We start from the raw sequence: 72,089 nt of genomic DNA, 5'->3' as shown, positions 1-72,089 counted from the left end.
CGGAGAAAGACAACTATCATATGATCTCCCTGATATGAGGAAGTGGAGATGCAACAGGGGGGGCAAAGGGGGTAGGAGAAGAATCAATGAAACAAGATGGAATTGGGAGGGAGACAAACCATAAGTGACTCTTAATCTCACAAAACAAACTGAGGGTTGCTGGGGAGAGGGGGGCTGGGAGAAAGGGAGGTGTTATGGACATTGGGGAGGGTATGTGCTATGGTGAGTGCTGTGAAGTGTGTAAACCTGGAGATTCACAGACCTGTACCCCTGGGGATAAAAATATATTATGTGTTTATAAAAAATTAAAAAATTAAATCATTTTAAAAAATAAATAAATAATACTGATATATGTAAAACTGTATGCAAAAAATGTTTCAGTGAGACCCAAAATGTTAAAAGGAACAGAAATTATTCTGTTTACTGATGATATTTATGTAAAATTTAGGTGTTACATTGAAAAGTATCAAAAAAGACATATATGTAATTAACTAGAGTTTAACATTAAATAATTCTTTATCCTTTTTTCTGTAGCATATTGAGGTGTGCAATAAAAAATAACAGATTAACTGGTCAGATAAAGAGAAAAAATACTTCAACTAGCTCCCAATCACCTTGAATCCTGGAGCCACAATTATTCTAAGTACCATTCTCCCTCTAGCACATGCCAGGAATTCTGCCGGCCTCCTTAAACAGAGCATCTTGGTTAGGCATCCCAGCAACCCTGCAAGCTGGAAGTTGTCTTCCCCATTTTTCTGATAATAAATTGAGGCTTAGAGACCGTGAATAACTTACCAAACATCATACTAAATTAACATACCAACATGACATTGTGGAGCCTAAATTAGAATTTAGTTCCTCCTCCAGAATTTTTATGAAGACCTTTTTTATTAGGATCAAAATAGCTTGTACTTGTGGGGGAAGATATGGAAAAGTAGGGGGAAAACATTATTTAGAGGGAAAAAAAAATCTGTAATTCTACCGTCCAGAGGCAATCACTTAATATTTTCACCAATTTTTTCCAGTGGTTTTCCAGCATACTTTCTTTCTCATGGTTGAATTCATAGTCCATATATAATTTCATATCCTGGGGTTTTTTTTATTTCACATTACCTCATGCTCATGAGTTTTAATGGTAGCATAATGTACTCTTATACACATTTCCATATGTGTAGGTAACCATTCTAATATACACTTAAATGTTACCCGTTTTTCACTGTTACAGAAAGCACCATTATAAACCTCTTTATACACAAATAATCCTCAGCAAGAAAATCAATTAAAAGATAAGTAATTTTATGGGGCGCCTGGACGGCTCAGTGGGTTAAGCCTCTGCCTTTGCCTCAGGTCATGATCTCAGGATCCTGGGATGGAGGCCCGCATCGTGCTCTCTGCTCAGCGGGGGGCCTGCTTCCTCCTCTTTCTGCCTGCCTCTCTGCATACTTGTGATCTGTCTCCCACTCTCTCTGTGTCAAATAAATAATAAATAAAATCTTTTTTTTTAAAAGATTAGTAATTTTAATAAAAGGTATGAGAAATTTTAAGACTCTTATCACATTTTACCAATTCTCTTTCAGGGAACGTTGTATGGGTTTCATGCCAGCAGTGACTGAGAAGGTTTATCTCACAACACCCTTACTGTGACAATCGTACTTTCTATCTTTGCTAGTAGATAGGTGAAAAATTAGACATACCATTCTTATTTGAACCTACAGATGAAAGTTGATTTTTCACATGTTTTTTTAAAAACGCAGTGGTCTTCTTCAGAGGTTATGCTAATTCCCGTGAATTCTTCCAGTATTGGGCATATCATGAAGCAGTCATAAGCCCTAGAGTTTCCTATTACAATAGGCTGCCTCCCAAATAAAGCATATCTGCCATCTTTTTTTTTTCTTAAAGATTTTATTTATTTATTTGACAGAGATCACAAGTAGGCAGAGAGAGAGAGAGAGAGGAGGAGGAGGCAGGCTCCCTGCTGAGCAGAGAGCCCGATGCGGGGCTCAATCCAAGGACCCTGAGATTATGACCTGAGCTGAAGCCAGAAGCTTCAACTGACTGAGCCACCCAGGCGCCCCCATATCTGCCATCTTTATTTCATTTATTCACCCACCCATCCATGCAATCCTTAACCAACATTTATGGAAAGTCTTTAAAGTACTCACATCCTCTAACTCCACAGACTCTCTGCTAGTAGAACGCCTTCTGTGGACCAGTCACATTCAATTTGTTTTCTAAAGAAACCTTAAGAAAGGAAATGCAAGGAGAGCGCTTCCTCCCCCCATCTTTTACTTTTCTTTGTTTCTTTCACCTCATTTCCAAAGAGCAAAGCATATTACTGAGAACAGCCGTGTTGAAAACAGTGGAAACTGAGCAGATGGTAGCACCTGTGGCTTCATAACTATAGGTTCTTTAATGAGGCCACGTACCTGGTTGTGCTGATGTCCATTTATTCTCAGTTTTGTTGGGAACAACTCCAAGCATTGACAAGATTCTAGTTCAGAGTCTTTTCTATAGATAGATAGATGGATGGATGGATGGATGGATGATGGGTTGATAGTCTCTGAAATAACAATGAATGATTGTTTCACTCTCTAATTTAATCTACTATGGAGCAAGCATTCTATGAAACAGCGATTGTATCAGTCACTCACAGTAAGTATGTCCTGAGGTTGGTCTATCTGTAAACCCATTACCCACCTCAGGTCTGACTAATGGTGTGTCCCTCGGTAGGAGAGAGCAGATGGGTACAGACTGATTCTGTATGCATGCAGGACCTGCATGCAGGACCGTGTGTTCTTTATATCTTGTGTGTGCACATGTGTGATGGTGGTACACTTCCCATGTGTACGGTCCTTGCACGGCTCTTACACTTCAAAGGAGAAAGACAGTTAACATAAGGAAACAATATAAAAACAAGATGTCAGATTATGATCAGATCAATAGGGTGATATGGTAGCATCACTGGGGGCTGGCCACTTTAGACTTCCTGAGAACAGAAAGGCCTCTCGGAGAAGACAACATTTCAGCTGAGACCTGTAGGGTGAGAGAACACCAAGAAGTCAGCCACGATGAACCTCCGGGGAGGGAGGGCTTTGGCGGCAGAGAGTGGGTTCCCGAAGGCACAGACGGTCAGCCAGTGTGGCTGGAGTAATGTAAGGGCTGGGGAAAGAGAAAACGAGGTAAGTTTTGAGAGAAGAAGACATTATCTTCCTTGTGAAAGGGTTTAGACCTTCCTGCAGGAGCTGAGGGAAAACTTTGAAAGGCTTTAAGTGTAAGGGGAATGTCAGGGAGAGATGCAGTTGGATTTTGATTTTTCTTGTCCGCATGGCTAGCTCCCTTCCCTCGGACTGCTTGCTTAAATATTGCCTATCCGTGACGTCTCCTCTGTCCACTTTCTTTGAAATTGTGAACACTACTCGTCCTCTCCAACTGCTCTTCTCACACTTCTGATCCCCTTGAACCTGCCTGACCTTTTCTTTTCCCAGGACATTTCTCACCTTCTCGAATAAAATGCAGTTCATGGTTTGCTACAGTTACCATTCGTCAGTCTCCCCTGGGAATCTAAGTTCCTCCACGGAAGGAGTATTTGTTTGGCTTACCGACCTACCGTCCCGAGAGCCTGGAAGGGTAGCCAGCACATAGTAGGAACTCAGTAAACACTTACTGTTTGAATGAATGCGTTGACATAAAGACAGTAATTTGGTGTAATAAAGACATAGCATGTTCATTTTTTAAAACCAGTTTTTCCCAGAGAATGATCTCTAGGAAACCACTCTCTCATCCACAGCAAGGGAAGAACTGGGGATGGGAGGCTTCAAAGACATTGTCACTACTCCATTCTCACTGTCTCAGTGGCAATTTTTTTATAGCATTAACAGCCGGGGTCCTCAAGGGGTGAAGAGCTGCTCTGTGTTATTCTTGGGCATTTACCCGAGCTGGCGTGTCATTTCACTTGGACTGTCACAGGGGCATGAAGCAATGTGCTTTTTATTGCTTGGGATTTCTTGTGCTCTACCTTATAGTCCCGCGGCCAGCAACAATAACAGCGTGTTAAAGCCCGTTCATTCCTGTACTGGAAGGCGCTAGTCCATATTGTTCATCTGTGACCATCAGTGCTGTCACATCAGCTCACGGAGAGGCACAGGTGATTAGCTACTGCGGTTACTGACGTTTTAAGCATGGCTCAAACACAAACCTTGCACAATCATTACAAAATACCAAAATGTGCTGACAAGCTCTGTTTTCGCACCTCAGAATTGTACGTACCTTCCCATTTGAGGCAGGATCATAAGGCAGGACTAGGACAGCTAAAGCAGCCACAAAATGAACACCTCAACCTGGAAGTCCCCTGCACGTGTGGAGTGCACCCTCATGACGGGGAGGCGCCAATCCTGAAGGTAGCTCAGAGTGTGGAGGAGAAGGCAAAGAAGAACCAGCCCCCACTTTCAAAGTTTACAATTAAGTCAGGAAGACAAATGTCACAGAAATTAAGGGCCTAATGAACTGATTTATAGAAGTAGCTGTTTCTTGGCAGTCCTGAGGATGTTCCTTTGCCAAATCATTTGATTTCCCAAAAGACAAGGAAAAGGGAAAACTGGTATTTTTACTCCTTGGTCGAAGCATCCTTATCCCTAAACACTAGGAAGGGTTCTTTCTGAAAAGTGAGCTAGAAGAAATAGAAAGGAAAGGCTCATCTTGGAAAGCTCAATTAGAAAGGATTTGGCGGGCGCCTGGGTGGCTCAGTGGGTTAAGCCGCTGCCTTCGGCTCAGGTCATGATCGAGTCCCGTATCGGGTTCTCTGCTCCGCGGGGAGCCTGCTTCCTCCTCTCTCTCTCTCTCTGCCTGCCTCTCTGCCTACTTGTGATCTCTCTGTGTCAAATAAATAAATAAATAAAATCTTTAAAAAAAAAAAAAAGGGATTTGGCATTTTAGGGCACCTGGGTGGCTCAGTCGATTAAGCGACTGCCTTCAGCTCAGGTCATGATCTCGGAATCCCGGGATTGAGTCCCGCATCAGGCTCCCAGCACCATGGGAAGTCTGCTTCTCCCTTTGGCCTTCTCTTCACTCATGCTCTCTCTCTCACTGTCTCTCTCTCAAATAAATAAATAAAATCTTTAAAAAAAAAAAAAAGAAAGAAAGGATTTGGCATTTTAAAGAATGACAGCCAACTGCTGAATACAGAAGAAAATATATACTCATAAGAACTTCCCCTAAAGAAACCTTAGGTTAATGCAACTCTATCTTAATGAAAGAAAATAAGGATCCGCACTGGAATGAGCTTAGGAAATTTGCCTTGGGTATTGAACTGGAGAACGGCAGCAGAATTAAGAGGCAAAGGCTAAATGCGTATGAACCCTGAAGGAATTAACTCAGATTATCTATCTATAAAGTAATGCAAAAGGAAAGAGGTAAATTCGGGGGCTCCAGCTTGGGAAAGGAATTCCATTTCCTGGGATCACTGGAGCAGTGCAGAGCCCTGCACACAGACCCATCAGCTTGGAGAAGGATCAGAGGACTCTGGGGCTGAGGCCACGCTGGGCATTCGTGGGGGAGGGGCTCTACTTACCAGAACAATTTCCTGCTTTGGGAGGAACGAAGAAAGATGAGGGGAGAGTCTTTGATTTAGGATGTGTACATGAAGAGATTCAACCTCTATAAAGTCACAGAATCTGTTGGAAAACCACGAGATGGCTTTTTCAAATTTTAATTGACTTGTTCGGGTGTATTAGAAAATGTCTGAAGAAAAGCAAAATGCCCTTTGAAGGGAGAAGGCAAGTCGGCCAAAGATGGTATGTAAGTAGGTGAGGGCAGTAACTGCTGGGACCGGGAAGCAGGGAGAAACTACTTAGGGAGTCCACACCAAGGAACTCTCACACCAAAGCAAATTCATCTATGGGGGAACACGGCCCCTGGAATCCAGCTCCTGATGTGTCTTTGTTCTGTGAGAGGGGATGCTGGGGAGCATTAAGGATGTGAGTATTGACTGGCAGGGAAGCAGGAGACCAGGAATATCCAGGCCATCCAACTGAGTCAAAAAGACCCATCCTCTCCAGCTGGACTCCCACCAGTGCCACCGCAAAAAGAAACCACAATTCCCACGTAGTTAATGTCTTCTTCACTTTTGTGAAGAAAAATAGCTCTCCTCCATTCAATCCTCTTGAACTCTCCATAGCTTCCGGCTGCTGATCAATACCTATTATCTTGCCCCTGCTTCTGAAGCAGGTCGGTGAGGCTTCCTTCCTTCCGTCCTTTGCTTCTTCCTCCTGCCTTCACTTACTCATTCAATAAATATGTATCAATCCTCCCAGAGTTCTAGACCCTAAAGGAAGATGAATAAGACCGAGTCTGAATCACATCCCAGTATAACACACTGTCCTTGAGCAACGGAGCCAGGAAAGTCATCTCCCTTTCTTTGGATTCACCTTCTCCGTATTTCACAGCTTATGACAGGGCTCCTTTCCCGCCCGGCTCTTCATATAGGTACAGGGTAAATCAGTGTAAATCCAAACCCACTTTCCATTGCCCCTGCTTCAGGAACACAGCCATGGCTTTCTCTGGCTCAGCAGGAAAAGTGACGCTTCCATTCGACCACCATATTGCTATCACCAATATATATCTGCCCCCACATCCTACTTATCAGGTTAATTCTTAGAAACTTAACTCAAAACTTAAGAGATCCAAAAAGCTGGGGCAGCTAGGTGGCTCAGTCGGTTGGGTGAACAACTCTTGGTTTTGGCTGGGGTGGTGATCGCAGAGGGGTGATCTCAGGGTCGTGGGACTGAACCCCCAGGTCGGGCTCTGCACTTAGTGTGGAGTCTACTTGGGATTCTCTCTCTTCCTCTCTCTCTCTTCATCTTTCTCCCTGTCAAGTGACTGGATGAATCTTAAAAAAAAAAAGAAAAAAAAAAAGAGAGAGAGCGAGCGAGAGAGTGAGAGAGAAAGAGAGAGATCTAAAAAGTTGCTTTTGGCCAGCCCCACTGAACGCATGGTAACGCTTTTCATCCATGACATACTGTGAACATATGCGTACATGCATTTCTATATTCTCTTGTTCATGTGCTGCTATTTAATTGCTCCCTGATTTTGTGTATCTTGGCTTCCTCAATAACTTTCCCTTTTGTTTGATACTTTTAAAAGCACTTAGTATATAACTGTACTCACGGTACATTTAAAATGTTGTTCAACAAGTATTTGCCTCACTATCATCTTTCTCTTCCTTCCTCAATTTACCAGAGTGCTCTACGTACTCGTTACCATGGTAACAGTGGCCTGTCAGACTCATCCCAGGCCAAAACACAAATAAACAAGCCATGTTGAGCCCACAGTGTCTCTTCCTCACTGGCCATAGAAAGTGAATGTTTTGAATACATCACATTTTCATGCCCATCATTCCTCATTCTGCACAGCCAAAGCATTTGCCCAGCTCCTATCCACCCTGATGACAGCAGCCCACCTCTAAGATCTAGAGATAACATCTACCACCTTAGTCACTGGACTCAGCAAATGACAGTCTGTTGAGTGCTTTGAAGATGTCCAGGGCATACCAACGAGGGACACCTTGGACAATCTCGAGTCCTGTGCCCTCATTGCACACAGAACTTTGTAGTATAATCCGGAGTGACAGGAGGTCAGCTGTGCCCTTCAGAGCCATAGGGGCCTGTTTTGAAGGCCAGATCAGCCACTTGCAAACAGTGTAAAATGGGTGATGTTAACTACGCACAGGGGTGCCTCGGTCCCCTCATCTGGGAACTGAAGATAATGCTACCTTCTTTGAAAGATTACCAGGGGGACTAAATGAGAAAATAAATGCCAGTGTTGTAGCTTTTCCACATTAATTCCCTGGTTTCTCAGCCAGTTCTGCCAAACCCCCCACCTCACCCTCTGCTTCTCTGAAGGGTCACAGTGGCTTCTCGCCGCCACTGGATAATGTTTTATTCTCATCCGATGAAAATGAAATGATTTTACTTTCTAACTAGAATTCAAAAATTGTCCAGAGGCAAAAAGAGGCAAGTGTCAGAAAACGCAATGCAAATTACTTTAGCAGAAAGGGAATTAAATGGATCCCAGCCAAGAAATCTGGGGTATAATGTGTTAGACCCAGCTGGGGTGAAGCTTGAAGACGCCCCCAGGACCCTGCCTGCTCTGGCTCGTGGGCTGGCTCTGCTCTCCTTCCATTGTTGAGTCCCTTCTCGGGCTCCGTGAGATCCATCATTGTCCAGTCACGCCTGCCCCCACAAGGTTCAAGTCCATCATGAAAAATCAGCCTCCTTTCCCTAGGCCTCAAAAAAACCCACAAAAAACAAAAAACAAAAACTCGGACTTTTTTGGGGAGGGGGACCATTTTGGGTTGTGGTCCCATTCCTGAGCTAATTACGGGAGCCAGGAGACAGGAGCTGGACTGGCCGCCTGACAAGCGAACACCTGTGAGAGGGACCCTATAGGTGCAAATCGTGAGTTTAGGAGATGGTCCTGAGTTTAAGCTGGCGGATCTCTGCTCTGAGTGGGAGTGGTGGCTAGAGTCTAGCATGTTAACGTTGGAGGGCCAGGAGAAGGGGCTTCTGGCAAAGAGGCAGAAAGAGGATTTTGGAGCTCCCAGAATGCCTTTTCAGGACTTCACCATTTGACTCTGACCCAATTTTGTGCATCTGGAATGTGGCTACTTGCACAGATTCTAGGCTGCCTGGGTCCAGATTCCGGCTCCACCGCTCCCTAGCTTAGACAAGCCCCTTCTCAGCACCTCTGTTTCCTCATGTATGAAAAAGAGTAACTGCCGGTCTGTACCAGACTTTGCCAGACCTTAAGACAGGGCTTGGCTCTCGTGAGCTCTCAGTCAGGCTTCCTCCGTTACTGGAGACCTCAGGGAAATCATGCTCACAACATGGCCAAGGGCATTCACGGTGAACTACAAGTGCATGATTAAAGCTGGGTGTGTGGAAACCTCCTCAGAGAAGCAATGACCCAAAATCGCACTCTGGGTCTCCTAACTCCCCGCAGCATGGGCACAAAAATTTTGTATTATACACACACATATATACAAAGTGTCATTAAATGTAATTAAAATTTAAATTTAAAACGGGAAGGATGGCGATTGAACGTCCCAGCTCCCGGAAGCCTTCGCTTACTGAGGTCTTACACAGATGAGCATCTAACACGCATTTCATTAAACCAGGAAAGCTAGAGCCTGGCTAATTGCATACCTGGTAGCAGGATTCATTACAGAGGCCCCTTAATCAGATGGTTAGCGTGAGTGATTCCCCTTGGAAGGTGACCTGACTAGTATCTAAAAACACTCAGATGTCCCGGCTGGGTTGATGGAGGGCAGGAAGCGTAACCTTTGACCCGGCAAGTGGTAACAACGTTGGCCTTTCTGCAACCAAGAACCAAAGGAATTAAAATTGAGTCAGTCACCAAGTAGATTGCATTTAGAGTCACCTATAAATCTCTCTGAAGCATTTACCAAAATGTTTGCTTTTCTTAGTAATTTAAAACGAATGGGAAAAGGCTTTCTACCAAACACTGAAAACAAGGAACTTCATTCCCTCCTGATTCCATTGCAGCCATCGGCTGTTCCTTTACTGAGCATCTCCTCCAACATGATAAGGATCCTGCAAATTACAGTTAATTGTTCCACAGACTCAATAGATTTCTGCCCCGTCAGCTGAATAAGCTGAAATTATTCTCCAATGATGTACATATGTGGCTGACACTGAATTTCTCACAAAGTGAAGCAGAGATGATGAAAATTTGTTTCATGTAATTTACTTGCAATCTTCCTTTGTTTTCCACTTCCCCTTTAATAGCATTCAGATTGTGTTTTGCAATGCCACCAACAATCTGAGTGGGACGCAGGGGACCCAATGCTGTGGTGGTTCCTGTTTGTAGTTACGCTGTTTATTCTGGGGCTGGGGGTGGGGTCTGGATGGAGATTTTTTTTTTTTTTAAGATTTTATTTATTTATTTGGCAGAGAGAGCCAGAGCGAGAGAGGGAACACAAGCAGGGGGGGTGAGAGAGGGAGAAGCAGGTTTCCCATTGAGCAGGGAGCCCCACGCAGGCTCCATCCTAGGACCCTGGGATTATGACCTGAGCCCAAGGTAGATGCTTAACGACTGAAACACCCAGGCACCCCTGGATGGAGATATTCTTTTACAGTGAGGTTGAACCAAGCAAACATAAGTATAAGCACAGTTCAAACCTGATTTTTGGCTCTGTGTGGTATTGTAGGGTTTGGTTAGTCAATGTGAAGATCTAGGTCGGGTTGTAACTCTGCTTTCCCACTCCCCTTTTCGTCAATGTTTCAGCTTTGACCACGGCTACTTAAGGACCGATGCAAAGTAAATGTAGCTTTGATAATGCTTCCTAATTTGACACTACATCATGTTATCCTTCTCAAGCAATGTATTGATTTTAAAATTGGCTTCCTGACTTCTAAAGTAATTGTCAATTCTTTTTCTAATGGAGTTCCTGCCTATTGAATATACATACCTTTTTTGCTTTTCTTCTATAGGTGAGGTGCACTAATTTCTCAGAATCATTCTTGTGTTCTTAAGATAAAAGAATCGAGGGAAACCAGCGGAGCTGTGGTCCATCTCACGCCTTCCCTCTACTGCTTCGTGAAGATTCTCTCCGCACTCCCCGTCTTCACACGGTCCCGGAATGTTACCATCGAAACTGCAGTTGGCATTGGTCTAGTTGTAAGAGAGATAATCTTGTTTTGTTTTCATTTGGCAAAATTTGGTTTGGGTTTATATTCGTTTAATTGGCCTCTATCCCATAGAACACGGTGGGTAAACATGACCCCGGCAGGAATTTATCCTGCTTGTAATTTCATTTGTAATCGGTACTTTATGTATGCTGTTGGGAATGAGTTAGAAGTGCCAGGCGGATCTAGAAACAACTAGTGACAAAGAAGGAGAGAACCTGAAGGTCCGGGTCATTTCTCAGGGTGTCCAACTTCCATTGGTTCGAGTCATTTCTGAGAAGGCCTGTGATTATCTCTTTATTTCCAGGTAGATGGAAATTTCTTGGCAATGAATGCCCTTAAAGGTTGTAGGAAAGCAATGAAAATAATAGCAGGAGTTCCACAAGCCACAGTGACTGTTTCTTCCAGGGTCTACCATAGCCCCCCCTCAGACTACCTTCCCCTCCTGGGAAGCCTCTTGGTGTTCAAGACCCCCAAGAGGTCAGCTTGGTGCTATCTCTCTGTGGCTTTGTTTCAGCATATTCATCATTAATCATTCATTCAACAGAGTTTCTTAAGTGTTAGCAATGTCCCCCTTATGCCCTGGCAACCGCTACCCCACCCTGGGCCTCATGACCTACAGAGCTCGTTCTGGACATGCCACCTTCTCTAAGCCATGCTCCAGCTCCCCAAGACCCCAGAATTGCCTGTAAATGGCCCCGGGGAGGAGCAAAGGACTAGATATGGTGGGGTAAAGTAGGATGGCCGTGAGCGTAAGGCTGGTGGTGGTCAGGGTTGGAAGAGAAGTGGGGGCAGTTAACCAAGGCCATGGCCTCTGGCTGCAGTCTCAGGTCCTGCGGGCAGGGTGTTGAATGGTGAAGGAGAGACATTGTCCCGGCACTCCTGGAGCCTCCGACCCAGCTGGGACAGCTGTGGAAGAAGTGACTAGAAGGGGGCTGGGCTGTGCAAATGAAAAGCACAGGGCGCTTTGGGTTTCCCACTAGCCTGGGAGCTTGAGTAGGGGAGAATAGAGGGCAGGAGGGACTCCTTCTCCGAAGAAGTCCTGCCCACAGTGTATACCCAGGATCACCCAGGTACCCAAGTCAGCAGTCGCACATGAGGACTGAAATGCGCGGGAACTATGATGTTCTTTGTTATGTGTAATTCTCCTATGCTGAGGTGGCTTTGTTTCTTCTCATTTCAAGCATTCTATTCCGGTCTAACTCATTCTCTTTCTAGTACCCCTTAATTGACAAAAAGATTTTTTTTCCCCCCCAGTAGCAGCTGAGTAGTGTCTCAAGAGCAATACAAGATCCATTTTTCTTAAATAAAGAAGCTACTTTTCCTTTAAACGGTGGAGTATAAATTCCTCACCTTGCTACCCATTTCAGGTGTCACTTGACCCCCAGCTCTATGACCTTGCGCAAGTCACCTCATCTGTGCTCTGGGGAGAACAGTACTGACCTCAGAGCCTGGGTGATGGGTAATGAAATGAAGCATTAACAGCATATAGCACAGTGCCTAGAGTAGGACAGGCTTCATGGTAGGACAGGACATGGCAGACATACTTCTCTGTCTCTCACCAACCTTAGGAACCCAGACTGCTTTTTGAAAGCTTTTGAGTTAAAACGAGAAAAGGAAGGAAAGAAAGAAGGAAGGGAGGGCTGGAGGAAGGCAGGTGGGCTATATTCTTCATATTCAATAAAGCTTTGCTTCACTTTAATGTTAGGAAGCCATGATTACGTTTTCTACAAAGATAGATACCTAATAGTAAATACACGCACACACGCGTTAAAAAAAAACCAGAAACGGGGAGTGAGAGGAATACTCCTTTAAGGTGAAAGACATACAATTAATGCAAATATCGTCATTCAGACTTCGCTTTTATTTGCAATAAATTCGTAGTTTAAAATCAGACGAAGGAATTCCTGAGCAGAACGGCATTCTTGGAAAGATACTAGACAGAAATCTGGTGGTGTCGCCGGACTAAGGGCTGCAGACAAGTCCGTGGCTGTGGAGATGATAAGTATCTTGACACTTGGGATTCCCTTTGAGTCTAAACCTTTCCCCGCCTTCTGCTGCTATTTGGCGTGGAGATACTTCAGTGGTGCTCCCATTTATCTTTCTTCCCCATCATGCTCCCACCGTCCCGAGTCTATTTCTCAGTTTTACTAAAATGCTTTCCGAAAATGAAGTTCTAAGATAAAGAATCAAATTCTGGAATTATCTGAGCTCCAGTAATGCCAAAGACATGAAAATCATAGAATCCTAGCTCTCGGTGGGTTGATAAATAGCACTTTTATCCTCACCTTGGGTTTCTGGTGTGTTATGGTAATGTAACATGCTCCCTTTCTATATTTACTGTCTCTGCCTCCTTTATTTATAGGGACTGACAAAACCAGACATCTATATTTTGTGTTCTGTGTGGCTTTGGGGGAAGGTGGATCTATAGGCATATAAATGGATTATTTTCTAGATAATGTAGTAAGTGCAGCCTAATAAAGTTTTTCTAAAGGCAGCGTGACGACCTCCATAAAGTAAATTTAAAGATAAAAGCTGTTTGGAAAGCTGTTTTTAGACGTTGAAAAAAATAATGGATGCAGTAAATAAAATGTTAGGAAAAAATTTATATAGAAAGCCACACCCGTGTTTCTCCTCCTCACGCAGCCCCTCTATTTTCAGGGTGGGCTTTGTTGAAGGCACACATTTAACAAAACAATCCTAAATGCCATTGCAGTTTTTGCTTTCTCAACTTATAAACATGTCCCCAGTTTTCTCCAGAATGAATAGATTGTATTCATTCACTGTGAGCCCACATGCTCTAATGACTCTCAGTGGCCTCAGTCACTGTGATTTATATTTTGATAATCACTGCCTTCCGAGGAATTCAAACTATTTCAAGATGGTACCTTGGAGACCACATCACACTTCAGAAGCCCTCCTAGTGCAATGTTTCATGTTTATCGATGGGGAAACTGAGGTTCTGAAGAGATTATGGGATTAGCCAGGATGATTCTTGGGCAGATCCAGGACTGCAACCCAGGATTGCAGAACACCAGAGCCGACCACAGCTGCCTCCTGTCAGCCCCTAGCATCTCTGCCAGGTCCTAGATGGTAAGTGGAGGGCAGGGAGGTCACAGAAAGGTAACATCTGACTTGTCAGTTTTTCCAGCTCAGGCAGACCAGGCGGCCTCGACCTGCCTCTACACAGGGCTTGTTGAAATAGCAGAATCCTAACCTGACCCAGGATGTGATGACTTTTCTGTTCTTTATTTTATGGGAAGCTGAGTCCTGGGTACTGGGTCCCAACACAGTGGCACTGTGTCATAGAACTGGACTTCTCTGAGCCTGGTACGTACCTTTCCGCAAATTTTATTGCCACCGAGCCAAATCAAAGGACTGTGTCATGATTCTCCTAGAGGTAACTCCCCGGGGTCCATCCCGGCCCTTGGAGGTTGGACAGGGCCCTAGAGAGAAGTCAGAGCTACGTGACTTTTTCAGACACGGAGTCAAACCCGGAACCTGAGTCCCCTGAACACCAGCACGACTCCCGGCAGCTGCATTCAGGCATGAAAGGTTTTCCCTGGGCTCACAGAACTGATGCAGTTCACACAGTCTCAGGACATGCCTTCCCCCAGCACACGTCACGGGCCCGCAGAACCCTGGGGAGGTGTTAAGAAAGCAGATGGCTGGCAGCAGGGCTCAGCAGACCAGGGGAGTTCTGGAGAGTTCGAATTTCCCCAGTGCCTGCTGATATGGTGGTCCTCCCTGCTGCCCAGCTGTCTACCAGGCAACCAAGAGCACCTGCCTGACTCCCCAGCTGGCCTAGGAAGCCCTCGTGGGCAATCATTTTAGTAATGGCTGAGCACAGCTGCGTTTGAACCGATGACCTGGTAATCTGCCCTAGAAAAGTCCGTATCCCTTTACAAATCCCCCAAGCCTTGCCATCTATTTGACTTGTTGCTCTGAAAGTTTCACACCCCTTTCAACAGGGTAAGCTGCCACTTCCAGAGTGTTATTGAGTCTGAGGGAGAAAGCAGCCCCCTGATCATGTTCCGTTTGCCGCTTTTGCCCTCCACCTTCTACTTCACAGCTCACCCCCCACCCCCACCCTCTGGGCAGGCAGGCAAGGTTTTGGTTTAAGGATTCAATGCAGCATTGCTCATTTGGGGAAGCTGTCTGCTGATTATCGACAGAGCAATCAGCCGTAGAAGAGAAGCGTTAAAAAAATACCTTCACCCTCAGTGGGACAATCCTTCAAGAAAAACGGACATAGCAACTTACAAGATTTCAGAAATACGCAGATGTCTTCTACTGGACAACCAAGAATTTGTCAGAAATGTTGGACAAAGTTTTATGTTCACATTGTTATTGCTGCTGGCAGCATTGTTTCATACAAAACTCACTGGTTTAAAAAAAAAATCGGGGCGCCTGGGTGGCTCAGTCAGTTGAGCATCTATGTTTGGCTCAGGTCACGGTCCTGAGGTCCTGGGATCGAGCCCCAGGTCTGGCTCCCTGCTCACTGGGGAGCCTGCTTCTCACTCTGCCTCTCTCCCCCTCCAACCCCACCGATTTGTGCTCTTTCTCTCAAATAGGTAAATAAAATATTTTTTAAAAATCATCTTACTTTTGCTTCATAATATTATACTTCCTTGTATGCTCTTGGAAAACGGTAACTATAGCAATGTGCTTAAAAATACACATTTCCGGGCGCCTGGGTGGCTCAGTGGGTTAAGCCGCTGCCTTCGGCTCAGGTCATGATCTCAGGGTCCTGGGATGGAGTCCCGCATCGGGCTCTCTGCTCAGCAGGGAGCCTGCTTCCCTCTCTCTCTCTCTCTGCCTGCCTCTCCATCTACTTGTGATTTCTCTCTGTCAAATAAATAAATAAAATCTTAAAAAAAAAATACACATTTCCTTCTTAGTCTTCCATCCAACCAACATATGATCATATTTAGTGAATTGTATTATCTACTAAAGAAAACTAAAAATCGTATATAATCTGACATGATTAGAACTCCTACATCATTTCAAATTTTGTTCTTATTGTTTAACTATTCTTGTGTTTGTGTTTTTTTTTTTCCACCACTTCCTAATACTTTGTGGACTTAATGACACCAAAACTTATTTAAAATCTGACACAATTAGAAATGCTAGAACATGTCAGAATTGTCTTTTTCTTTCTTTCTTTCTTTTTTCCTTATTATTACGGTTGTCATGTTTGCCATTTCCTGGTGCTTTAGGGATCTAAAGGCACTAAAATTTTTTACATTCTTTCGAAATTGACAACCAGCGCCTGGCCCCAGTATAACTCTGCTTGAGGAATTCTCTGGTGGTTGAGTATTTGGCAAGATTGTTTTTTATTCTTATGTATTGATATTTATGACAAGACTGAGAAGTAAATGTGCAGGGAATCCAGGCTCCTTCTCTTCACCCATACACATATTTCATTCCAACAGAAAAGTGATATTCTTTTGCTCATGCTGTTTTGCAAAAGACCTAAAAGAGAAAATTTTAATATTCCTTTGAGTTTGGAGGAAGAGATATAGGGCATCCAATGAACGGTTTTAAGATAAACTGACAAATAATGTGTATGTTCGAGTAGGATTTTAAATTCAAAAGTTCCAGATAGAAGAGTAACCCTTCAAAGCATGTTTTTTCCCTAAGAACATTTGTCACGGTCCCTCAGTGTGGAAGCATCGGGGCAAAGAATACAGTTTCCTCAGTGTCCCTTATAATTGCTAGAGCTTTCCAAATCCCATGTTCTAAAAGTATGTTTCTCTCTCTCTCTCTCTCTCTTTCTTTTAATTTATCCCCACCAAGTATTGCAGAACAGAAATTTTCCTCCAAGCAGACAACTTCGAGGTAAAATGGCCTAACTACGGATTGTGCCACGGGCTTCAGGTGAAGGCTGAACTCCCGCCCTTTTCGTCTTGTTGCTACACTTCAGTCTGGAACCTTGGCTAAAGACGTGGAAAGCCAGGAGGATGGTCAGGGTTACTTCGGTTATTATATTTGTCCTGGGTTTAAAGAAGTTGGTGATTGAAGAGGTGAACAAAAATGAGGAGATGTTTCTGGAGTCCTTAGCAGAGAAAATTCAAATTAAACTTCCTGTGAAGGGAGATGAGTGGTACACAGGGGCACTACCCCTGACAGTTGTACTGAGGACAAGGCTTTGTGCTAATGGCTCTGTGCAAAGCAGTTAGTAAACAAAGAACCCTTTAATGAAGGGTTTTCTCAAGTATCCATGTTCACGGGGCTTCATAGGCTCTAACAATTATCCTGTAGGGGTCTTTTTGGGCTGCCATAAGAAACTACCACAGACTGGGTGGTTTAAATAACAGAAATTTATTTTTGCACTGTTGCAGAGGCTGGAAGCCTAAGATCGAAGTGTCAGCAGGTTTGGCTTTTCCTGAGACCTGTCTCCTTGGTATGCAGATGGCCCCCTTCTCCCTGTGTCATCATGTGATCCTAATTTCCTCTTTTTTAAGGACACCCGTCATATTGGATTAGAGTCTACTGATATGACCTCATTTTACCTTAATTATTTTTTTTAAGGCCCTGTTGTCTCCAAATACAGTCACATTCTGAGCTACTGGAGAGTAGGACTTCAAAATATGGATTTGGATGGGGACATAATTCATCCTGTAACATATGTTTCTTATGCAAAACATAAGATAATTCTTAAGTGATGATATGTGTTTGGGTTATTGTAGTGTTCTTATATTTTCATTAATGTAATGGTGGCACTAAGTTATTTATCTGTCTCTGTGATGCTGAAAGACTGTAGACTTGAAATTCAGGCAAACTTTGGAAGATTTTCCCGAGACTATTAGTAAAAAGTATTTACTTACTTTTCTGTAACTATGAATGCACCACATTCCTACGGATAACAGTAAGTGGTCCAAAAGAAACCACAAATTTATTTGATATGTTTTTATGTAGGCTGGTGAGGTAGAAAGAATATTGTGTTAGAAAGCCAAAAGAGGGGGTGCCTGGGTGGCTCAGCAGGTTAAAGCCTCTGCCTTCGGCTCAGGTCATGATCCCAGGGTCCTGGGATTGAGCCCCGCATCGGGCTCTCTGCTTGGCAGGGAGCCTGCTTCATCCTCTCTCTCTGACTGCCTCTCTGCCTACTTGTTATCTCTCTCTCTGTCAAATAAATAAATAAAATCTTAAAAAAAAAAAAAAAAAGAAAGAAAGAAAGCCAAAAGAGTTGAATTTCACTGGGGAGAAGTGACTTGCCTCAGGGTACTTGTGTCTTAATTCCTTAGCAGAGGAGGGCACTTAAAAGAGTAGATTTCTGTAACAACAACAACAATCACCACCAAAAAAAGAGTAGATTTCTGGAGTCAGACTATGTAGGCTCAAATCTACCCCCCCCCCCCAAAAGCAGTGTGATGTTGGGTCAACTACTTAACCTCTCTGTTGTCCTGTTTCCTTACCTACAAACAGTAATACTGAACTATCTCAGAGGCAATGAGATTAAATGATGCTATAAATTCAAAACATTTATAAGAGTGTCTTTCATGATATAATAGCTCAACTTTCTCCATGTTTATTGTCTTTTAAAATGTAAGATTGGGGCACCTGGGTGGCTCAGTCAGTTAAGTGTCTGCCTTCAGCTCAGGTCATGATCCCAGGGGAGGCTGCTTCTCTCTCTCACTCTCCCTCTGTATTCTCTCTCTCTCTCAAATAAATAAATAAAATTTTAAAATAATAAAATAATAAAATAAAATGCAAGATTAAATTAAATACTTTTTTTAAATTTTTTATTTATTTATATATTTTAGTGAGAGCACAGCCAGAGGGACAGAGAGAAGCTTGAGCACACTCCGTACTGATTCCATGGCTCGATCTCACAACCCTGAGATCATGACCTGAGCTGAAACCAAGAGTCAGATGCCTAATCCACTGAGCCACCCAGTACCCCTAAATGAGATACCTCCTAAAGTCTCTTTAGACTCGAAAGGTAAGATGGTAATGTTGTTATTATGCTTTAATGGTACTCAAAGTTGCTACTTGGCAATTGCATGTCAACATCTGTAGACATTAGAAGAATTTTGGAATAAATTTTCTTCATACTATTTGCAAGTAGTTAGCTGTTTTATAAAGCATCAAATGTGTTGAGCCAGTCTATCCATCACGTTCCCAGAAGCTCCTAAAATCATTTTGTATCAGTTCTTCCATTTGCCCTAAAACACAGAGAAGGTAGTACCGTATTGTTTTCTGCTATATTTCTATATTACGCTGTAAAATTTTTTTTTCTTTTGCTCTCATAATATCCAATATTTTGTTCTGGGCAGAGGAAAAGAATGGAATTTTTCATACTCATATTGAGGATACTAAAGCATTCTAGAATTAATAAATATATTAGACCACTATGATGGTTCCTTTCATTTAGAAAATCAGGCATTCAGAGACACTATCCCCTCAATTACAAATCTTTAATGACAATAGTTTGCAGTTTAACTGATAATTAAGTAACATGACAGATGAACCATGGACTGGGGAGATGAGAAATTGTAACTATTAGAAGGCAATGAATGGCCTGATTCATTAGAATCAAATAGAGTATTTGGTAAAAATATAGATTCTTGATCATTCTTTCAAGCTCTGGAGTGAGGCTAAGAAATCTGCATCTTAGTCAGTGTCCTAGGCTACCCTTATGGTGGGGCAGGCTTGAGAAACAGTGCAATAATCCATAGAATAAATCACTAGAACCAGCCCTTGAAAATAGCAATAGGAATGGAAAAGAGGGGTACAGACAGACACACTTAGAAGAATCACTATGAACATTGGCTATAATATAATATTTCTATGTATCTTATTATGCTACCACTACTTAAAATCTATTTCAAGTCCACTTCAAATGCATTATAAATTTACAATGAATTCTCTTTTATCGAAAAATATTTTACTTCTAGGTTTTAAAAAGGGAAAACTTTTTTAACTTTTTTGGAAATGTTTAATTTCAGAGGAACTAAGCAATGGACCATTAAGTGCCATTAACTTTCCAGAAAACTCAATTTAGCAAATACTTCCGAAGTATTTTTAAGGAACCATCCAAGAGATACTACAGAAAATACAAGGATGGTGTCCTTGCTTCAATAAACTTTCAACTTAGCAAGAGAGAGAAGATAAAATCCCAGCTAATTTAAAGAAGGATAATGTGAAAAATGGGAAAGAGAGAAATAAACTCCCTTAAAGATTCCAAAAAAGGGAGAAATTATACATTGTTCAGGTACTAAGAAAAGTCTTCATGAAGAAGGTGTTATTTGGGATGGTCAGAAAGACAAGGAAAATTTCAACAGATTTAAATACGGATGGAGGACATCCCAGGTAAAAACAAACTGCATAGGAAAACTCGGAGGAAGGAAGGCACAGGGTGGATGTAAGATTAAAATAGTTCTGGGACCCAACTCCAATATGGTAGAGAAGGCTGCAGAGTTCCTACCCTACCAAGCAATTCTCAGATACCAGCTGAGTGTCCATCAATTCAACTCAAGTCTGACATTATCTACCTGGGGATAGCATTGGATTCCACAGGTTAAGGTCTCAGTCCCACAAGACTATCCTCCACCTCAGATGCCACATCTGTGCTTCTGACCCACTGGGTATAGATTAGATGTTCCAACAGCCATCTCCTTGCATTCAATTAATTTGCTAGAGCGGCTCACAGAATTCCGAGAAGGGTTTTACTCACTGGATCTCTACTTTATTATAAAAGGATATAATTCAGGGCACCTGGGTGGCTCAGTGGGTTAAGCCCTTGCCTTCGGCTCAGGTCGTGATCTCAGGGTCCTGGGATCAAGCCCTGAAGCAGAGCAGAGAGCCTGCTTCCTCCTCTCTCTCTGCCTGCCTCTCTGCCTACTTGTGATCTTTGTCTGTCAAATAAATAAATAAAATCCTTTTTTAAAAAAGGATATAATTCAGGGCAAGTCATGTGGGAAGGGGCATGGAGTTTCCAAGCTGTCTCCCAGCACAAGATTCTCATCTCTGTGTGTACACCAACCCATAAACTCTCCAAACCTTCTACCTTTTGTGTTTTTTTGGAAGCTTCATTACATAGGCAGTGTTGATTAAATCGCTGGTCCTTAGGGACGGAGTCAACCTCCAGATGATCTCCCCCGACAAGAGATCGAGTGAGTGGGATTTGAAAGTTCCCATCTTAAAATCACATGGTTAGTTCTCCTGGCAACCAGTTTTCAACTTTAGGTGCCATCCAAAAGTCACTTCATTAACATAACAAAAGACCCATTTGCCACTCTCAATACTTACAAAATTCCAAGGCTTTTATGAGCTCTGTGCCAGAAACAAGAATAAAGACAAATACGTATTTTTTATATATAGGTAAAATATATATTTTTTATATTCTGACCCATCTAGTTTGATGGAGAATAGAGACCATAGAGGATGGCTTAATTCAAGGGGCAGTAAAGAATCATTGAAGGCTTCCCTGGAAGTGATATGATGAGAAATTTTGGGGGGAGAATATACCTCGTGATGGTCAGGAAGATAGATTGGAAGAAAGGGCCAGAGCTAGGGAGTTTCAACGTCATGAAAGAACTTACATTTTCTCTACATTCAAAGTGATTTCTTTCATAAAGTTGAAACTCACAAAGAGTTAAAGGTACATGTTCCCAAACTTCAGCGTGATCGGAACCATCTGGAAGGCTTTTTCAAACACAGACTGCCATAATTGCAGCTGGGAACTTCAATACTCCTCTCAGCAATTAATAGAACTGCTAGACAGAAAATCAGCAAAGATGTAAAGATCTGAAGAACACCATCAACCAACAGGATCTAATTCCACACAACAAGCGCTGAATACACATTCTTTTCAAGTCGCCACTGAACATATATATAAAACAAATTTCAACAAATTTAAAAGAATAGCAATCGTACGTGTATGTTCTTTGACCATAATGGAATCAAGCTAGGAATTAATAACAGAGAGTTAACTGGTAAATCTCAAAACACTTGGAAATAAAACAGCACACTTCCAAATAATCCATGAGTAAAAAAGGAAATCTCAGAAGAAATCTTAAAAATTCATAGCACTAAGCTGAAGGTGAAAATACAACATAATAAATTTGTGGGACACAACTAAAGCAGTACTGAGAAAAAAGTATGTTTATATTAGAGAAGAGAAAAAAATCTCAAATCAATAAACTAAGTTATTGCCTCAAGAAACAGGAAAAGATCAAAATAAATCCAAAGCAAAAAGAAGAAAGGATATAATAAAGAGAAGAAATCAATACAATTGAAAATAAGAAAACAGTAGAGGAGATCAATTTTAAAAACCCTTTTTTAAAAAAAGATTTTATTTATTTATTTGACAGAGAGATCCACAAGTAGGCAGAGAAGCAGGCAGAGAGAGAGAAGGGAGGAAGCAGGCTCCCCGCTGAGCAGAGAGCCTGATGTGGGGCTCAATCCCAGAACCCTGAGATCACGACCCAAGCCGAAGGCAGAGGCTTTAACCCACTGAGCCACCCAGGCGCCCCTAAAAAACCCTTTTTTGAAAGCCAAAAATTTAATAAACTTATAGCAAGATTGATAAAGACAGAGAGTAGATATAAATCACTAATATCAGGAATGACATATACTTCAATCTATATGGTACAGTCATTATAATGATAATAAGGGGGTACTACAATTTTACACTCATAAATTTGATAACTTGGAAGAAATGTACCAATCACACTAGAAAATCACAAACTATCAACTACCAACCAAGATGATATAGATAATCTGAATAGTCCTATGACCATTAAAGAAATTAAACTCATAAAAGTAGTCCTCATAAGTAGAAGTCCTCCCAAAACTGTACTGGGCTTGGATAGTTTCACTGGAGAATTCTACCAGACACTTAATGAAGAATTAATATGAAATCTACATAGTCTTTTTCGGAGAAAAGAAGAGGGGGGAACAACTCATTCTATGAGACAAAAACTCGGAGAAAGAGTATATGAAATTCATGTCTGATTCACGTCAGACAAACAGCAAACAACAACAAAACCTAAAAACAAATATCTCTCATGAACTTAGACACAAAAATTCCCACAAAATTTTAGCAAACAGAATCCGTAATATATAAAAATAATTATATATCACAACTAAGTGAAATTTATTCCAGGTATGCAAATCTGTTCCCTTAATCAGAAATCAAACAATGTAATCCAACAAATTAACAGGTTAATGAAGAAAAATCATATCATATTAACTGAGGAAGGAAAAGCATTTGACAAAATTCAATACTCATTCAAGATAAACACTCAAGGGCGCCTGGGTGGCTCAGTGGGTTAAGTCGCTGCCTTTGCTCAGGTCATGATCTCAGGGTCCTGGGATCGAGTACCGCATCGGGCTCTCTGCTCGGCAGGGAGCCTGCTTCCTCCTTTCTCTCTCTGCCTGCCTCTCTGCCTACTTGTGATCTCTCTCTGTCAAATAAATAAATAAAATCTTTAAAAAAAAAAAAAAGATAAACACTCAAGATAGGCATAAAGGAGAACTTTTTCATCTTGATAAGACCATCCATAGCTAACATCACACTTGATGGTCCAAGACTGGATGCCTTCTCCATAGAACTGGGAACAAGGTAAAGGTATCCTCTGTTACTGCTTTTATTCAACATAGTTAACAGTCTTAAATGGAAAATTGTAAAACTTTAAGAAAAAAAAAAAAAAGAGGAAATCTTTGGGACCCAGAGTTAAGAGAAGAGCTCCTAGACTTGGCCTCAAGACCACAGTTCATAAAAGGGAAAGCTGATAAATTACACTTCATTACAACTTGAAATTTTTTCTCTGCAAAAGAGCCTGTTAAGAAGATAAAAAAAAATAATAATAAGCTACAGACTGGGAGAAAATATTTATGAATCATATATCTGAAGGACTCTCAAACTCAATTGTAAAAATCAAACAATCCAACTAGAAAATAGGAAAAGATGCAAACGAACATTTCACAAAAAAAATACATAGATGACATGCAAGCACATGGAAAGATGTTCAAAATAATTCACTATTAGGAAAATGCAAATTAAAACCATAATAAGATATCACTATATACATTTCAGTGTACATGGATAAAATTAAAAGCAATGGCCAGAAACTGGGTTGGTCTCATACATTGCTGTTATGAATATAAAATGATACAACCACTCTTGAAAGCAATTTCACAGGTTTTTTTCTTAAACTAAGTATGAAACTACACTATGACCCAGTAAATACACTCTTGGGCATTTAGCCCAGAGAAATAAAAACTTGTGTTCACATAAAAACCTGTACAAGAATGTTTATAACAGCATTATTCGTATTAGTCAAAAACTGGAAACTACCCAGATGTTGTTCCATGAGTGAGTGGTTAAGCCAGCTGTGGGACATCCTTATCATGGATTACTCCTTAGCCACTAAACAGGAAGAAACTATTGATTCATGTGACAACTTGAATGAATCTCAGAGAATTATAGTAAGTCTTTAAAAAAAGCCAATCTCCAAAGTATGAGATTTCATTTATATAACAAATATAAACTTACAAATAACAAAGAAAATTGAGATAACAAAATTACAGAAATGAACAGAGTAATGGTTGTCAGTGGTTAAGGATGGGAGTGGAGGGGAAGGAAGCAGGGGTAGCTACAAAGAGATAACACAAGAGACCTTGTAATGATGGAACATTTCTGTACCTTGATTGTGATGATGGTTCCTAGAATCTATGCATGTGATAAAGTTGCCAGGAGCTACACACACACACACACACACACACACACACACACACACACACACACGGGTTTATGCAAAACGGGGGAATCCTGAATAAGCTCTGTAGAGTGTACCAATGTCAATTTCCTGGTCTTGACATTGTACTCTGCTAATACAAGACGCTAGCATTGGCAGAAACTAGGTGAAGGGTACGTAGACCTCCCTGTATATTTCTTTATGCAACTTATTATAAATCTATAATTATTTCAAAATTAAGGGTTAACTAAACTCAGCTATTTTTGCAAAGGATGAAGCACTTGGGAGAGTAAGGCTGGGGACTAGGGAGATCTTTTAGTTTTTACCTCAAAGGCTTCTAGAAATGGTTGGGGTAAATACATAATAAAAATACAGATGGATCTCAGGGCGGATAAACACATGGATTCCTGATTCGGTAGGTCTGGAGTGGAGCTTAATAATTTGCATTTCTAGGGGTGCCTGGGTGGCTCAGTCATTGGACGTCTGCCTTTGGATCAGGTCATGATCCCAGCAGATCAAGCCCCATATCAGGCTCTCTGTTCAGTGGGGAGCCTGCTTCTCCCTCTCCAGCTCCCTTGTGTTTGTGTTCCCTCTCTCACTATCTCTCTTTATAATAAATAAATAAAGCCTTTTTAAAAAAAAATAATTTGCACTTCTAATTGGTTCCAAGGTAAACTGATGCTGCTGGTCTGGAGGCCACATTTTTAGAACCAGAGATTAAAGACTATGCTCAATTCAGTTCTCCCTTGTTTGGTCTGATCTTAAAATCCTCCTTAATCCAGTGATTATATAGCTGCAAAAACTAATCTGAGCTATCATGTCAAATTTCACAGAGGCCAGTTCTCTCAAATAGGCAAATACAGACAAATATCGGTTCAGATCCAATGTCTTTCAGCTCAAACAAATGGCAACTCAACATGGTCCTGGAAAATAAATAGGTTACCCAAAATTAAATAAAATCCATTTGTAAAGGGAGATATCCCCATCTTAAAATGAATCAATCCTTCTGAACTGCCAGGCAAAAGCAGCCTGTGAAAATCTGCTCAGCCTGCCCTCCGTAACCCAGAGCTTCATGCTTCTGTATCTACCACCCGAAGGAAGGACATTCACCATCTATCTCACAGAGATAGAAGCCGAGTATAGCTCAGTGAATAAAATGTTATTTTCTTTTTCAGTTCCTTTCTCAGTCACATTTCATGCCCTCTTCTCAGAATGTTTATCACCACCCAGAGTCATATTTCTGTTTGAGTATCTGGCAAGTGACTCCCTGTTGAACAGGCAGGGGAGAAGCCCCATAAATCAGAGTCCTGGAGTCCATAGGCAGCCTTGCCAGCCGGCAGTGGGACCCCTGAATGTTCGTCAAAGCTAAGGACTTCGGAGCAGCACTCTTAAAAATGAAGATCCAATTACTCAGAGATGGATGGCATTAGAAACACCCCAAGTCCCCATGTGAGCAGGACCCTGAGGGGTTGTGAATAGTTCCCTTGGCTCCCAAGAGTTCTAATCAGCACAGACCCTGTGAGTTCAAGGAAAACATGCTTGTCTGCACTGCCTGCTTCTCCGATGGGAGAACAACGTACCCACTGGGATGCTGGGAGATGGAAATCCAGTCCAGAATCATGGGTCTGTAATTGTCAGTAAGAGATCGTGTCAACTCAGTGTAAGGAAGATTGGCATGTCTGTAGCACTTTAACTTGTAAAAATTACACCATGGAGCATGACGAGTTCTTCTGAATATTCCTATATCCTTACTGCTTAAAGAATGTTCTTCAGACGAGCAGCAGTGGCACCATTTGGAGCCTCTGTAGATCCAGACCCACCTGATCAGTACCTGCACATTAAGATCTCAGTTGGTTCATGGGCACAGTTAATTTAGAGCAGCTCTAGGGCCAACCAGCAGATCCCTGTTAGTGACCGTGGGGAGGTGCTGGGAACACGGTGAACACGGAGCCAGGGATCCCATGAGTGACTGGATCACCACCACAAACACGGTAAGACTCCACTGGAGAATCGAGCAATGTTGAGTCCAGGCCTGAACAACCAGGAAACCTGCCACAATCTGGGACACTCTGCCCTCATAAACTGCTCACAGAGGCTAGGTCCTTCGAGACTCAGTCCTAAATTCAAACTTCACATCTTCCCAAAGAAGTACTTGTCAATACCACTACCATTTCCTAATTTAATATTTCTCAAGTAACTGGTAGTTTGATAGTTTGCAGAGATTTGTTGCTGGGAAAAGTTTGAAATAATTGAATAAGATACCAGGTGAAGTATTCTGCAAAGCCTGAAAAGTTTATCACAGAATCCTTACAATTATTGCTTGCCTTTTCTTTGCTTTCAAATCTCTGTTATTAGTGATGGAACCATAGACCCTTACCAAGGAGAGAAACTGGGAAGTAGAGATGGTCTGCAGAGACATTACTGGACCCACTGTATTTAAAGCACTGTGTTTCGTGGTGTTTAGAAAGTTACATTGTATGAACTTTTATATAGAGCTCTAGCTTCATAAAAATTAGAGGAATCATAAATATATTTGAACGACTATACTGTAGGCATTTCAGACAATTTCAACACTCAGTTTAAAATGTCTTACCTAACTACACAAATATTTTTAAATATATACTTAATGGTGATATGGATCTTGGATTGGGATAAGCTTGCAATATCCTTTGCTTTTGAAATGATATTCTTTTAAGAGAAAGACAAATTAGTCCTCTGTTCTCATGGGGAGCTATTGTGTGAAATATTAAGAGGAGCTTTTCTTACTTATCCAGGAAAATTTGAGGCCCTTCTCTTTGCTTAGACTTTGTAAGAAACCAGGTTAACACATGCACCTTGCCTTTCATGAGCTTACCATCTAGGTGAGGAGGCAGGCATGAGAACCGGAGATATGTTTTACAGGAAAAATTGATAGAATTTTAAGTGAGAATATCAGAGGCAGACAAATGAATTTGGTTGAGAGGTGGATGGTGAATGGGAAGATGATGAAGTTAGCTTTGGACCAAGGAGTAGGAAACAGCCATGAGGCATGGACTGCCACAAGTCAGTGTATGTTTCAGTGTGAAATTGACAATGAGGACTAAAGGAACAGAAAGGAAGAAACTAAACAGAATGGTCAGCCATGAGTAGTGGCTGAAAACTCCTGAACTTTAAAAGAGAGATGAATTCATCAGCGTGAAGTCAAATAATAGCTGACTGTGGAAGTACAGTAGGTGCTTTGTATGTAAATGGGTGGGAAAAAGAACTATAGATTTTAGGAGAGAAGTGATGAAAACAGTAAGGAATTTTGGTGTAGGCAAAGTTTTTATTCAAGGCTTCAAGAGCTAAAATCCCTGTTGGGAGGGATAGATGAAAAATATATTTTGAAGGACAAATAAATAAAACGTTGAGTCAGACTATAAAGGAATTGGCAAAGGAGCGACTGGATCTGACAAATAGATTGGTGGTGCTATTGACAAAGACAGGAAATACAGATGACGGAAGAGAGAAGGATTGTGAATAGAACGTTGATGAACTTGGCACTGGACATCAATAGGTTAGGTGACAATGAGATAACCAACATGGCCACAAGTACAAGGTGGCAGGGCTGGGATTAGGGTAGGAATAACAAGGAGCCGAGGATGCAAAATTTAAGAAGGTGCTCACTGTCACGTCTCAGGTCGCATGACCCTGAGAGGGAGAGTCTCCCTAAATTCTGCACCTGGGACCTAACTGCTTTGTCCTCATCTCTGCCATTCTGGGCTGATGGAAATATGGAACTATGAGTTTTGATGGAAATACAAGTTTAGATGACAAACAAGATCGGAGATACAGGCTTGAGGTATGCAGCCTAAGAGCAATTGTATTTATGATGTCTTCGGAGTAAACAGCAAAGAGAAGGAAAGACATAAGCCTGAGCCTCAGAGAACTCTCTTTTGGAAACCAGAGAAGAAAGAGTAAGCAAGTCTAACAGAGGAAGGACAATCAAAATGTTCAGAAAATAGAAATTTCTATTTAAACATGGTTAGATTCAGCAGATGCTCTTGCCATTATTCCCTTCCAAATTGCCACTGAAGTGCTAATTAAATAATTTTGAAAAAGCATTCACTCACAAGGATTAAAAAAACAGGTGAGGAGGTAACAGTAATAAAATTGTGGAAGCTTGGAAAGCCATAAAGAAGTCGGAACTGTCTCAGCAGACTCAAAAACAAACAAACAAACAATGATAACCAGAACCTAAAGCCAGCAGTGGAGCAAATATATTTGCACTACAGAACCCTGAGAGGCACAGGAATTGGAGGCACTTGATACCTCTGGAGGTAGGCCTGTACGTGAACTGAAAACAGAAGGATTGATACAATTCTATATATTCCACAGCAGTCATATACGACAGACTCCCTTCCTCAGCCAGCATGCTTAGACAGTGCCCTAGTCCTAACTTGGCAGAATTCTAGAGGTCTATTCTCTAGAAAAGTTGAATCAGAGTGATTTTGAATACAGGATTACAAATCACAGCAAAGCACAGGATTTCCTAACTGGAAATGGGACTAATAGAAAGTCTGCATACAAAATAACACCCTTCCCTAACTGAATTCCAAGAATGCTGGGAGCCCAGGCAGGATTCCTCTCTGAGAAAAACCAACCATGCTCAAGAGAGAAATCTGTGAATGTGAGAAGCTTCGGGCACTCCCCCGTGGAAGAATGGAAGTTTCCTAACAGTGAGGCTTACTGGTCATCTGATACTGACTTGGACACATGCACACACATGAACACAGCCTCCAGATCCCATGGCAGTAACACTCTGACAACTAAACTGTCAGAAATCATTAGACATTTAAAAACACTTCTAACATGAGAGACAGAAAAGGAAGAAGGAAGGAAGAAAGGGTGGATCCGACATGGAGAAAATGAAAAATAGTGTAGAGACAGAAGAAGACATCAAAAAATAAGTGAGATCGTCAAAAATATGTTATTTTAAAAGACACATTCAAATAATAGTAAAGAATTCTTGCAAATTATGATCCCTGAAATGGAAACAAAAAGCAGTAGAATGATTGGAAGATACAGTTGAGGAAAATTCCCACAAATCAAATAAAGAAAATAAATATATGACTGTGGAGGAAATAAAATGAAAAATTTTAGGTAATTTGTTCAGGAAGTCCAACTTCTGGTTATAGAAGTTTAACAAAGAAAGAACAGGGAATGAGGTGAGGAGGAAATCATCAAAGAAATAACACCAGGAATGAACCCTCAGAGAAGTATGTAAGTTTCCATATGAAGAGGGCTTTTCAAGTAACCAATATAAATGAATGATAAAAGCCTGATATCAAAACTCATAATCATGAAATTTCAGAACTCCAGAAACAAAGAAGAAATCCAGGAACTCTGGTGATTTCATATATACAAAGGATGGCATAAGAAAGCATAATGGCAACATTGGAAACAAGAAGACAATGGAATAATGCCTCAAAAATACCGAGGGGAAATCATTTGCATAAAAGAATTCCATTTGCAGCCAAACTATTGATCAAATGTAAAGACAGTATAAAAACATTTTTGGAAAAGCAAAAATTAAAAAAAAAAATCACTTTCCCTGCATTTTTTATTAGGAAGCTGCTAGACTAGAGGCTTACTATCCAAGGGGGAGATAAAACAGGAGGAAGATTTGGGATCCAGGATACAAGGGATCTAATAGAGAGAAAAAAGTACAGGGAGTCTATGCAGTAATGGTAAAGGGAGTTTGCTGGATATCAGCCAGGAGCCGGTCTGGAAGGATGTATGTTAGAGAAGGACTCCCTGATTTGATTGTCATCCGAGGAAACTTACCCCTATGTCCAAGATTTGGGGATAAACTAGAACTAAAACAGAAAATAAAAGCAAATGAAAAAGAGAAAGAGACTTGTTGATTCCAGGGAGAATAACCAGAACAGACAGTAAAGGAACTGTTATCATCATAGACAGCTGTGAAAAGATGTACATAGTCAAAGACTTTGAATACGGATCTAACCAAAATAAGTGGGGGTGTTTGTAGGGAGGAATGGTGTGAAAGCTAAACCTCACCATTAAAGGTAGGAAACTCAAAGGTAATACCTAAAGGCCAAAAAGAAAATTTTAAATACCAGTGTAAGGGTGTTATTCAGAAACACGATCACAAATACTAGAATAAGTTAGATTTAAAACTTGTTGCCACTGAAGAGGAGTCAGGAGAGAAAGGCTGCCAGGGGCTGCTGTTCTTAATTTTAAGTCTTTAAAATAATGTCTTTTTTAAAAAATTGTATCTACATACACCTTTATAAAAGCTTTAAAAATAAAAGGATAAAAATAAGAAGAATCAGGGGCACCTGGGTGTCTCAGTCAGTTAAGCGACCGTCTCTTGACTTCGGCTCAGGTCATGATCTCAGGGCATGAGGTGGAGCCCAGTATAGGGCCACAGGCATGGAGGCTATTTGAGATTCTCTTTCTCCCTCTCCCTCTGCCCCTCCCACCCCTGCACGGATGCACATACTCTCTCTCTAAAAAAATTAAAAACAAAAGATAGGTGGAATTAAGGCATCAAAATAAAACCATAATCTAGAATCTGATGCATTTATGGTAATAAATGCATATTTTAAATTTAATGACACCTGTCAAACAATCTATCAACTTTTACAATTTCAAGTTAAGATACTTTTTTAAGGAAGAAAAATGAGAGGATTATGATAAAATGATATAGCCATCGTATTAAAAAGTGGTTATTAAAGATAGTCTCAATTACATTGAGTACACTTCAGAATCTTAACTATTTGGTACTCTGCTTTATAATGTGTTGCAATTGCTCTTTCCCAAGCATGTGTTCATTCTTCTGAGTATTTAGAAACAACACTGGGTAGATGACACATAAATACAAAATCTCCTGTCCTCAGAGGTTTAAAAAATTCATTTCCCATGTTTTCCAGGGGTCTCTCTGGTGGAATCCATCATTGATTTTTTTTTTTTCAGTTCACAATTTGAATAGTTTCTCCCATTTGTAAATATGAGCGTCTCCAAACAGTGGCTCACAACACATTTCAACAGAAACATATAAACATTTCAGTGGGACAGAAAACTGCACTTTATTCAAACAATAGATTAGAGATGAAGGAGTGGTTTTAAGGTTGTTTTTGACATTTAAAAAGGGCTGAAGTATTTTCATCCCTTCGCTGCCTGTTGTTTCATGAGAGACCTAATAACTTCAAAGAGAAGGTCCCCGCACATTATATACACTGAAACCCCGTCCAATGCAAAGTGGTATTTTCCCTCCTATTTTTCATTTCTGGATGCTGGCTCCAGTCAACAATATAATCATTTTCTCTTATTGATTTTCTTATAAAATGTATCCTTGTTAGATTCATTGATGACTATACATTACGGAGGCTCCTGATAAAATTTCATTGTGTTATTACCACCACACAGGAAATGCTTTTTGCAGGATGAGAATAACTACCTCTCAAGGTGAAGATGAAACTGTGTTTAATGCAGAATTCCAGAGAATGGCGTCCTTAAATGAAAACTGATCATCAAGATCTCCCACCCTCCCATCAATTCAATATTATTCTCAGCTGAAAAGAGGCACTGTACCACTCTAGCTTGATCTCAGTTTTTCAATTTAAAAAAAAAAAAAAGATGACTTTTCCCACTTTAAACACTTAACAACTTAAAGCTTTAGCTCTTCAAAAGAATTCTGATTCACCCATCCCTGACCTGGGCAGTGCATTTCCTAAATCCCTCTGTGTGGTTTTCAGTGGCCTGTGGTTGATGAAGTTGGATTGATTTGGGCTAGATTTGTTAAACAACTCAAGTCAAATACTGACTTTGCCTTTACAGGGCTATATAAATATGTGACCCATAGTTATTTTTTCCTTTTTTTTAATTTGGGGGCTTCATAATAAAGTATAATATCATTGGGTCCTCTTTGCTACTGAGAAATAAATACTTAAGTCCTTTTTCCCATTTTACCAGAATTATAAGCTTCCTGATACTCCTAAAACACCACAAAAATAACAAAGGGTACATTTTTAGAAATTTATTCAAGGGTTATGGATTATTCCTGGGAAGTCCACCTTTTAGGTGGAAATAAAATGTTAATATGGCCACTTAACAATTTGAAAGGACATACTCTTTTCAGTTAAATTTTGTCCCAAGCTATGCTACTCTTAATGAAGTGGCTCATGAAGATACTGCTTAAAAAACAATAAACTTAATTTTCTTTCTTGATGGGGGATGATTTTTCAAAAGCAATTTCATATTTAAAATGAGAATGATTGTTAAATTTAAACAATAAAAGTATTCAGAACCCCACCCCCCATAGGTTAGATGACAGCAAATTTATGAATAAAGCTAATTTTAAAAATTAGGACACTTAAAGCTAGCACTTTGCTACATAAAAAGGTGGCATATGGTACCGCAAGACTTTTGAACTCAGTGTCCTCTGAATTAGAGAATATTTTAAATCAATGACATTTTATTTGTTTAAATCCCACACAAGAACTAATACAGCTTGCAGGACACTGCTAAAAAAAGAGGTAACTTAGGGACCTGATTAACACATAGAGAAACAATTCATTATTAGCATTCTGATTGTACATGATCAGCTGCTTCCCCAGGCTTCAAACAGCATGTACACTAAAGCCTTGGTCGATTATTAATTTGCTTGACAGATCCTTTCTGCAGTCTGGAGGGAAGAGCCCAGTCTTATCTCGGTTATCAGAGCTCTCCTGACTAAGGAGGTTTCACTCTAAGTTTATAAGCAGCACATCGGCTAGATTTTCAGATAACCCAACTTTGCTCGGAATGCCTGTCGGCCTTTGGCTCATGCTGGAGCAAGCTATTTGTGCATCCCCAAACCTTAGGCTCCCCACTTGAAAGGGGAGGGGAGGGCGAGAGTCTGTGTAAGTTCAGGCGAATCAAGTGTTAAAATTGAATTTGATCCTGAAAAAAGATGACCGGGCCGATAGCACTTTTCCCCATAAATCATTTTGAGGGAATCCTGACCACAATAACATCCCACTTGACCATTGTATTAAATGCGTGTAAACAAAGCGACTCTCTTAGCCATTCTAAAAAATATGCACTTGGGGACTTATAAACAGCATATTTTTATTCATTAAATCATTTGTAAAATAGGCCGTGAATGAGAACTTAAGAGTGCTTAAGAAAATATTATTCATTCTGCAAAAGAGTTACTATGGCCTAGAATGCAAACTGGTCACTTGGGACTATTTTAAAACTACAAGCAGGAGGAGGCCGAGGTCACTGCCCTCCTCCCTCTAAGACAAGCCAGACCTCCTCACACTTGGCCCATCCACTCCTGCGTGGGTCTGGGCCGTCCACTGGGGCTTTTGCAGTCTGGACATGACCAAGATTTTTTTTATTTCAATAAGGCAGAAAATCACAAAACTAAAAACAAATTTGCTGTAAGAAAAAAAAAAAAGTACTTTGTGTTCCAGGTTTTCTTTTAAAACATTTATTCAGGCTTCTCTATGATTTCAAGCCCCACAGCCCAAAGGCATTAAACTGTATTGAAGCTTAATGGCCTGAAAAGTTTCCTTTTGAATTAAAGCACATCCAGTTACGAAAGGGGGAGGGGGTGGCATCTGCAACTAATCTAGAAGTTCCATTTCTTGTCCTGGACTTTGAGGACATAAAAATAGCCAGCAGAAGATTTTCAAATCATACAGAAGGGAATGTGATTTCTGGGAGCTGAGTTTCTGTACCAATGCCTTGCTAAGGGAATTTTCCATGAGTGCAGAGTGACCTAAATGACAGGGTTAGATGAACATTGGGAAGACAAAAACCACCTACCTAAGCCTGTCCAGACACTGGTCCTTCTAGCCCGGTGATTCACTTACGGTAGAGACAAATTCTAGGAACTTGCATTTTAGGGATAAAATGGGGCCTTGTTTTCAAACTGGTGGGCTCTAAAGTAAGAATGGGACACCGGGATCTGGGCAGAAATTTTAAATTTTTTAATTTCTGTGTACTACTTCTATCATCTTCAATTTTCTGTTTGATTTACGCAGAGAACATGGAACCTCCTAAAAATAGGTCAACGTACGTGTGATCGGAATTTAGAGACAATTCCTCTAGACACTATACCTGAGGCACAGCCTCGGCTGCCACAGGAGCTGAGGGAAGGCTGACATTGGTTGTTTTAAACCTCCGTCTGTCTGTGAAGGAAAGCCTTGAATGCTGCAGGCCCGGTCGCCGCAACTCAAAGAACCTAACTGAGGACAGGTCTACCGATGGGATTTTGTTACTGCTTCCTGCTCTTTTACCCTTCATTTAAAAAAGAAAAAAAAAAAGTGCTACTGTGCATATTAACAATGGGACTATAACAAAAGTACAAACAGGTAGGTCCCCACACAAGTCTTTATTAGCAATCTTCAGTGTAAAATGGCTATATTTGCATGAGTGCAAAACAGAGCAACTCTGATCCGATAGTGCTGCATTCAACACCCCATTTCTTGGGATGGTAGAGTTTATCTCAGAAATAGAGAGAGGCTCGCTATCAAAGTGGACATTTTTATTATCAACTTCAATCTGCTATTTTTGAAGAGCTATTTTTGTCTGCATACAAACAGGATACAGAGTACAACTTTCTTTTGTTGATTAAGTGTCAGTGTTTCCTTTTGGAGTATAAGTTGCCTGAATGGCTGTTTAGTGAAAAGAAGAATGGGTGGTCCCTGAGACATACAGATTCAGTTTTCTGAGCTTTAGGATGTTCAAAGGAAGAAAGAGCAACACAAACTATTAGTTAAGGATTTGAAGAAAGTATTTTTAAATATCGAAATGACTTCACATTTCAAAGTAAGAATCTCCACCCTCTAATAAAATATACCTTCACTTTAAGAGATTGCAATGGACATTGTATTTAAGCAATTTAAACATTTGTTGCTTTTAAAAAGTTTACATCCATGGGGTGCTTGGGTGGCTCAGTCAGTTAAGTGTCTGACTCTTGATTTTGGCTCAGGTCATGATCTCAGGGCCATGGGATTGAGGCCCTAGTCAGGCTCTGTGCTCAGCGGGGAGATTTTCTCTCCCTCTGTCCTTCCCTACTGCCCACCCCATCCCCACCGCTCATGTGCTTTCTCTAAAAATACGTAAATCTTGAAAATTTATATCCTCATAAAGTTTAATATACCTAATTTTAAAGATAAAATGTCTGGCAAAGTCCTCCAAGTCTCAAAGAAAATGACCAATATGACCAACTGACCAATTTGCTTCATGGGTAACAAGTATATTCTTTCCTCAAGACCCTTTTTTCCTCCCTACTCAGATGGCCAAACCCTGGCAGGTCCCACTATTATAATCTCTCATTATATATCTCTTGGGGACCCTTATCATAACTGTATTTAAACAATTGTATACTTCCAATTTTAAGATTTTATAGATTGACTTCTCTGATCCCCCATATCCCATCTGAAAACCACCCATAGAACAATAGGAGAAACAAGAAACAAAAATACAAACTCTACCTCTGATAAGACCCGGAGTCATCTGAAACCCCGGCCACAATATACACATGTGGGAAACAGGTGAAAGGTGGTAATTGACTTGACCAAGCAAAAAGGGTAAAAGCTAAGTGACCACAGAAGGACATTGAGAAGAAGTCAGTCCAGCCAACAGAATCCCCAAACTGGGAATGCCTCAGGAATGGGAAGCACCAGGGGCTCAGAAGTGGAAGTTAAACGCCCCATGAAACCAGAGCGCTGGGCTGACATCTTCAACAGAGCAGTTACTCACTCCCTTCTCTATCTTGGATCCTCATCTCCAACCTGCGAGGCCAGCAGATGGGAAGTGTATTCCCTGGAGAAATAGAAACAGACTCAGGGACACAAGCACAGCAGCAAGCAGCAGAGAGATGGCTGTGGCTGCCCATCTTCATATGAAACAACAAGATGCCTGGCTCTTGTCTCACCTCCCTTCTAAATGCAGCAGTCCGATTTATATTCCCTTAACAAAAGATTACAGCCCCTTAATGGAAAGGCCCAGAGAACAGACCAGTATGGAGCTACATCTGGGGATATGTTGAAGAAAAGTCAATTCATAGTCTGATTATTCTGCAGTGACTCTCACCAGCTAAGTTTCTCATGTACAAACAGTATCTCCAATCTTAAATATGTACCTCTCTATGTTCTCAGCAATTTTCCTTTAGGAATTTCTTCCTAAGGGAGCAGACAGACAAGTGGACAAAAATGTGTAATGTGTATACAGCAAAACATAGCACAACATTACTTATAATAGAAACAAATTGGAAACCTAAATGTTTCCAACAATGGATGACTGGTTAAATAAATGTTATAACCATTAAAAAGGGTACAGTATGTGTACTGACATAGAAAGATACTAAGGGCCTAGTGATAGTAATAAAAGACAGGTTTCAAACACTGTATGTTATAATTCCATTTATATAAATAAGTTTATATATGCATAAAAACATGAAGGATTTTTAAAAATAGTGGTTCTCTCGAAGGCAGAATTATGAGAGAATTTTCATTTCTCTGCATTACTTGAATATTTTATAAACTTATATCAGAAAATCAAAGATGATTCCTATTTAAAGAATAAAATGTTAAAGATAATTTTAAATACGACCCTTGATCTTATAATCATAAACTTACAGCTAAGAAATACCAGACATTTGGGGAAATCCTCAAAGATGTTGGACAGAAATGTAAACCAATAAATATGGTGGAGGAAAGAGAGGACCTTTAAGGTGAGGGAAACCATACAGGGAGCAGGAGAAAACATCCAAAAAACTACAATTAATGTCCACAGGGGGGAAAAGAAAAAATACTGCTTCATGGAACAAAGCAAAGCTCTAAAAAGGTAACAAATAATAAGGAAAAGCTTTAGAAAAGGAAAACAGGGTTGCCAAAAGAAAAACTCCAGTAGAAGGACTGGACGACAAAGTCAAGAAAATCTAAAGAAATAGACAATAAAAGAAAAACACGAGAAAATTAGAGTATCAGTGTAGAACACTGAACAGCTGATAATTAGAACTGACAAAAAGAAAGAAAACAGAAAATTCTCAAGTAAGTAAGATAAGAAACACTTCCAGAACTGAAGTTTATAAATCTGAAAAGTGAAAGGCCTTGAGAGCCTAGTATCATGAATGAAAAATGTGTGCACTGGGAAATTTTAGAACGCTAAGGATAAAGTAAAGATCCCAGTAGCTTCCAAATGGGAGAGCCTAGACTCGGACATACAAAGGTTCAGGAGTAAGAATGGCATCAGATGCCGGAAGACTGCATTAGAACCCAGAGGACAATGGAACAATGAAGAGCATGTTCAGTTTAGAATTCCGTAACCAAATCATCATTCCACTGTGAAGGCAGAAGAAAGATCATGTAAGAGATGCAAAATATTAAAACGATTGCCTCTCCAGCCCCTCCTTCTCAGGGCCTTTTTTTCTCACAAAACAAGTGAGCAAAACAAAGATGAGGAAAACATGTGATTCAAGAAAATAGGGAATCCAATGTAGGCAAGAGGCAAAAGAAAACCCCAGGACACACGCCTTAGAGCAACTGGTTCATATTAGAGCAAGAAGACCCAGGATCCAGGAAAGATGTTTTCAAGGAAAAATAGTCAGAAGGGAGGGTGTAGGGAGAACCTGACAGAGTATCAGATAAATTAACTCTGAGGGAAACTGAGGGAACTGAGCAACTGTAAGAACGGAAAAACCTATAAATCAGTACAAAGAAAACAAATCCAGCGACAGTCCAGGGAATTAGTAACTCCAGGGAAAATTTACATGATAGGAGAAATGTAATCATGGTACACTACTTGGCTCAGACAACAATGCTGACCATCATAATTTTATAAATTCAGAAACGCTGAGCTAACCAAAAGTAATGGGGAAAGACTGGAGGGTGGCGTAAGCGAGCTAGGTCTTGAGCAGTGATGAGTAAGAGTTATGACTCAGCAGAGAGAAGCACACACTTATTTAGGAATATGGAAGTACTACCAGGAGAAACAAGCCAAAGAGCTGAAAGTAGTTGAAGGATGGAGACCAGAGCTTCATTATATGGTGAGACTCTTCCTCTTCATGGAAGACCTTTATAAGCTTTTACCTAAAGATGAACTCCAGTCCTGATATTCTACAAAAATTCAGCCTTAATTCTATACTTTAAAAAGTAGACTATCATGTCTTTGTTCAGCATTTCATATCCAAAGGCAAAGAAATTCCTCCTGTCCTGCCCCGTCATCACAGGCCTGCAAAGTCTTCTCCACCAAGATGAATTGGCTCAGACCAGACACTCTACTGGCCTGAATAAGATACAGATGTGCGGCAGTCTCCAACTTGCATATGGATTTGTTGCACAAATTCCTGGGCCAGTTAGTTGTCTGGAACTTGGGAGTGTTCTTCTTCTCCACCTCCACCCCATAAGACATGTTTTAGAGGATTATTCCTCTTAGAATTCTGGATGGTAGCTTTCTAGGGTCAAAGGGATGGGGGCAACCAGAAGTCAGATGTAGACTGTTGTTAAAACTGAGCTTCTGTGTTGGATGGTTTGTGGACATTTGGTGTAAAATTACAGTATAAATCACAGAGTATAAATATATTATAAATCATATAGTATAAATCATACAGAATAAATCATAAAATTATATTAAGGAAGCAATAAAACTAGGTCCAGTGATAAGAGTATGTCATGAACCAAAAATTATCAACCCATATCTATGCACCTAAAATCCAGCAGAGACAAAAGATATATGAGCCCCAAATCCTGTTTAACTGATGATATAACAGATGGCACATTTGCCCATATATTCAGCAATTACACATAATACATATTTATTTTTAATAATATTGCTCAGTATATTTTTTGAGGGTTGACTGATTTATTTTAAAAAATTTTTTTACTGGAGTATAGTTGATATACATTACATTACATTAATTTCAGGTGAACAACATAGTGATCTGACCTCCCTACACTACACTATGCTCATCACAAGTGTCACTACTATGTGTCACTGACTGTACAATGCTATAACACTACCATTGACTGTATTCCCTAAGCTACACCTTTTATTTCTGTGACTTATTCATTCCATAACTGGAATCCTGTAGCTCCCACTGCCCTTTACCCATTATACCCAACCCCACACCCCTCTTCTTCTGGCAACCATCAGTTCGTTCACTGTATTTACAGGTCTGATTCTGCTTTGCATTTGTTTATTCGTTTGTTTTGTCTTTTTGAGTCAATAAATATTTATTAAACATCTCCTAAAGGGTAAGGCACTGCACAATCCTCTGGTTACAGTAATCAAGAGAGACATGAGGGGCGGCTGGGTGGCTCAGTGGGTTAAACCTCTGACTTTAACTCGGGCCCTGATCTCAGGGTCCTGGGATCAAGCCCTGCCTCGGGTTCTCTGCTTGGTGGGGAGCCTGCTTCCCTCTCTCTCTCTCTGCCTGCTTCTCTGCCTACTTGTGATCTCTCTGTCAAATAAATAAATAAAATCTTAAAAATAATTTAAAAAGAGAGAGAGAAAGAGACATGGACTATGCCCTATGGGCTCTGAAGAATTACCTTTATCTTTCAAAATTCTGAAATTATCTTTAAATATATAGACTATTCTAAATGAGTTAAAAACACACACATAGCAGTTCTTTATGCCTCCCATTTCTGGTCATAAAACACAAATGAAAAGCAATAATAAAATGGATTAGAAAAAGTGATTTGGTTTTAGCTTGATTGTGGGCACTTGTGAAAAACAGATTTTATTAGGAAAATGGAGAGTTCCAAGTAGGTCCAAGCAGGGACCCATTTTTAAGTTCTAAGGGCTGATGATGCTGGTCCTTCCCCTTCCCTTGATGAAGACATCCTTGATGACTACTTTATTAGTCAAGATCAGGGTCATTTTTATTTTATTTATTTATTTATTTATTTATATGACAGAGAGCACAAGCAAGGAGAGCAGCAGGTGGAGTGAGAGAGAGAAGCAGGCTCACCACTAAGCAAAGATCCTGATGTGGGACTCGATCCCAGGACCCTGGAATTACGACCTGAGTCTACGGCAGGCTCTTAACTGACTGAGACACCCAGGCGCCTCCAGGGGCCTATTTAGGTCACAGATACAGAGAGTACATGTTAATACTGAGAAAGTAATCAAAGCTGCTAAATTTTCCCCAAAAAGCAACTTTTCCCATGATTTCTTGTTTTTTTCTCTCTCTCTCTAATATGCCTTCTTTTCTAGAGTTTCTAATTTTCTTGAATCGCTTACTCTCATCCTAAAAAATGGGTCTGAGTGTCTCAGTACCAAATGGGTTTTCATCCAGAGGTCCTGGTTTATACCATACTCCACACACCTCCCAGACCACACAGATACATCGTGATTTACACACTGCAAGAACGCGCACATACGTGCGTGCACGCATACACACACACACACACACACACACACACACACACACACACACTCTGCATGCACCTGACAGCTCCCACAGCCAACAGGACCCTGTGCTTGGCAGGTCCGAACCTGCAGTCATGATCCTACGTCAGGACTAAAGCTTCACATGAGCTCGTTCCAAGAAAATGTACTAACCATGCAGTTATGTCTTGGCCACGGACTGCAGGCAGGCAAGGCCCGGTTCCCGATGCTGACACATACAACTTCAACCCCCTGCCACCTAGAAAACGCGAAAGGAAAGGGTGAGATCGTTAGAGGGAAGACTGGGGAGGAAAACATTCACATCCACTGTGTAACACATAGCATGTACTCTTTGCCAGGCCCATTCTGAGTGCTTTATAAAGGCTAACGTGTGTGAGGCATATTATTTATGCTGAAAGATGAAAAGAGGGAGGCCAGAGAGGTTAAGGAATTTACCTAAGGTCACACAGCTGTAAAGTGATGGGTTTGATCCACGAAGCGTGGCTCTTAATTATGACTCTGTGAGCCTGAAATAGAAAGCCTAGTGTCTATCCTCCTAATGCCCAGGATAATCAAGACACTGTTTTTTTTTATCAGAAGGCAGAGAGAGTGTGGGTGGGGCAAAGGCTTGATATAAGCCGAGAGACTTGCCCACCAGGCAGAGGGACAGAAGCTTAGAACAGGAATCAGGGAAGGAGAGTCCTGGGGGACAGGATCTTTAAACAGTGAGAATCGGGTACTCTGTGGCCAGAACATATGTGGGGTCGGACAATGCTAGTGGCTACGATAGGGGAGGGGACTCCAGTCCCAGAGGCCACTCATATTTAGGAAATAAACCAAAGGTGGACGTTAAAGCCTGCCTGAACTGATAAGAGGTCACTTTGGAAAATGAAGCCAAATCACTCTCATCAGAGAAGCATATAAATAGCATATACAGACCTTGGCTTCTTTGCAACTCAGTGAACATTCATAAAGGCCTTCTATGAGGAAAGCATAACATTCGACAGAATGAATTAAGGAGCAGGGCCCAGATTTTTCTCACCTTAGCGAGGTGTTTGCAGTTAACTTGATTGTGGGCTTGGTACGCATGAGACGTTCAGTGGGAACATCAGCCACCAAGGGCCTCTGAGAGCAGCCTATAGCACTGTGTGCAAACTGAGAGCAACCAGGCTTCTCAGAAGCATCACCAGCTGGAGGGAAAAGAAATAAATAAAAGGGGGAGAAACTGAGGAATCAAAGTCAGTCAAGATAAAAGAAATTCGCAGTAGGAAGGTCAGCCACTCTAAGAATAACTGTCCTGCAAAAACAAAAACCAGGCCAAATATAACGTCTCCTACCTCAGCCAAAATCATCTGCCTTTGGAAGTCAGTGTGATGTTCTGGTATTTTTTTCTCCTTTATTCCCTATAGGCTCTTCTAAGGTAGGCCATTCTCTGTGAGAAGATATATGGGAGCAAGGTTTCCTTTGACATCTGTTTTCCAACTATTAAATTTGTGGTGGTTATTTTTAGAACAAAAGATAGTTTAAGAAATAATTAGCTGCCCATATGTGATGCAGGCTAGATAGCAGCAAATGTTTTTAGGATTATGTCTAAAAAATTCAGACTGAAAAGTAGAAAAAAATAAGGTAGATTTGAAGTTGATCTAAAGGTTCAGTTTCTTAAAATTCAGCAATAGAATGTATCTGTACCTCAATTTCCCCATTTGCATACTGCACTGTTGTTTGCATAAAATGACTTCCCTGACCCCTCCCCGCCCCCAATCTGTGAGGCCAGCATGATGAGTTGGGTTTCCAGTAGTGGTGATGGATTTGCTCTGATCCACCCTCATCCTTTCTCCCATTTCCGCCCATGATGAATGGGCACCATTACAAGATGGCGACTGGGGTTAGGAGTGCAGCCTAGAGGAGCTCATCCCCATGGGGGAATCAAATGCTGGACCTTGGCCTCTTTTGTGTGGTGCTTTAACCTACTGAACTAATCAGCCACAGAAAAATAAGGATGCTTATCACTGATTGCCAAATAGAAGTGCTATGAGAATATATTTTAAAGGAGGAGGAGGAGGAGGGAGAGAGATCTTAGAAGCTTTGTTTCTGTAGAAAAACAGCTATGTAAATACCAACTAATATTATTATAAGTCAGAAGCAGGCAATGGAAATAAAAGCTGTTTCTCTAAGTCAACAACTGGCTGGAGACTACATGTGTCTACGAAATGAGTTTCATAAGATCATGCTTATTTTAGAAACATCAATACTAAAACAGCGGTAACAGAAAGTGTTTTTCTCCTTAGTTTAAACACTGCTTGGATATGCATTATGTCCAGTCAAGCAATAATTAAACAAATTCTACTCTTCAATTTCCCCCAAGTTCAAGTATATGGCTTTGAGCGCATCACAAGCTTTATAAAACAGCCTAGCTTTAAGTATGCAATAATCGTTCATTTCCTGGCCATTAATTCAGACATCATGCAATCACTCAGAGGCATCCATTTTCCTTTGCTGCTATTTTGGGGACTGCTGCCCTATTGTCATCCCTGCCTTAGACCCCTGACTTAGTCGTCTTTTAATTAGAGCCAGCGAGAGCGACAGGCGGAGTCAGCCTGCTGAGGGTGATCCATCACATGGCTCTCTGCTCCCTGGCCTCCTAAATGACAGTTTATAAACAGGACATCTTGGGTATCAAGATAGCTGTTTAAGGAAGCAGAAGAACAAATGGTGACCATCTTGTAAGCTACTTCCCTGAGATAACTCTAGTCCAGGGCTGTATTTACTGACTCTGTGTTTTGATTAAACATTCAAACAAACTTTACCGATGATGAGTCTTGGAAGATGCTTTGTCTAAGCTTGCCCTCAAACCCACTGATGTCATAACCTAAGAGTTGCCCAAGGTGTTAACATACATGCTTCCAACTGAGCAACTGGACTTATTTTCAATCAATCTGCTTTTTAGCTAAACCCTGGCCATGTTGCTCAATAGCAAAGGTACCCCTCCTGGAAAAGAAAGAAATAAAAATCAACTCAATGCTGGTAGGCTCTTTCACTTCCATTGCAGAAATCACTACTTACTTAAGCCCACAGAGCACTACTGTTCAACAGTAGTTTCCAGGTAAAACTAAGAGACTGACTAATGTCTGCTGAAGTCTAACCCTGTTATCCCAGAGAGAAGACCTATAAGACCCAAAGTTATATTAGGCTGTAATTCAACTCTACAACCCTGGGGGGTGAGCTGGCACATGCTCTGGGTGCTGAGTTAGACACCCAGTCCTGCACTGGGGAAACTCAACAGCTAGAAGGAGTGGTGCTGGTGAGGCTGAGGGGAACAGCATGACGGATGCAAAACCAGCAGTGTGCTGCAGAAGATGCTAAGAGGCTAAGGTTAGAGCTGCATGGGCTAGATTTGATACAGCTCCTTCCTGTACTGTGGAGTGTGATCTTGGGTGGTTTACTTAGCCCATCTGCATCTCAGTTCCCTCAGTGCATTTCTTTCCATTCCTCTGTGTGGGGTGTGTGTGTGTGTGTGTGTGTGTGTGTGTTACACAACAGAGTAAAAAATCTTAATTTTTGCATATTTATATCTTATTTTATACACTTAAGAGTATAACAAAAGCATTTCCCATGTCAATATTATTTCTCACTACTGTATAAGAATGAAACATACAAATATGCGTTAACTTGCTGGACACCTACATTGTTTCCATTTTTCACTCTAATAAATCTTGGTAAATTTTTTTCCCTACCTTCCAAAAGAGCTGAATAGTACTGGATTGAAGTAGTCCATGAAATATTTTAACCTCAGTAAAACTATCTAAAACTCAATCATTTAGGAGGTAATTATGCCATGACTATTTTATTCTTCCTTAGTTTGGTCATGTTCTATTCCATGATGCTGATTTTATGAAGACTGTGCAAGAGAATCCAATTCAATATTAAACAATGAATGTTGACTCGACCTCCTACTGTATTTTCAGGCATTGATGTAGGCATTGAGGATAGAGCAGTGAACAAGAGAAACCAATCTCAGATGGTAACTACATTTGTGGTGAGGGTACCATAACATACAAGCTTGCTGAATCACTATGTTGTACACCGGAAGCTAATAGCACATTGTGTGTCAACTTCTCTTTGGTTAAAAAAGAAAAAAAAGACAGAACATCCAACCTTAGTCTTTATGGAGTTTACTTCCTAGCAGGGAAGACAGAAAAACAAATGCACAAGTAAACATAAAGTACATCAGAAGCTGGTAAGTGCTATAGAGGAAGAGTTTGAGAGAGAGACAGGTAGGACCTACAGGTTGGGGGAGGTACTATTTTTTTTATAGAGTAGCCAAGGAATAACTCACTAAGAAAGTGATATCTGAGCAGAGAATGAAGGAAAAGAGGTGGGAAAGTGGTCCAGGCTGAGTAAACAAGAAAGAGCACGAAGGTCTACAGGCTGGAGCCGAGGGGGTAAAGGGAATAGGACAGGAGATGTGTTCTGAGAGGTAGCAGGGGCCAAATCATGTCTGGCCTGATAGGCCTTTGTAAAGACTTTGAGTTGAGTTGGTAGACATGAGCTCCTAAAAGATGCTTTCATACACATTCTGAAGGTATCCACTTCTTCCCAAGGAATGGCTCCCCAAAATAACATTATTTGCTATGAATTCCAGTTGACGTATTTTTATAGGCCTTCTTTCCATTCTAAACCATCAGTATATGTCCCATTGGACTCATTCTTATCCAAATGGCTATCCATGAGCTCAAGATCTTTATTCTTGAAAGTTTTGTTGTTTAGTCCAGAAGAGAGAAGTACAGTAGTCGCCTCCAGCCCTCCCTTACCTGTAGTCTCGCTTTCCTCAGTGGAAGAAACTCATAGTCAACCACAGTCCAGAAGCAGACGATCCTCCCTCTGACCTTTTGCCAGAGGGTCAGAAGGTCAAAAGTAGCCTAACACCACATCACAAGGCCTATGTCCCCATTCGCCTCACTTGATCTCATCAAGCTGGCATTTTATCTTCTCATATCATCACATGAAGAAGGATGAGTATGGTACAATAAGATATTTTGAAAGAGATACCATATTCGCATAACTTTTATTATGTTATGTTGTTATAAATGTTCTGTTTTATTATTGTTGTTAATATCTTACTGTGCCTAATTTATAAATTAAATTTTATCATAGGTATGTATGCATTTTTAAAAATAGTACATATAGAGAGAATTCAGTACTATCTATGGTTTCAGACATCCACTGAGAAGGTCTTGGAGTATCCTCTGTGCAGAAGAAGGAAGGATTACCGAATAGAAGCAAAAAAAAAACAAAAAAATAAGTAAAAGTAAACATTTTCCTGAATACAAAATTGGCTTCTGTAGAGATGAGAATTGAGACTATCTGATGTTTTATAAGTGTTCTGCAAGAGAGCACAAGAGAAAGCTCCCAGAGTATGGACAACACTAAGAGAGCTAAAATGTGAAGTGCTGATAGGAGCAAAATACTAAAAGGATCTCTCAAAACTCTGATTTTATATAAAATTGAATGAGGAGTGTCAGCATTTAGAGAAGTCATGCAAAAAAATTCTTCACTGAAACTCCACAGTCTGGGCTGTGAATAAATGTGAATAAGTGCGGATGGTATCAGAAAATATAACAAATAAATACTATTTCTTTCAATAAACATGTTGTGAACTTGGACTTGCAAAGCTCTATGCTTGCTATTGGAAAGGCAAAGCTTCTGGTCTTACAGGGTGACAGCTGGATGGAATAGGATGAATTCTCTCCTAGCTGCACCACATGGTGTTATATGGAGAACACATAGCCTAGACGGTCGGGGTCAAGTAAGGTAAAGGAAGGGGGGGTAGTTAGTTGAATGTAGATAGCTGGAAAGGGTTTTGTGTCCTAGGAAAGAAAAAACTATAAGAGATGAGGCTCACGAGGAGGCTTTGGGGGTGTTGATGAAGCTGTTTGGAGTTGTTGGAAGGCAGAGATGGGGAGATGGGGCCTGGAAGTGATCAGGGATGAGAGGTAAACACTCCCTCTTACCCTCTTGGCAACAATGGTACATCCATGTCTGGGAAAGTGTATCCAATTCTGGCCTCATACTCAATATTCACACATGACCAGAAGCTTAGATAAAAGGCAACTAAAATGATTGTGTGGGTGATGCATTTCTCATAGAAAGAAAGAACTTAAAAAATTGACTCCCTAGCCAATAAAGGTAAAAAGGAAAAATGTACCAAAATCTATGAAAATAAGATAAATAATGAGTAGGATAACATGATGTACTTGCCCATCAAATCCCAGAGATCAAATTCTAGACAAAATCCAGCCAACCAGGGCATTTCATACATAAACCCTGTCTAAGTCAATGTCTCCTAAACTTGTTGATCACAAGGATTATCTGAGGAGCTTGTTAGAAATACAGAGCCCAGACCAAATTACACAGATCACCATCCCACCTCACCCTCCTCCCAGCCTCCTGAATTAGAATCTACAAAAGGTGTGTCTTGGGATTTGTGTGTCAACAAATGGCTGATGGTTCTTATGCTGTACCAAATTTGGGAAACACTATTCTAAAGGTAGAGACAGGAAATTCCTAGGATCTATGGAATTAATTGCAAAAATTCTCTCAACTGGCCAGTGGTTCATCTCAAACATGCAAATTAGTACTATATTAAATAGCTTGAATCTCCTTGAGCCATGGTGCCAATGAAAAGTACAGAAGGTTCTCAATGATACAGGGTGTTGTATGGTGACTCGGGCTATTTGTGAATATCTTGACTGCTCCCAGATCTCACCAGCCTCACCGACCCTCTAGAGACAATGATGGTCCAAGTAACAATATTTGATTGTGACTAGCTCAGTATCCCAAAGATTTATGTAAAATTTCAACCTCCTTTAAAATGTCCTTTGTGGTTTCCTCAAGTTCTGCCCCACGGAGCAAGTCCATTCAAAGTCTTCCTTTCAGGAATCATCAGGGAAGCTGAGAAGTCACAGGCCATTCAAAGGAGCCACCACCTGGCAGCTGCAACTCCTGGTCCTCCTGTGTCCCTCTCCACTCTCCCTCCAGATGCCCTTCTCTACAGCCCCATTCATTCCTACAGCCTTCCTGGCCATAAATGGCAGAGGAAGGGATTGGGAATTGCACTGTACCCCACTCTGGGCTTTAACTTACCTAGCACTACGCTGCTGCAAGGCAATCCCCCTAAAAAGGCAAGATTTTCACCTGCTTATCAAAAAACGGATTTTAACATTCATGACTATCATCTTAAATAGCATCCAAGTAAATAAAAGATTTTTAAAAAATATGTAGACTAGAAATGGTTTTGCCAAATTTTAGCTTGAGAACATTTAAAACAGTGTCCAAAGCAATAAAATTATGGGGTTTCTGCATCCTAGGAACCCCTAAAAAAATAATGTCTTATCTTGGATTTGTGTAAGTTGCCAGCAGGTGCAGGACATATGAAGCTTCATAAATATGGTACCTGGTGCTTCTAAAACATACACGTATTTCAATAGTTTGTGATAAGTGAATATGTTCTAAGTAAGAGCTCAATTAACTAGAATCACAAATACAATTGTTCGATGCACCAAATCGAAAACACCAAAGGTTAAGGACAAGGTTAATATTTTCATAAGTCTGAGTCAAATTTGAGCCCTTGTATTTAGTCATTTCCCTGATTGCTAAAACCTTCAACAAATGGCAGAAGAAAGATCACAAATCAATCAGTGACAGATGTTGATTCACCATATGGGGCCTCCCAGTCTGAAAAGTCTGGGAGGACCTCTTCTTGGCTAACATAGAGGACCAAGAGAAATTTCTTCCGGACAAAAATTTCTCACATCCTAAACAAGTACAACAATTGTAAAAATCATGTTTACAACTTAATAAATGTTGCCAGCCAAGATCAGAATCAGCTTACGACAACAAGGAGACTTCTTAAAAGAATTACATGAATGTCAGAGGGACTAGAAGCCATCACCAGGCGAGGCACTCCCATGCATAACCTATTATTTTTAAAACACATGTTGCCCTCATGTGACAGTATATAGGCCTTTGATAATGGTAATTCTCCTGTTCAGATGCCTGCCCATGAATGGGATGTGCTCACTCTATCACATTTGTTTCTCTATATAATTAAGGACTGACTACTTATGATGTGGATCTTATTTGGAAAAAGGGGTAGTTTTCTAAAGATGTCAGCCTTAGTCATAGGCACCTATCAACCACTTTTGATTATTCAACATTTTGTATTATAAGACCCTTTTCAAAATAAATTATGAGCCAATATATTTGTTCATCTGGTATGTTTGTGGATTCTAGACATACATTTTATTATTTTCTTATTTCCTCTTCAATTTACTGGGTAATAGATCTTTTGCTGAAACGCTTCTTTCAATTAAACTTGCAGTAGATCTAAAGATCCAGGATTGTAAGCTCATTACAATGGGAGTAACATAGGAGAACAATACCATTGCCGGTGGCCCTGGATGCCCAGATGTAAGGGGTGGGGGGATTCCTTATAACAAGTTTCAAATTGAATCTTTGTGTTGAGTGGATTCAATTCCTCTGAAGGAAACGGAATCAAACATCAAAATCCAATAAAAGGAATACTGGCATACAAAATCAGTAGTTGTGAAATATTTAACAATAGCCAAATATTGAACCTGGATGTGGGGAAGAAGACTTTTGCTCCTACTGTGACCTGTTGGAGGTGAAATGGAAACATCCAGTCTCATACTGAGCCAGAAAACAGAAAATGGCTGTGTAATCCAGCTTCCAAAGTAACTCCCTATGGACTAGTGGTAAGAGAAAGGCAAACATCCTGGGAATGTTTTCGTTCCCAGAATATTTTACATTATTATTTAATCATTCTCAAAGTTCTCACTGTGGAACAGGTAAGCTGCACCAGGGTCTCTGGACAGAGATGTCTGCCTGTAAAAACAAAATAAACATGTATTTTGGGCTTATTTTAGACGTACTTCTGTGCTAAAATTATAGATATATAAATATGGATATTGTAAGAACGGTCTTTTTCCAAAAAGCCCAAAAACTAGGGTTGCCAGATTTAGCAAATCAAAATCCTGAACACTCATTAAATTCGAATTTCTTATGAATGATTAATAATTTTTTTAGTATAAGTATGTCCCATGTGCTAGCTAGGGCATAATTATACTAAAAATATATTCATTCTTTAGCTGAGATTCAAATTTCACTGGACATCCTATATTTTATTGTTAACTCTACCAGCTGTTACAAAAGGAGACCACGGTTGAGTCTACAGGTAAGAAACTAAATTTGAACTAATTTACCTCGTTCAATATTACCAGAATACCATGAGTACTTAGGCAGAAAGCAGTAGATTTGGTACAAAGGAAAAACCTCAGTGGTAATCTTGTTCTTGCTTAAAATAGAAGGACATTGCATGCTATCACAGTGCTTTTGTTCTTATTAAATTTCCTTGAGTTAATACAATACAAAACCTTACTGCTTTGCATTTTGTAGAAGCCTTCTAAAATGGAAGACAACCATCTCTTTGGGAATCTTTGTGCATTTCTAACAAGACCATGGTGACAAGGGGCTAAGTATACACCACAGTTATATTTAAATTAAAGAAAAAGGGAGTATCAATGTGGCACTTACGCTTTGAGATGGGCAAACTTGGAATGGGTTTACTTACTGTTGGGGGTTTAAGATCTGGTGTGTCTGTGGATATATGTGTGTTTGAGGGTTTTGCAGAAAAACACTGACTTATAATCAGAAAAGCACTGACTGCCCTGATACAAAGAGGTTAATTTTTAGAGTCGGCAATAAAAAAAAACAAAATTACAGATATTTTGGGCATTGTAAAATATATATCCTTTTTTATAAATATGTACCTGTAAAAGGTACAGAATACCTCTGATTAAGCATTTGTTTAAATTAAGAAATTAATTAAGTGAAAATACCAAGGCAACTGAAGATAAAAAAAAATAACATGCATAATCCATCTTCAAATACATGGGATATTTTAGAGACTAAGGAAATTATTCAGCCATCTCCTATACTCTTGGGTATTCTGATGTACTTTAGTATACATAGAATCCTATTACTTCCCATTACACATCAAGAAATCAGAAACTGATTCCAAAATATTGAAACTGAACTTCTTTATTACACATATTAGTTTCCCTCTATTTATCTAGAAATCACTTCAGCACAAGAAGTCACCGGGCGATAACTGACTCACCATAGGTGCTCAGGAAGTTGTGTTAAAAGAATGAAGCCATGGGGCACCTGCGTGGCTCAGTGGGTTAAAGCCTCTGCCTTTGGCTCAGGGCATGATCTCAGGGTCCTGGGATTGAGCCCCATGTCAGGCTCTCTGCTCAGCAGGGAGCCCCTTCTCTGCCTGCCTCTCTGCCTACTTGTGATCTCTGTCAAATAAATAAATAAATTCTTTAAAAAAAAAAAAAAAAAAAGAATGAAGCCATGCTTCCAGCAAGATTTGTTTGGAAAATAGTTCGGATGGCACATACAATATTAAAAAGTGTTGAATGTGCTTTAGCATAGGTTTCATTGAGTAAGATTAGAAATGAATTTTTTAAAAAATGTATATAGTTGGGAGTCTAAGAAAACAGATATCAGGCCCTGGCCTGGCTTTCGGCTCTAGTTCGAAGATCTCCAAAACTGTGTGCTGGTTTTCTCTGCATCCAGGAAAGATTCCATTTGTGTCTGTGGAAGGAGAGGGATGGATATTCCTGGATCTATGCACATCTTCAAGGACACTGCCCAGGAGGCTGACCTACTACTCTCTACCTTGCCAGCTTTGGTTTCAAATACCATTCTAGCAAAAAGAAAAACACATTGTTTATTTTTTCTAACATTCTAACTCCAAAGAAAATGAAATATAAATTAAGAGATTCTTCGCCAACAGAGTGATAATAAAGCCACGATCCCTGTTTTAACCCCTGGGTATATCAACTGGCATACTACAGAGAAAAACCAGGGCATGAAAATAAATCATAGCCCTTCCTACTCACACTTGCATTAACGATGCCTTAATAAATGACAGGAGAAAAATGAGACTACTATGTATTGACATTTAATCAGCTCAACACCTACAGTGTAAGTATTAGATGCTCATTTTACAATTGGAGAAACTACCTTCCAAAGGTCATATGACTAGGAAGAAGAACCGGTAAGATTTGAACCCAGGTCTGATTGATTCTAAGGCCGCACTTTTACTAAGGCATCATGGTGCCCTGCACTACACCACAAGCAGACAGCTTACAGCTGACCATTTCTGCTAGTGGCTAGTCAATTTGGTACACATACGTGATTAAGACTGGGTTGGGGATGTCTTTTCCTATCTGAATGGGCAGCAGACAATTCTGTTCTTTTACAGGATGAGAAACGTCAAAGTCTGGACAAATTAGAGCTCTCACTAAAAACTGCAATAAGACACATAAAATTAGATAAGTATGAAAAGAATGAGATATGTTGGGGTGCGTGGGTAGCTCAGTGGGTTAAGCCTCTGCCTTTGGCTCAAGTCATGATCTCCGGGTCCTGGGATTAAACCCCACATCGGGCTCTCTGCTCAGCAGGGAGCCTGCTTCCCCTCTCTGTCTCTGCCTTCCTCTCTGCCTTCTTGTGATCTCTCTCTGTCAAATAAATAAATAAAGTCTTTTTAAAAAATAAGATATGAGGAAGTGGAGATGCAATGTGGGGGGTTTGAGGGGTAGGAAAAGAATAAATGAAACAAGATGGGATCGGGAGGGAGACAAACCATAAGAGACTCTAAATCTTGAAGAACAAACTGAGGGTTGCTGGGGGAAGGGGGTTGAGAGAGGGTGGTAGGGTTATGGACATTGCGGGGAGGTGCGCTGTGGTGAGTGCTGTGATGTGTGTAAACCTGGCGATTCACAGACCTGTACCCCGGGGCTAAAAATACATTATATGTTTATAAAAAAATAAAATTAAAAAAATAAGATACATCATTATTTCTTTCATTGCTATTTTGGGATTTTTGTCCTTTGTTTTTTCATACGTGCTTGCTGAAACATCAAGGTTAATGTCTTCATCAGGTTCCAACTTCCCAAGTGACCTTTATCCCAATTACCCTCCTACACAACACCTGCTTCAAAATACTGACCTTCAAAATGCTCCTGAAATGCAACTTTATCTATAGATCTCTACTCTCTGAACAAGAACCTCCAACTTACCTTCTTCTCACTTCTGGAGTTAAGCAAGTTGATTAAAGTTCATTTGAAAGAACAAACCAGTAATAGAAGGGAACTTTTTCAACCTGATAAAAAAGAATCTATGGGGGGAAAAAAACCCTACGAATAATTTCATGTAACGGTGAACATCTGAGGTCCTAATATTGAGAATAAGGCAGTGATGTTACATCTCACCATTTCTATTTGAGAGAGTATTAGAAGCCCAAGCCAGTATACTAAAGCAAGAAAAAGTAATAAGGGGCATACAGATGGGAAAGGAAGAAGGAAACTGTCTTTATTTGCAGATGTAACATGACCACGTATGTAAAAAACTAGTCTAACTAACCTACAGAAAGCTATTTGTACTTACAAGTAAGCCTCGCAAAGTTGTACGGTACAAGAGAAATACACAAAACTTAATTAAATGTCTATATATTAACAACAAATAATTCTGAAATGAAATTTAAAAGTAATAAGTGCAATGTTATCAAAAACATGGAATTCCTAGGAAAACAATCAACAAAACACAAGAACAATCCACTAAAACCAATAAAGTATTGCTGACAAAAAGTAAATACTATGATACTTAAATAATAGGTAATAGATAAATAAATAGATAATAAATAAATACTATGATAGTTAGATGGAGGAAACAATATTGTTTAGATGTAAATTCTCCCTAAATTTAAAGAAATTGCAGCAAAAATCTCAGAAAGTTTTTGTGTGTGTGTAAATACTGACAAATGAATTTTAAAATTTACATAGAAATTCAAAGGACCTAGAGTCACCTAAACCTTTTTGTTAAAGAAAAATAATATAGAGAGAGGTACTCTTCCCAATTTCAAGACTTACTGTAAAACTACAGTAACCTCAACAGTGTGGTATTGGCATAAGAATAGACATATAGATTAATGGAACTGAATAAAGTGTCTAGGAACAGACACATATGTGGTCAACTGATTTAAAACAAAAGTACCCAAATAATTCTGTGTGGAAAGAACCGTCTTTTCAACAGATGGGGCTAAAACAACTGGATATCCATACGCGCTAAAAAAAAGGACTCTACCCCTCACACCACACACAGAAATGAATGTGAAAGCTAAGACTTTAGAAAATCTTTGTGGTCTTGGGTTAGGGAAAGATGTTTTAAATGGGACGCAGAAAGCACAAACCTAGAAACAAAATAGTAATAAATTGCACTTCATCAAAACTTACAACTTTTGCTTTTTCAACAATACACTTTATAATGTTGAAAATACAAGCCACAACCTGGGAAAATATATTAACAATATTGACAAAAGACTTACATCCAGGAATTTTTTAAAAATAAACTCTTAGACCCCAATTAACATTAGGCAAAAGATTTAAACAAACACTTCATAACCAAAGACATATGTACTGGCCAGTAGCTCTACAACAGGTGCTCAACATCACTGTCATCAGAGCAATGCAAAATAAAATCACAATCACCACTACTCCTGCACTAAAATGGCTAAAATTTGAATAAGTGCCAACACCATGTGAAACCAAAGATGTGGCACAACTAAAATTCTCAAATACTGCCAGTAGGACTACCATAGTGTACAACCACTTCAGAAAACATTTTATAGTTACTCATAAAGTTAAATACGAGCTTCCCATACTACTGAGCAATTCCACTCCTAGGTGTTGAGCTAAATGAAAACATATGTCCACACAAAAACTTATATTCATAACAGAGTGTCTCAAAATAGCCAAACACCTAAAATAACACAACTATCTATCCAGAGGTGAGTGGATAAACAAAGCGCTGTATATCCCTACAACTTATAAAATGCATTTCAAAAAATGAACAGATCCATGCAACAACATGGATGAATCTCACATAGAATCTCAATTCAGGGCGCCTAGGTGGCTCAGTGGGTTAAGCTGCTGCCTTCGACTCAGGTCATGATCTCAGGGTCCTGGGATCGAGTCCTGCATCGGGCTCTCTGCTCAGCAGGGAGCCTGCTTCCTTCTCTCTCTCTCTCTGCCTTCCTCTCTGTCTACTTGTGATCTCTGTCTGTCAAATAAACAAATAAAATCTTAAAAAAAAAAAAAAAGAATCTCAATTCATATGAACTGAAAAAAATCAAACACTAAAGTACGTACATAAAATCTCATTTATATGAAATTCTAGAATAGGAAAAATTAATCTATAGAGATACAAAGGAAGTTCATATTTGCCTGAGATCATGAGTGGGGTAGGGAATGAGTATTGACTACAGAAGAATTTGGAGGGATGATGGAAATGCTCTATATATTAATTTTGGTGGTAGTCACACAGATATTATATATTTTTCTAAATCTGAATGCAGTACACCAAAATTTGTATTTACTACATGTAAATTATACCTCAACAAAGTTGATTTAAAAGCTAGATTTAAGATATTATTTCTCACCACTCAGATTGGTAAAAATCAGAGTTAGAAAACATACTATGTTGCTGTGGAGGGAATAGAAACTCTCATATATTACTAGTGACAGTGCAAAATTAGATCATCCATAGGGAATTTGCCAATAGCGACCAAATGACATAGGCATTTACTTTTAACTCATATATCTCACTTCTAGGAATCAATTCCAAAGGTGCATTAGCAAAAATATGGAGAAAATATATACACAATTTTTCATTAAAGTACTGTGTTTTCTGCAACAGAAAGCAGAACAATAGGAAAAACACCCAAACACCTAAGGACCATGATATATTCAGGACAGAGATGCAGGTCAGACTTCTCTGAATATGCCTTGTGTTTCAATTATGTATATGAATATATTATGTTTTCTACTTCTATTCACTAAAATCCCTAAAGTAACGATCAACCCAGTTGCAATGAGCATCTTAATTGTGTTCTCTAAATACCATTTCCCATTTTTTAAAAAAAGCCAGAGTTCTTAAGAGAGAAAGGTCATCCCAGTCCTGGGAAAGGAAATGTATGAATGGATCATAATAAAAGTCAAATAGGGGCACTTGGGTGGCTCAGTCTTTAAGCGTCTGCCTTTGGCTCAGGTCATGATCGCAGGGTCCTGGAATCGAGCCCCATGTCTGGCTCTCTGCTCACAGGAGGTCTGCTTCTCTCTCTCCCACTCCTTCTGCTTGTGTTCCCTCTTTCTCTGTGTCACTCTCTGTCAAATAATAAATAAAATCTTAAAAAACAAAAAAAAGTCAAATAAAAGTTGGAAGCAACATAATACTACCCAAGTCAAAAGGATTCAGAGCCAAAACTCGAGAACCTCCCACTGGCTGAAGACGGTACAACTTGAGCATCAGTAAAGGTTATAAATACATGGAGTGAACAAGCAAATTTTTAAATCCTTTTGTTCATAATGGTACTTAAAAAAGTACACACATTCATCACTAAGGATTGTTAGGAAACCAATTCATTAATTTGAAAACTGGTAAATAAAGGGAAAGAAAATTGCCATCAGCAAATTCAGATTGCAGAAAAAGCAGGATAAAAAAAAATCAGGACAAATACCTAGTTTTTTCAAAACTAAATGCCAAGAAAAAATAAAGAGTTGGGGGAGTTCTCTATAGATTATAAAAGATTAAGTGACTCACCAACCTGACACCAATGTGTACCCTGTATTTATATATTTATTTGAATAAACAATTTCTAAAAAACATTTTATGAGACAACCAAGGAATATGAACATTGACTACATATTAGATGATGGTAAGGTGTTGCTGTCAATTTTGCTAAGTGTAATAATGGTGTTAATAAGGCTTTAAGGGAGTCTTTATCATTTAGAAATATATAGTATATTTAAAGGTGACAGATCATCTAGGATCTGACTCAACCCAATGAGGCACAGAAACAATGGAAATGGATACACAGACAAGAAGATTGCCCATGAGTTCATTACTATTGAAGTTGGACAGTGGATACAGGGAGTTCATTACGTTATTCTCTCTAGATTTTTGTATGTTTAAAATTTGTCAAAATAAGAAAGGTTTTTAAAGCATCAGTAAATAGTTGAAAGGAAAAGAGAAATCTAATCTGATCATATGAGCTAAAAATAGATGCCACAAAGAAGAGAGATCAGACTTAGTGAAAACTACAACTCAATATAAAGAATTATATTCTAAAACCCAATTTATGGGGGCACCTGGGTGGCTCAGGTGGCTCAGTGGGCTAAAGCCTCTGCCTTCAGCTCAGGTCATGATCCCAGGGTCCTGGAATTGAGCCCTGCATCGCATCGGGCTCTCTGCTCAGCGGGGAGCCTGCTTCCCTCTCTCTCTCTCTCTCTGCCTGCCTCTCTGCCTACTTGTGATCTCTGTCAGTCAAATACATAAGTAAAATCTTTTAAAAAAATTTTTTTAAACCCAATTTATGCAAAAAGTTAACAGTAAGCTAATATTTGGTAAGTTCTGATTGGTGAAACATAAATAATCAATCCTATAATGAGACCATGAGTTCCTGGAACAGTAAGACAAAAGCAGCACGTGGACCACCAGGAAACATGTATCCACCTAAAGCAGAGACAGCAGTGAGGGACTTCAGTCTGGATGGAATAGCTAACACACAGTAATAGAAGGACAATAAGGATCTGAAACCAGAAGCAAAGCAATGGAATGAAAATGCTGCTATAAATTCTAGAGACAGTTCATAGGAACAACTGACGGCATTTGATACCGAGATGAGGGGAGAAAGAGGAGCCAAAGATGATTCAATCGAATTCAACAACTATTTACCGAACACTCTGTGTCTGACATGGCTTTGAAGACCTGGCAGTCTAATTGAAGAGATAAATAATTTAAATAATTAACTATGATATATACAAATGTTTTATGGCACGAAATGAGCATGAAAGTTATAAGAGAACATAAACTAAGGAGCAACTGAAGAGATGGCCACATTAAGACAGCCATTTTAGAGATGGTGGAAATACCTGAGGAAGAGCAGTCTAGAAAGGATGGTAGAGGAACGCCTGAGTGGCTCAGTCAGTTAAATAGTTAACAGGTGCCTTAGGTTCAGGTCATGATCTCAGGGTCCTGGGATGGAGCCCCATGTCAGGCTCCGTGCTCAGCGGGGAGTCTGCTTCTCCCTCTGCTCTTCTCCCTGCTTGTGCTCTCTCTCTTTCTCAAATAAATAAAATCTTTAAAAATATAAACTAAAAAAGGACTGTAGCACCTGAAGTGCTTAAGGGACATCGAATTGCATGGGTTCAACAGAAGGTTAGACGGAGGTCATATCAGCATCTAGGCAATGACTTCCAAAATAAATAGACTAGTTAAGTTTGTTGAAGACAGGAAAAATTGCCGTCTTTACACATAGGTCCTATAAATATTTTCTTTTATCAGCATCTTCATTGAGTTTACATTTTTATTTATTTCAATCTTTCTAGAATGCTAAGAATATTCCAATTGAATGTTACCATGAAGACTTCGTGAAGTCATCTGAGCCTAAAGTCAAATTCCCTGACGCCCTGTTTAAGTGCATCATTTAAGACAGATTAAAGCAACTTATTTACGAATGCTTGCCTCACTGCACTTATCAGTATAGATATCAAATGGTATAGTGATATTGGCTGCTTTCCGTGAGAAAAAAATGTTACCTCAAAGAGGGAAATGCAGTAAATCTTTGTTCAAGGGCTGTGTACTGAGGGAGGGCAGGTAGACACAGCTCGGCTAAGGTAACTAAAGAGAGCTAACTTTTCCAAATGAAAACAAATCCTATTTCCCTTTAGAAATCTTTGCGGTCCAAGTATAGGCAATAGAACAGTGACCCAGGAACCCAGGAGGGCGAGCCCTGGCTCTGCGTGGCTCAACGGTAAGACACTGTCTTCAGCATCACTTGGCATGAGGAACTCAATAAGCCCAGTGTGTCGTGTGGCATTAAGCTCAGAACGCAGCAATTGGGACCGCGCGCCGACTTCTGACGCACCATTTAGAGTCGTTTTCTCGGGTTGAGAGAGACACCCAGTAACACCCCAGACAGAATGAAAGGTCGCCATGAGCTATCACTGAACACCTGCACATTCACTTGTGAAATTTGCTAGAAATCCCCCCAATGGCCGCTTTCATCCGAGATATCTTTATAGTGAGAGACGCGAGTCAATATTCTCAAAAGAAAAAAGAAAAAAAAAAAAAAGAACCTCCCCAACTTGACAAATGAACGGAAGTTGAATAATGGCGCGGACGGAGACGTTTATTTAACCGGCGCCTCCTGGAGATCCGGGACGGAAGAGCGCCTCGAGATCCCCGTCCCGCAGCCGGCGCGGTTTTATTTTTATCTAAGCGGCAGGCGCGATACAGTACATGACTAAACATAATCCGATTTGATTTGTGTTGTAGAAGCTCTCCAAAGAACAAATCTGTAAAATTACAGCATGTGAAAGCTTAACACAGTGATATAAAATGGCAGTGGCACGGTTCATATCTTAAACTGACAGACTGATGGTGATTATTGCAAGGACAATGCCCTGCATATGTCAAACGATTTGCAAATAATTTATGTCACCTTCTCCTCCATTATTGTTTTTGCAGAGGACATAAACTGTGTCACCAATATTAAACTGTCTGCAAAAAGAGCCGAGCTCAGCTTTCTCCTCTCTGAGAACGCACAGCCATCTGCACCCAGACAAACATGCATATGGCCGTCATTTGTCCAACATCTTACACAGTGTGAAGGTTTTTTACTTGAAATGCCAACCTGGGTGGCAGATGATGTATGTGTTTCCCCAGCCCTGTGATTACCGGGCCCGCGCCGCTGTGCCGCGCTCTCACCTCATCAGTTCCACAAGCTGCGCTCCAAGGTGTGTGAGGCATTTGCCGCGATATGGCTTCTGACACGCAGGGAGGCGGGCTGCTCGGCGGCTGAAGAGCGGCCTCCGGGTTTTGCTGCAATCGGGGTCAAAGTCTGACCTGCAGAAATTAGCGCGGGGGAGAGATTTAGGACTCAAAAACAGCGATTTGAAAACGGGAATGAATATATTTTGATAAAGGGGAAAGCTGAGGGCCCTCTTGCCACCCCCTGGTTTACTGCTGTGCCGGCTGCCTTCCACACGGCCTGGGTTCTGGCTGCTTAGAAGAGAACGTGGTGGAAGGTCTGCTTGGTGTCATCCGTTGTAAACAGAAAGGATCACACCTACAGCTAGCAGGTGTCATTAGTTGTAGGGATTTGCCATGACTGTAGACCAGAAGGAGAGGGAATGGTCATCCCTACCACAACAGGATGAGGCAGCTCTTCTGCAGGTCTAAAGTTGAGGAGCAGAGAGGGGCAGCCTGGGTGGCTCAGTGGGTTAAAGCCTTAGCCCTTGGCTGAGGTCATGATCTCAAGGTCTTGGGATCAAGCCCTGCATCTGGCTCTCTGCTCAGCAGGGAGCCTGCTTCCCCCTTCCCTCTGCCTGCCTCTCTGCCTACTTGTGATGTCTCTCTCCCTGTCAAATAAATAAATAAAATCTTAAAAAAAAAAAAAAAAGGTTTAGGAACACAGAAATAAAATTTTCTTTTATCTGGATACACATCCCCCCACACACAGGGTGCAAGTGAGATCCTAAAACATAATTTCTAAACCATGGAGACAGGATTACTTACTTGCTTATTTACTTGTTTTTTTTTAACTTGTAAAAGCTCCCACAATCCAGACATTTGATTCTTTTCTTACTATGATCCTCTGTTTTTATCAGGGAGGGAGAGGGAGCAATGAAGAACTAAAAAGTTTAAAGACTGTCCCAAAGGGATGTGTTTAGACATCAAATAGTTTTTACAAAACCACACATTTTGATGAGTTAAGTGTAAATGCATCAGAAACATATGGATTTATTTTCCTATAAAATTCACATGGACATAAAATATCTCCCCCACCCCCCTCTTTCAATGGCGGGTTGTGCGGGGGTGGGGGGGAACTAAATGAAGACATGTGATATTTAGTTCTTGTCCTCTATCATTTACCATATTTGGACATAAACAAAAAATTTTTCAAACATGGACTTTTGAAAACTTGAGCAAAATACCTAATTTTAATAAAAAGAAGTCATTTCTCAAAATCTAACTTACAAAACAAAAATCCATGTACTTACCAAAATGAAAAAAATCCCATTTAGATCTAGTTATGCTTATGGGAGTAAGTGAAATAAAACCTATCAAGGCCATCTGAATAGAGACTCAATAGGATGATTTCCAGAAAATGAATACTCTCAATTGAAAAGAACAGCCAGTTAACAGAATTTCAATCAATATTTGCCACTTCTGATTACCTGTAATTCTTTCAATTAATGACAAGAGGGAAGAAAATGGAAATATACATATGTTAATAATAAAATGATAGAAAAACAAGCAAGATGGATTTAGTGAACTTACATGTGGGGGAGTTTTAAGATGTGGCCAGCAGCCCCCTAGGAACTTATTCTGACAAATTTAATTTACATGTTTTAAAATGAGCATTGTCAAGGTTGGCAAAGCCATTACTCCCAGTTTATCCCTCCTCCAATCCCCAGGCTTTTTGTTCTCCTATACCCTACAAATACCAAGGACATGGATAGTAAAGATCTCTCTTATGTATAAAAGATTCTTCAGGTGATTTGTTCAATTAGAATCATAAAAAATTAATCTTTTAAACTGCCTGCTGGACATTGCCATTTGGATGCCCAACTCAGCTTGTCCAAAACTGGCTTCCAAACTGTCAATATCTCCTGAATATGCTTTTCTATCAACTGGGGGTTTTTCTGCCATTGATGCTCCAAATTTTTCCACTACTTTTTCTTCCACCACATCTCATTAGCTATCAGCCCTGTACCCTTTTTCTTCCAAGTTTTTCTCAGATCTGCCCCTCTATTTCTTTTTTCTTGGCAATCTTCGTAATCCAAGTACTCATTACCTCAACTTAATGAAAGGGGCTTTCATTTTTGTCTCCTACCTACAGGAGGCATAGAGCACATCATTTCCTTATCAATCTGGCTTAAGAGCCAATTTAATCATAGTTTATTCTTCTATTCAATAAAAATAACACCTTGGATTTGTAGATTGCTTCATAATCCACAAAGAACTTTCATAAAACTTAATTTGTTTGATCTTCACACCAAACCTGTGAGGTGGACAGAACAGGTATTGACACTCCTATTTTGTAGATGAGGAAGATAAAACTTGGAGAAGGCTAACTTGCCTGAGACCATTTAAACAGTTACCAGTTGAAGCCAAGAGTCTAACGCAAGGTTTTTGACTCCAACCCAGAATAATTACCATTACACCACACTGTGTAGGACGACTGCATGTTGCCTAAGTGTCAAAATTGCTAAAGTGTGCTCAAGGCCATTTGTTACCTCATCCAAATTTATACTTATAACTTCGTCTTTCATGATTATCCTACAGAAACCTTTGATCCAATCACACTGATTTACCTACCATCCATGAATTTGCCGGGCACTTGCTACTCATGCTGTAACCTTTTAATCAAAGTCTTCCGCTATTCAAAGTCTACCTATCTTCCTTCCTTCCTTTTAAAATGCAAATCAGGTTTATCTTCTCCATGAAGCTTTCCACAGCCATTCCATTAAATGTAAATAATTTTTCACATGTTTAAACTCTGTCATTTTTGGGAATACTTAATTGTCTATGGCCTTCTGTCTCTTCTTAAATGGTTGCCTTTTTGCCTTCTCATTTAACTTTGCGCACATCTTTGCCTTATCTGCCCCTATAGATTATAATCTTCTAGAGACCACAGACTGTGTCTGTTTTTGTCTCTCCTTCAGAATCTAATAAATACAGCATTAAAGATGTTCAGTAAATATTAGTTTAGTTGAATTAAATTCATTTGGATTGAGTTTTGTTAGTAGATGGCATTTAGATCTGGCCTTATTATTGTACATATTATAGCAACACTTAAAAAATGTATTGGGGCGCTTGGGTGGCTCAGTGGGTTAAAGCCCCTGCCTTCAGCTCAGGTCATGATCTCAAGGTCCTGGGATCAAGCCCCGAATCGGGCTTTCTGCTCAGCAGGGAGCCTGCTTCCTCCTCTCTCTCTCTCTGCCTGCCTCTCTGCCTACTTGTGATGTCTGTCAAATAAATAAATCTTAAAAAAAAAAAAACTATTATCATAGTATTCCATATATAGTTATCTTGACTACCCTCTCCTAGATGCTTTCAATTTAATTTGATTTTTTTTTAATTTTAGTTAATTTAAATACTATACATATTATTAATCATCATCAAATTAGGAGTTTAAAATACACTAACTTCTTTCTTGGACTCATTTGGAAGTCAAGTTTCCATGTGGCACATTATTTTCTGATTAGGTTTACACAGAGATGGTGTTCACTGACTCCTATTAGAAAACCATTTGATCAACTTCTATGACAGAAATGTGTCATTAATCAATAGTAATTATTGAATAAATTGTAAAGCTTTGACAACATACCAAATGAACTGGACATCTGCCTTCACTTTAACCCTTCATATATTTATTAATCATCTTAAGATAGTTTCTAACACAAGCATAAATATAATAAAGTTCAGCATTTCAATTTGCCATTCAGGATAATTTTCTTTTCCTGTTGTTTGAAAATACAAATAGCAATTTTCTTAAGGTTTTCTATACTTACTGAAATGATTCTTCTGAAAAGTCAATCATATTAATCCTGGCTTTTTAGCATTTAATGGGTCCTTAACACACTTTCAGAGTTGTAACATCAATTATATACATAGAATAATATTTATTTTACACAGAGCTCTCTTGTCTACCTTCTTGGACATTTAGGGTATATTTATAATAGCAGTTGTAACATCACTGTGTACTAATTCTGTCATCTGTGTCATTTCTGGGTCTGTTTCTACTGATTGATTTTTCTTCTTGTGTTTCTTTGCATGCCTGGTAATTTTTTTTTTCTTTTTTTTGGATTCCAGATATTGTGAATTTTATATTTCTGGGTGCTGGAGATTTTTATGTTCCTTAAATATTTTAAGGTTTTGTTCTGGAATGAAATTAAGTCACTTGGAATTAATTCAATTCTTTTGAAGCTTGCTGTCAAGCTTTCATAGGAGGGTCCACACAGCCTTCAGCCTAGGCCTAATTTGGCCCTAATCCCCTTCTGAGGCAACACCCTCCTGAGGATCCCATTTAATGGCACATGTATCAAGTGTTCTTTCCGCTCTTGACTGGGTGGAACACAAACTATTTCCAGCCTACCATGAGCTCTAAAGATCATTCTGCTTGTTTTTTTTTTTCAATAGTTCCTTGAGTCTTGGTAGTTTCTTCTTATGCATGTGATGAGCAACACTCAAGACCAGAAGCAAAACCTTTTATAGATCTCATAGAGTTCTCTATGCTGTTGTCTCCTCTCTGGTACTCTACTTTGTGTTTTCTGGCCACCTTGGCCTGTTTGAACTCTGAACTCTTGTCTTCTCAACTTTTGTCCTTCAACAGGGAACCTAGTGGGCTCTGTTTGTGCTCCCCTCTCTTGTGTTGCAACCTAGAAATGCTCACTAGGCAGAAGCTGGGAAAATTGAAGGGCTCACTTTTTTCCCTCCCGGCAAAGATCACTATCCTGAACTAACTACTATTTCTTGTCAGAAAACCATTGTTCCTTATAGTTTGTCTGCTTTTTTTTTTTTTTAAGTTGTTTAAGACAGCAGAACAAATCTAGTCCCTGTCACTCCTATACTCCTATCATGACTACAAGTGGAACTTCTTAAACCACATTTGAAAGGTAAAGATTACTCTAGGGTATAGAGTAAAAATGAGCTTTTCTTTTTTGAAACTGTCAAAAAACAAAAAAACAAGCAAGACCAGAAATGAAAATTTACCCTTTCTAAAAGAAACCCTTCAAAAACAGTATTCAGTTCAGAGTGAAAAAGTATAATACATCAACTCTTTAGAGTAAAATCTTTGATTTATACAGGTATGAAGAGGTAATCCAACATTTTAAAGGTGATTTACCCAACCTCTTTTGAAATCACTTTAATTTCTTAAAGGTCACAAAAAGCATTGTATTGAAATGGCTGACACACTATTGAAATTTAAGATATTTTTCCCTTTATGTTATTTGGTATCAAAAAAATAAAAAATAGTGTGACTGGCTGTACAAATCTACTCATAGTCAAAAGGCAAAAAAGAGAGCAAAAAAGAAAGAATAAAATAAACAGAAAAATTGAACTGAGCAAGCTAGTACTTTTTCTTTCTTTACATGCCCCACTTTGTATTGGTAAGACCAGATAATGAGTAGCACTTTTTCTTTGTAACAATTCATTAATCAGAGAAATGATCCTTGCTAGTGTTTAGATGTTTTACTTAATTTGGTACCTCTGGCCTGCTGCCCCACTAGTGCCAAAATTATTATTTCTCACCCAGCAGGTGATAAATAACAACTTCAGTCGTGATTAATACCATGAATCCTTCAACCTGACTAATGCAAAAAAACTTGAGACCTACAGAACAAGTGGGTGATAATTGTTGTGAGGACTGTTGGAGCTCCGCTCAGCCTGTGAGGGAAGAAATCCACAGGAAATGAAGCGTTTGTTAGCAGGCCAGCTGATCCTAAGAGGCTTCATTAAGCCCAACTCAGCGACACTTGCCATTTGAATACCAGTGCTAGGCTTTCTCCTTCCCAACGCTAAGTTTTAAGTATCTTCAGAGAAAAGAAATCACTAACTCATTTTTGCATGCATTTAAATATTTATCGAATGGTTGAATGAATGGACGAATGAATAATAAATGAGAAAATAGAATTTTTGCCCAAGGACTTGACATTGTAATGTGGGTCATTTGAGAGCTACATGTGATTATCTCTTGTCATTTCTCTAATAATGCAATTGTGCACAAATGTAGTTTTGTTCAAACCCATAGCAAAATTACCATTCTCTGCTGGCAAAAAGAAAACTGTTAGCAATGGCCAGTAACTAAAGCCACATGGTTCCATCAACTTTATTATTATAATTTAATACTAGATACCAAGATAGTAGTATACCAGTGGTTCTCTATTAGGCAGGTGGTAAGGGGAATACGTATTGTTTGAAAAGCTTCCCACAATATTCCTTCTCTCCTAATTGAGAAACTCCTTTGATTGAGACTGTATATTTCAAGTCACAAGCCAATAGCTTCATAATGGTGGTCAACCAGTTTAATATGGCCTATAGACATATTTGTTTGGCAGGCAAGTTGTTTTCTTTTCTTCTCTTCTCTTCTCTTCTCTTCTCTTCTCTTCTTTAATGCTTCAGGTAGAGGGATGAATTCTCCAGTTTGGCACAGCCCCCACTATTCCCTATTATCTTACTATCCAGTCTATCTCATTCTACTCATTACAAGCCTGGCTTCTGAACTGAATTTGTCATTCCTGGCTAAATGGAGAAGTATTAAACAACAACAGAGGAAAAAAACTTAAAAACTAACTTGGATCCAGGATACATGGCTAAATATATCAAGAGATTTTCAAGATTCACAAAATTACATAAGCATCAATTTCTTCAGCTAAGAAATATTTTACTTCTGCCCTTATCTAAACAAGCAATGCCTGGCATGGTATCAAAACCACTAGAAAATTGCACAATGTTGGAAGTGATGTGGAAACACAGGGGAGGGGAAGGTAACCAAACCTAGGTCTCAGGATGACTCTTAGGAATAGTTTTAACTAGGATTTGAAGGAAGTGGAGAAAGAGAATGAAACAGAACCCTCTTCCCTCACTAATATCTCATAATTCTTAATAAAAAGTAAAGAGAAGTAGCTTAAATTGGAATCTAGAGTACTGATTTATTTATCACTGATTCGCTCTTTAAGAGGAAATAGAAAACCTAAAAAAATAACCAAAAATATAAGTTGAATTAGTAGTCAAAAATCTACTCCTCCCCTAAATCCAGTAAATTTTAAAGAATGGTAATCCCTAGGTTTCAGAGAACAAAGAGAAAAGTGTCACTTGATTCATCTCTTTAAATCGACCTTATTTAAGTATAGTATAATTTCCATAGATAAAATACAGTTTGATGAGTTTTGCGAAAGTTTGTTATACATCCTATAAACAACACCATAATCAAAATACAAATTTTTTCCATTACCCCAAAAAGTTCTCTTATGCCCCTCTGTATTCAATTAAAAAAAATAAATGAAATAAAAATTAAAAAACACCTCACCCCAGGCAACCATTGATCTCTTGTCACTATAAATTAAATTTGCCTACTCTAGAATTTCATATATATGTACATAGAGTAGACACTTCCACTTCTGGCATCCTACGCTCACTAAAGTTTTAAGATTCATCCAGGTTGTTGCAAGTAACAGTAATTTGTCCCTTTTTATTATTGGGTTGTATTCCACTCTGAGTATACCAGAACTTATCAATACATCTATAGATGGACTTTTGGATTTCTCTCAAAATCCAGGCTATTACAAATTGAGTTGGAATGAACATTGAGGTACAATTCTTCATATGGATATGGTTTCATTCCTCTGGGGCAAATACTTAGAAGTGGATTTGTTCAGTCATACAGTAAATGCGTGTTTAAGAAACTGCTAGTTTCCCAAAGTGCTCACATCAATGTATATTCCCACTGGCAGTATATGAGAATTCCAACTGACACCACACATCTTTGCCAATACCTGTTAGTGTCAAACTTTTCAATTTTAGCCGTTTTTATAAGCATGTAGTGGTATCTCATTGTGGTTTAATTTACTTTTAACTGATAACTAATGACATTAAATTTGTTTTCATGCATATTGCCATTGACAATATTTTTTGTATGATTTCTGTGTATATCTTTTGTTCTAACCTGGGCTGTCTTTTTATTAACTTATAAGAGTTCTTTTTATATTCTAGATATAAGATGTTTATCAGACATATTATTGCAAATATTTTCTCTCAATCACTCCCACTCCCAGAGTGGCAATCCTCATCATTTCATAGTGTCTCTGGGGGAATAGAGGTTTTTAATTTTGATGAAGTCCAGATTTTTAATAGTTTCATTTTTTTTAAAGTGTTTATGTCCCACCTACAAAATCTTTGCCTACCTCAAGGTCATAAAGATTTTTCCCAGTATTTTCTTTTAGAAGTTTTCGAGTTTTAACTTTACATTTAGATCTATAGTATATCTTGAGTTCATATTTGTAGGTTGTTAAGATTTTTAAAAATATGATATTGAATTGTTCCAGAACCATCGGTCTTAAAGGCTGTCCATTTTTCTTTTGGAATTATTTAGTTTTATTTATTATTTTCTATTGTGTTTCTGTTTTCTATGTCATTTGGAATTTCTCTATTGTATGTCCATTTCCTATTTTACTGATTTCCATTACTTATTATTTCCTTCATAGTACCTATTAGGGGTTATTTGCTCTTTTTCTAGATTCTAAAGGTGGAAGCTGAGATCATTGATCATAAACTATTTTCCCTTTCCTAATATTAACATTTAAAGCTATAATTTTCCCTCTTGGCACAGCTTAAGTTAAATCCCACAAATTTGGATATATTTTTTGTTATTTTTAAATTTAAAATATTTTCTAATTTTCTTTGTGATTTTGATTCTGATCCTGGGTTATTTTGTTTTTTTGTTTTTTTTGTTTTTAAAGATTTTATTTATTTATTTCATAGAGGTCAGAAGTAGGCAGAGAGGCAGGCAGAGAGGGAGAGAGAGAGAGAGGAGGAAGCAGGCTCCCTGCAGAGCAGAGAGCCCGATTTGGGGCTCAATCACAGGACTTTGGGATCATGACCCAAGCTGAAGGCAGAGGCTTTAACCCACTGAGCCAGCCAGGTGCCCTGATCCTGGGTTATTTTGAAGTGTGTTGTTTCATTTGCAAATATTGGGGATTACCCCTGACCTAAATTCGCTCAATAACTATTTGTTGAATATCTACAAGTTCAATAAATATGTACACTCCTAGAGATAAGGAACAGTAAATTAGGCAGATCTTTATCCAGACTTCTTATATTACACAGATCCTGCAAACTAAAGATCTTTATTAAATAAGTAAAAATAAGTACTTTGGGAAATGGAAACATCAAATCTGATTAGAACTTAACTCTCAAGAGTATTAGTCTAGCGATGAAATAAGAATACGGTACCAAGAGGGTGCCTGGGTTGCTCAGTCATTGAGTGTCTGCCTTTGGGTGGGGTTGTGGTCCCAGGGTCCTGGGATGGAGCTCACATCGGGCTCCCTGCTTGGTGGGAGGCTGTTTCTCCCTCTCCTGTTCCCCCTGCTTCTGTCCCCACTCTCTCTGTCTCTTTCTGTCAAATAAATAAATAAATAAAATCTTAAAAAAAAAAAAAAAAGAATACAGGACCAAGAGAAAGACTATGTGGTTATTCAAGAACTTGATGAAATGCTTCCTGTGCTGTCCAATAAGAAATGCAACACTTCTAAATTCTCCAAGGGAGCAGACAGATAAGGAATGCCTAATCTGTTATTGCTTTTAGAGAGAAAAAATTTTAACATCATATAGTCAAATGACTGGCAATAAATGATTACTGTGAATCTACAATATGAATGTGTTAAATTCTTTCTCACATAATTATGGCCTTCTATTCAGGAATATATCATAATCTTTCAGTCTATTTAAAACATCAACTATTTATCATGATAAACAACTAGAGGAGGAGTGATCTTTCCTAGTGAGAAGACTGTTTTTTTTAATCATTAATTGCCTTACTAGCTTTAATTCATTACTAGCTTTGTCTTTTTACTTTGAGACTCCACAAACTGTCAGTAATAAGACTTGCTTCTATTTTTTCCTCATGGTATTTTCTTCTTGGCTTTCATTTTCTCTGTTGTACTAGTTCTGAATAATATTCCTGTGATCATACTTTGCTTATTCCAACAGAAAAAAATAAATAGGACCGGGAATTCAAACAGAGAACAACAAAAACCTAAACATAGCAATATCCTTAATGTTTTGTTTTAAATTCTCCCTGGTTTTATAGGAATGACACTTTACACTGATGAAAGTATATTGCATTAAGTTCAGTATGGCAACATATCTAATTTAAAGGAAAAAACAGCATAGAATTAATAGTTTTAGTTTATATTTCTTTTACACATTATTATTTTTAAAACAATTTTGTCAAGTTTAATTTGAAAACCTAGGCAGGGGAAAAACAGTAAGGAGCTAATCTCCTAGAAACAACTTTGTGCCTGTGAATTGTATTTCCTTCAAATATATTATTAAACCAAAATGAAATAATTGCATGTTGAACATTAACAAAATATACATGTAATATGGGAGCAGAGTACACTCTCATCTCAGGAACACAATTTCAACTTAATAATCATTGAAAGTACACATATTAAATACTCAGGTGTAAAAACCACAAATATACTGAATAATATCTAATAAGCCAAACTTAGGACATTGATATAACAGTCAGTAGAATTACCTAAGTTCATATTTCAATAATTTGACATATTTGGTAATGTTTTCAAAATACTTAGTAAATAACAGAGTGTTTTTTAAGGTATAGTCTTTGACTATCTCACCCTAATGGAAGAAGGTATGAGTCATGAGCAAAAACCATCCTTTATCAAATTAGAATAATATTTTCTCCTCCAACACAACGTCATTGGTATGTAGGCAAGGATAAAATGAATACTATATATCTTTAGTGTTTTTATAGGATGTGAATGCTAGAGTGACATCACCAAGATGGTGACATAGGTTTTTCCTGACTTCACCCCCCCTCACAAGAACAACTAACAATTATTTAAGAGCAATACACCATTTGGGGTGCCTGGCTGGCTCAGTGGGTAGAAGATGTGGCCATGACACCACTGAGAATCTTAGAACATGGGGTGAGACCAAAGCACCCCCAGTACCTCAAAGACCAAGACAGACCGCATTAGAAGAGTAAGAAAAGCAGCTACACACTAACCACTTCGCCCCTTCCCAGACCAGCACAGCACCACTCAGAGAGGTCTCCCCTGAGCCTATGATTCCCACTGGGAAAAGAGAACTGTGCTCGCTTCGGCAGCACATATACTAAAATTGGGAAAAGAGAACTGAGGGGGAACAACCAGCACTTCTCCCACTACTGCATTGTGGGTCACTTTGTAGGCACCTCTACTCTGATCTTGTCTCACAAGATTGCCGAGGGATCTGTAGGGCCCAGCACCACCAGGAATCTGACTGTGACAGAGAAGAGGAGAGGGATTTGCATCAACCAGCGCACAGATCTTGGCAGACCAAGTGTCTATCTACAATGCCCAAGTAGTGGTCCCAACCACTGTGGCAACCAAAGTGGTTTCTTCATCTGTACAACGTAGTCAGGGCTGCACTGGAATCATGGAGACTCAGTGAAGTACAGATCTCCTTATCCAGATCCTCAAACAAGGAGTTTTGCTGGCCCTAGAACCCGGGTGTCCATGCCCAAGAAAGGTGCTTAGTCATAGCCCCACTCGCTATGGAGTGGCTTCCAGCTCCATCCAACCGGAAGGGCAGATGGCAACTTCTGAAAGCTGTGCTGGTCCTGTAGCACCCAAGCTCAGAAGCAGGCAGAGCCAAGAGTTTGCAGAACAAAGCCAGTGGTCCTGCTTGGTCGGGGAACTTGAGGTGTGGGTCGGCTTGAGTTAAGACAACATCAAAGAGTTTTACCAGCTTTAGAGATATTTCTGTCACTGTGCCACTATTTCTAATCATAGCCCTGCTCACTGCTGAAATAGCCTCCAGCTTCTTTGCTCAAGAAATCTAATCAGAGCACACAGGAAGCTGTGAAGCCCATTCAATAGCCCTAGGTACAGAGAATGCAGCCAGCCCATGGCTTCCCCTATCTTTAGAGCAAAACCAGTGGCCTCACCTGACCACAGAATTAAGTGCACACTCTAGACTCAACTGGGTCCCCAAACAACAAGTTGTATTCATCCTTGGTCCTGTCCTACATAGCCCTATCTATTACTGATTATGGTACCCAGTTCTGACCATCTCTAAGTCTAACCAGAGAATCCAGGCAACCATAGAGCCCATCCTAAATCCTCACTTGGGTAGGGAACCAAGCCAGCAGTCCAATCCAACTGTTCTTAGTCAGAGGCATACCCTCCTCCATCCCTGTCCTCAGAACTCACCCAAAAGTTCTGGGTGAGCTTTGGGTGAGCTGCCTCACCCTAAAATAAATAATGGTAGACCCCACCTGCTCAAGGACATTGCCAGAAGACATACCCAGAAACCCCAAATGAGCTGAATGGCTAGGCTACCAAAGTAAACCTATGAAGTCTTAAAGAGA

General features: G+C 39.7%; 2 long non-coding RNA genes across 2 annotated transcripts; one reads left to right on the top strand and one right to left on the bottom strand.

Annotated features, from left to right (window-relative positions):
* Window positions 1-32,402: 32,402 nt before the first annotated feature.
* Window positions 32,403-41,965, bottom strand: LOC116597819. The gene is made up of 3 exons (XR_004288793.1): window positions 41,820-41,965; window positions 40,952-41,036; window positions 32,403-32,463 (listed from the first exon to the last, which is right to left on the bottom strand). It is a non-coding gene; the product is annotated as an uncharacterized LOC116597819 (long non-coding RNA).
* A 4,658-nt stretch (window positions 41,966-46,623) lies between these two features.
* LOC116597818 lies at window positions 46,624-71,469 on the top strand. The gene is made up of 3 exons (XR_004288792.1): window positions 46,624-46,634; window positions 53,124-53,127; window positions 71,376-71,469. It is a non-coding gene; the product is annotated as an uncharacterized LOC116597818 (long non-coding RNA).
* Window positions 71,470-72,089: the final 620 nt, after the last annotated feature.

The sequence above is a fragment of the Mustela erminea genome, chromosome 8 (assembly GCF_009829155.1).
Source record: "Mustela erminea isolate mMusErm1 chromosome 8, mMusErm1.Pri, whole genome shotgun sequence".
Classification (NCBI taxonomy): domain Eukaryota; kingdom Metazoa; phylum Chordata; class Mammalia; order Carnivora; family Mustelidae; genus Mustela; species Mustela erminea.
Note: the sequence above shows the minus strand (reverse complement) of the source record. Positions and strands in the feature narration are given on the sequence as shown.